The 72,089-nt window shown below is 39.3% G+C and overlaps 1 protein-coding gene across 1 annotated transcript; it reads right to left on the bottom strand.

Moving 5' to 3' along the window:
* Positions 1 to 31,063: 31,063 nt before the first annotated feature.
* Positions 31,064 to 40,679, bottom strand: LOC127132353 (mannosylglycoprotein endo-beta-mannosidase). The gene is made up of 11 exons (XM_051061295.1): positions 40,392 to 40,679; positions 40,162 to 40,300; positions 39,198 to 39,428; positions 38,941 to 38,999; positions 38,676 to 38,724; positions 38,000 to 38,230; positions 35,125 to 35,294; positions 34,807 to 35,011; positions 32,547 to 33,233; positions 32,208 to 32,435; positions 31,064 to 31,928 (listed from the first exon to the last, which is right to left on the bottom strand). The coding sequence occupies exons 1-11, from the start codon at positions 40,541 to 40,543 to the stop codon at positions 31,152 to 31,154; spliced, it is 2,928 nt and encodes a 975-aa protein (XP_050917252.1). The 5' UTR covers positions 40,544 to 40,679; the 3' UTR covers positions 31,064 to 31,151.
* Between the last annotated feature and the right edge of the window lie 31,410 nt (positions 40,680 to 72,089).

Genomic DNA, 72,089 nt, shown 5'->3' with positions numbered 1-72,089 from the left:
GACGATCGCCACACATTCATGACACTCGCCACGGCCCAGACTGTGACGACCGTCACAGGCCCATGACGAGCGTCACACGGCCACAAACTGCGCTTTGAAGCAGTCAGCAACAGGCACCCAAAAGTGCCTATATTTCCTCCAACAAAATTTTCCCCATGTTTTCCCTCTCTCAAGACCAAGTGTTCCTTGAATTCCTCAACTACCAAGACCTAATGGACACTATATAAAGGACTCAATTGGGAAAAATTAGGGACGCCTTTAGATGTTTGATTGGCTGCATTTTATGGTAAAACACTAGCTGGATTCTAATGTCTTGACTGATGTCATGACATGCTGTGGAGATGTTTGTTTGACTGCATTGTGTGTTAGATCATCTAACTGTACTTTGATGTCTTGACTAATGTCATGACATACTTGAGTAGTATGCTGCAGGTTTAGCTAATACAGGACTTACTGAATGTCAAACTAGATGTTATGACATTCACCCCTGTCAGCAGATACTGAGGAATAGAACAGTTGGTGTTCTTCTATAACTCAGTATTTATTTTCAGTCTGTTTATCAAGGGAATAACAGACCTGGCACAAGGCCTACTGTCTGAATGTCAAACTGAATGTTATGACATTCATCATTGACAGCATATACTGAATAATAGGCAGGTTGGTTCTCTGCTACACTTCAGTATGTATCTCAGTCTGTTCTTCAAGAGAACAACAGACCATGGCATAAGGCCTTATGTGTAAATGTCAAATTGGATATTGTGACATTTATTAATGTAAGCTGATACTGAAGTATGGACGGATTGGTCCTATACAGTACAGAAAATTTGTACAATCTGGTTTCAGGAAAAACAGACTTAGCATATGGTCTATGATGTGGACGTCAAACTGAATGTTGTGACATTCATTCCTGACAGCATATGCTAAATTGTAGGTTGTTTAGTTTTTCTGTTTCAGCATTTTTCTCAGGTTATTCTTCAGGAATTCAACAGCTGAGCTAAAATCTAGGAAACTAACAACTAAGCTACAATTAATGAACCTAACAAATAGCCTATTTGTTAGTACCCTAAGATGTGGAAATTAGGTTAACTTGCTTGACCTTAATTTCAGGAAATACAAGTACAAGGCCCAAGTGCTGCAATATAAAAGGATGGATGTTCTTCATGAAGGAGAATTGCGGTCCAAAACGCAGCGAAAATTAAAATTTTCTCCTTTAGAGATCCTTACGAATGGTCATGATCAGTGATAGAATATTTACCTCTTATGACGATTGAAACCTTTGGTGCAGATCTCTTGTGACGATCAAAACCTTTGATGCAGATCCATGAAGTGATCACGAACGTTGAACAATGACAACGTCTCTACTCAGTCCACACGAACGGGTTCCTTCAATCTCAGTGCTAGCTGGTACGAATGAAGGCTTTGAGTGAGAGAGAGGGTGAGAGAAAACGAAAATAATGCAACCGCCATTTAATGCTTCTGCACAAGGGTTCTATTTATAGAACCACTTGTGTGGGCTTCAAGCTAAAAAGCCCACTTAAGTGTATTTTGGCCCATATCTTATAATATGCCCAAAATCACTTAAGCCCATGGTACCTTACCATATTTCGTATTCTACTCAAGTACACCGTACCTTACGATGTTCTATAATTCACTTAAGGGCACCGTACCTTACGGTATTCCTTAGTTACTCTATCTCTCATCAATCCGTCCTTTGTGTGTGACCCTGTAGGTTTTCGTGACGTTGGCAATTATATTAAATCACGCATTTAACATAATAAACAGTGAGCGATATCTAGCAACACATCACTGCTACCCAAGACACGAAAATGTCATGTGATCTGACAAAACCATCTGTGATAATAATTATGTGTATAATTACCCTTTTGCCCTTATGTCTATATTGAACACAAGGCATAGACCGTGTCATCCTTGTCCAGTTCAATATTGGGCCCATAGACATTTATCCATTTATGCAGGATGGGCAAATTCCATCTAGGTCACTCATGTCCCTCAGCATGCTTCGTGGAGTACCCATCAACTGTCTTTATGGTTATTCAGTTACGGACAACGTTGGATCAACAATAAAGCACTCGACTCCACATCTAGGGTCCATAGTGGTTTCAGGTCGAAGAGTGGTATACACCATTATCACCATGAGAATAACTTATGACACTTTGCATAACTTTCTATATAGTATTCTCATAGCGGGTCAATCCGGTATAAATATTACTCCTAATATTGATACATATGTTTAAGACTTTATAACTCTTTATCCATGATCCATTAGATGTGATCATCAGTCTACAAACATAATAGTCTTAATGCTTTAATGTTATACCACTTCACACTAAAGCTCGACTACGGATACTTTAAGAATAGTGTCCTTATGTTTAATGTGTTCTCATGATTAAGTCACACTTAATACATTAAACGGACTATCTATTCCAGGGACTTTATTAATCAACCATAATAAAGAAAATGCCGTTTATTATTAATAAATAATTCGATACAAGTACCAAAAAGTATTGGCCTCTAGGGCTTACACCAACACTTCATTCAGAACTCGGGGATTTTAGGCGTGAAGATTTTATTGTTTCATATACTTCACTGCTGTATTTTTGTGTGTGTCTTGTATTAGGTGTATCTTGTGAGCCAAGCAATTATCACCTAGATGATTGCATTGGACTAGGGTGTTCATTGAGTTGTAAGTGTTGTGTCACTCTAAGCTTTTAAACGTGAGTGATGTGTATCTTGATTAAAGCTGTTAAGCACAATCAAGACTTGTTTGAAGTGTGACTTCATAATTATCTTTAATCTTAATTAAAGGTTATAATCACTGAGGTGATTGAGGGGGAGTGAGTAGGAACTCTGATCTTAGTGTAAGATTGAAATTTCATTGGGTAGGTATTAAGTGATAGGGTTAAACAGTTGGTTTAATGTCTGAATTAATACTACTAATAGTGGATTTCCTCCCTGGCTTGGTAGCCCCCAGACGTAGGTCATGTTGGACCGAACTGGGTAAACAATTCCTTGTGATTATTTACTGCACTTACTTTTTAAGTTCTGCATAATTCTTGTCTGCGCAGAATTGGATATCATAACATCCCGTGTGACATCGAAAGTCTGTTAACTAGAATTTCAATTGGCATCAGAGCAGGCACCCTGCCTGTTAATTTCTGGGTGAGATCTAGGGAAGTTACTTTCTAGTACCATGGACAAGGATGTAGGATACTCAAATAGACCACCCATGCTGGATGGTTCTAACTATGATGAATGGAAGCCTCGTATGATAGCCTTCTTAAGGTCTCTAGATAGCAAAGTCTGGAGAGTTGTCAACAAAGGATGGGAACATCCAACGAAGACAGGTAAAGATGGAGTCAGTGTGCAAATTCCTGAAGAAGAGTGGGACAAGGAGCAAGAGGCATTAGCTCTTGGAAATTCTAAGGCCTTGAATGCATTGTTCAATGGAATAAGTAAGAACATCTTCAGACTGGTGCACCACTGTGAGCTGGCTAAGGAAGTTTGGGATACCCTCAAGATAACTCATGAAGGTACCTCCAAGGTGAAGATGTCTAAACTTCAGATGCTGACCACCAAGTTTGAAAATCTGAGGATGAAAGAGGATGAGACTATTCATGACTTCCACATGAATATTCTTGAAATTGCCAACACCTCTGGTGGCTTAGGTGAGAAAATGGCTGAAGAGAAACTTGTAAGAAAGATTCTCAGGTCATTACCTAAGAGATTTCCCATGAAGGTCACTGCTATAGAAGAAGCTCAGGAGATCTGCAATATGAAGGTGGATGAGCTCATTGGTTCTCTCCAAACCTTTGAAATGGGCGTGTGTGAGAATGTTGAAAAGAAGAACAAAAGCGTAGCTTTTGTATCAAATGCTGAAGAGGATTCAGAAGCAGGATGTACTGGAGGTGATGAAAGCATATCAGAAGCCATAGCCATGCTTGGGAGACAGTTCAACAAGTTCGTGAAGAAGATTGATCAAAAAGGGAGACCAAATGTCAAGAACATCTCGTCTGACATCAAGAAAAGATCAACTTCTGAAGAAAAGTTCAACCAAGGCAAGGGAATCCAGTGCCATGGATGTGAAGGTTTTGGACACGTTAGAGCCGAATGTCCCACTTACCTCAAGATGCAAAAGAAGGGGCTATCTATCACATGGTCTAAAGGAGAGTCTGAGAGTGAATCTGAAGGAGAATCTATTAAACATGTCACTGCACTAACTAGTGTTTGTGCCACTGATGATAACTCAAGTGCAGATGAACTGACCTTTGATGAACTTGTTGCATCATATAAGGAGCTATGTGTCACAAGTACAGAAGTGCATGTACAAGGAGAAAAGCAGAAGAAACTCATCAAGGAGCTGGAGGATGAGAAACAGAAGCATCTGACAGTCATAGATGGTCTAAATGGTGAAATAACATTGCTGACCTCCAAGCTAGATCAAATGACGAAATCTATCAGAATGCTAAATAAAGGAACGGACACCTTGGAAGAGATCCTAAAGGTGGGACAGAAGTCTGGAACCATGTCTGGTTTAGGCTTTGTGAAGAAATCCTCAGCTGAACTCAAACGCTCAAAGGCTGAAGTTCAGAAATTCAAGCGGAGGTCACACCCAATGTCTCAACATCAGGGAACCAGGATGATTAACCATCAGAAGAAGAAATTTCAGAGATGGAGATGTCACTACTGTGGTAGGTTTGGTCATATAAAAGCCTTCTGCTACAGGCTGCATGGTTATCCTAACCAAGCCCCTTATGTCAGACCTAAGCATAAGGCATATAAGCATAATGCCCCCGTCAAGAAACGACAATGGTATGCTAGGTTAGCTCACACAGCTCTAAGGTCATCTACCAGAGAAGACTGGTACTTTGATAGTGGTTGCTCACGACATATGACTGGTATGGAGAATTTATTGGTGGATATACAACCTCACACTACCAGTTATGTGACCTTTGGTGATGGTGCTAAAGGAAAAATCAAAGGTGTGGGTAAGCTGGACAGCACTGGAGTTCCAGAACTGAATAATGTGTTGTTAGTAAAAGGACTAACTGCTAATCTCATCAGCATAAGCCAGCTGTGTGATCAAGGGTTCTATGTTCAGTTTACTAAGGAGCTATGTGTTGTGACAAATGGAGATAATCAGGAAGTTATGAGAGGATCCAGATCCAAAGATAACTGTTATCTGTGGGAACCTAAAGTCTCAAACTTTTCCATAATTTGCTCCTCAGCCAAGGAAGAACAGGAGGTGAAGTTGTGGCATAGACGTCTTGGTCATCTCCACTTAAGGGGAATGAAAAAGATCATATCCAAGGAAGCAGTTAGAGGAATCCCAAAGCTGCTTATTGATGAAGGAAGAGTCTGTGGAGAATTCCAGGTCGGCAAGCAAACCAAGATGTCACACCCTAAGCTGGGACATCCTACAACATCCAAAACTCTGGAACTTTTGCACATGGACTTAATGGGACCTATGCAGGTTGAGAGTCTGGGTGGAAAGAGGTATGCCTATGTGGTTGTTGATGATCATTCCAGATACACTTGGATAAGCTTCATCAGAGAAAAGTCAGATGCATTTGATGTCTTCAAAGAACTGTGCATCAGACTTCAAAGGGAAAAGGACAGTTATGTTGTCCGAATTAGGAGTGACCATGGGACGGAGTTTAAGAATTCCAAGTTTGATGAGTTTTGCTCGTCTGAAGGGATAAGTCATGAGTTTTCCTCTCCTATAACTCCTCAAAAAAATGGGATAGTTGAAAGGAAAAACAGAACTATTCAAGAATCTTCCAGAGCAATGATTCATGCAAAGAAGCTTCCTATGCACTTTTGGGCTGAAGCAATGAATACAGCTTGCTATGTTCACAATAGAGTTACCTTGAGAAAAGGAACCTCTTCCACTCTGTATGAAATATGGAAAGGCAGAAAGCCCACTGTGAAGTACTTTCATATCTTTGGAAGTAAATGTTACATTCTTACAGATCGTGAACAGAGAAGGAAAATGGATCCCAAAAATGATGAGGGTATATTCCTAGGATACTCAACTAACAGCAGAGCCTACAGAGTATTCAACTCCATGACCAATGTCCTAATGGAATCCATAAATGTTATTGTGGATGATAAAGAGGAAGGAGTCGATGTCATAGAGGATGTTGGAACATTCCTTGATACTCCAACAGACATACCAGTCAAGTCTGAAGAAGTACAGGAGACTCCTCCTGAATGTGAGGTAGATGCATCCACCAAAGTGCCATCTATCAGAATTCAAAAAGACCACCCTAAGGATCTTATCATAAGGGATCCCAATAATGGTGTGACTACCAGATCAAGGGAAATTAGCTCAAATTCCTGTTTTGTATCCAAGGTTGAACCAAAAAATGTGAAAGAAGCCCTGACTGATGAATATTGGATCAATGCCATGCAAGATGAACTGAAGCAGTTTAAAAGGAATGAAGTATGGGAGCTAGTTCCACGACCTGAAGGGACTAACATCATTGGTACCAAGTGGATTTATAAGAACAAGTCTGATGAGAAAGGAGTAATCACTAGGAATAAAGCAAGACTAGTGGCTCAAGGATATACTCAAGTTGAAGGGGTTGATTTTGATGAGACATTTGCACCTGTTGCTAGACTTGAGTCAATCAGACTGCTGTTAGGTGTGGCCTGCATTATGAAGTTCAAATTGTTCCAAATGGATGTGAAGAGTGCATTTTTAAATGGCTACTTAAATGAAGAAGTCTATGTGGAACAACCCAAAGGGTTTTATGATCCTAACCAACCTAAACATGTGTACAAGTTGAGGAAAGCCTTGTATGGGTTGAAGCAAGCACCTAGAGCTTGGTATGAAAGGTTGACTGAATTTCTGACCTCTCATGGGTACAGAAAAGGTGGGATAGATAAGACCTTGTTTGTGAAGGATGAAGATGGCAAAATCATGATTGCCCAAATTTATGTGGATGACATTGTCTTTGGTGGAATGTCAGAGCAAATGGTGAAACATTTTGTTCACCAGATGCAATCTGAGTTTGAAATGAGTCTGGTTGGGGAACTAACTTATTTTCTTGGAATGCAAGTCAACCAAATGGAGGAGTCTATGTTTCTCTCCCAAAGCAAGTATGCCAAAAACATAGTTAAGAAGTTTGATATGGATAATGCTAGGCACAAAAGAACTCCTGCACCTACTCATTTGAAGTTAACCAAAGATGATGGAGGTCCTAGTGTTGATCAATGCTTGTATAGAAGCATGATAGGTAGTCTACTATATCTAACTTCCAATAGACCTGATATTTCCTATCCAGTTGGAGTGTGTGCTAGATACCAAGCAGAACCCAAAGTGAGCCACTTAAATCAAGTCAAGAGGATTCTCAAGTATGTCAATGGGACTTGTGACTATGGTATGCTATACTCTCATGGCTCTGAGCCTGTCCTATCTGGGTATTGTGATTCTGATTGGGCTGGGAGTGCTGATGACAGAAAAAGCACCTCATGAGGATGTTTCTTCTTGGGAAACAATCTCATATCATGGTTCAGCAAGAAACAGAATTGTGTATCTCTGTCCACTGTAGAGGCTGAATACATAGCAGCTGGAAGCAGTTGTTCCTAACTGGTGTGGATGAAACAGATGCTTACTGAGTACAATGTCTCTCAAAATTTCATGACTTTTGTAGCACCTCAAATTTGCACCTATCATTGTACATACATTCTCATATTAGGTCATAGCATATCATGGTCCACTGCATAGCATTGCATTGTCCCATTTGCCTCAAGTGCAAGCCAATCAAGAAATTAGGTCAAACTGATCAGGAGATCAGTCAATCAAGCAAGCAAGTGTGTTTCTCAAGGAGCCAAGGCCCTAGGGTTGGTCCAACATGTTCACATGACTTGGGGGTCCATTTGAAGTGTTTAAGTCAAAGATTGGAGGCTCAGAGGTCATCAGTCAATGCACAATCAGTCAGAAACCCTAGAAAGTCAAACTTGGTCAACCGTGGTTGATTTTATGGTTTTGATGGATGGATTTGGTTTGAGAGAGCTTATTCATGTCCAAATAGGCCTCATGTATCATGGCAAACAACATCATTGAAGAATTTGAAGCGAAATCAGAAATTTCCAAAAATAGAAACTGGACCTGTAATTTTAACTGCCAAAAATGGAAACTTCTTGATCCCAAACTTACATCATGATACAAGCTTCAAATTAATTTTTGCCCAACATGAAAGTTGAAGATCTTGTTCTCCCATTTCCAAAAAGTCCAAGAACTCTCAATTCCCATGCATGGTTGTCAAGATATGATCAATTCATTTTCACAAAATCTTGAACTTCAAAAGGCCATATCTCTCAAACCATTTGGCCAAAATTGGTGAGGGTTTTTCCAACAAACCACATTTAACCTCCTCTTTCCAAAAATATAAATTTCATGTGCCAAAACATTGCCAATCAAAATGGCCCTTTTTGAACTATCATGTTTAAATTCAAGTGAAGTGAAAATTTGAAGTTTTGATTTAAGCAATTTCTATCAAAGTGGCCAATTGGGATTGACTTGAGACATCATTTCTGACTTGCCAAAGGCCCAAAATCGTGCAGCATACACCCTCCTTGTGCACTTGGTGAAAATTAGCAAAAGAGCAATTTGGTTCATTTGAGTTAAACTTGATTAGCACCTCATTAGCAAAGGTTAAACAGACCATATATAACACATTTTCTGCCAATTTGTGAACCCTAGCAGCTGCCTCCTAACAGAAATTTCACACTTGCTCTCAAAAACTCATTTTCATCATCTTTCAAAATCTGCCAAAGCTCTCAAGAGACCACGACCTGGCTAGTGTTGTTTCATCATCCAAGCAACCTTGTGAACACATTTCAACTATCATTCCACATCTGTAAGAGGGTTTTGCCAGACTGGTTTTCAAAGAACTCTTCCATGGCAGATGTTGTTTAAAGCTATTTGGAGTCCTTTTGGGTTGAAATCTCTTGGCCATTCATCAAAGCAAAGCTGAAGCTCCAACTGTTTCATCACAAAACGACCAAACATCATCCATTTCATCACTGTGCTTTCAGATTGGTCAGTTTTCGATTCACTTGTTTCTCAAATCCATGCCATGCTTAGTGTAGATCTTGTTGTGCTGATCATTCTGAAGTTTAAATCACATGAAATGGCCATGTATTTTTGGAGTTATGCTGAAATGAAGTTTGATGTTGATTTACATTTCTGCTCGATTCATGATGTGTGTGATGTTTTACTGAAAATTGATGCTGGATTCATGTTAGTGTTTGTTTGATGATCATTTTTGTGTATTTAATTTTGATTTCTGGGAAATTTTTGTGAAGCTCGATTTGGAAGTGATGAACATTCATACTGTTCTTGCAAACCCTAGGTTGTTCTAACATTGCCCAGAATTCTGGAGATTTCACGTTGCATGGCCACTGTACATCCATAACAGCCAATGAAATCATTTCCTGCCTTGGCCCTAAACGACCGCGTTTAGTTAAGTGACCCTAGTATTTACTAAAATGCCATCCCGCGTGCCACATGACCTATTATTCCATGTTGTTTTTCATTTTAATTTCATTTTTGATCTCCAACTTGTAAAAATCATAAGTCAAGCATACTTTATCCAAAATTCATGGGATTTTTTGCATCCTCTTCATCATGATCTCTACTTAATTTTCACATTTTTTCCGGAATTTTTGGATGGTTGGTTTTTATTTGGCATTAGGATTTGTGACATGTATCAATATTGTACACATTTTACCAAAACCTTTGTGAAATGGTCATGCTTTAACCTTTGACCTTGAAATTTTTTGAGCACAAACTAGACTCATTCATGTTTATTTTGATGTAAAGATCATGAATTTATCTTATCTGGTTTGAGAGTTGTGAATTTTTGAAGTAGGGTGTGACAACTTGTGTCACACCATGGATGTGCAACTTCCTGATTTTTGTATCCATGCTTCTTGACCTCCAAATGAACTGATTTTTTGCATGAACCTACTCTTATATGTCTAGTTTGCACATGATTTTTTCTTGGAATTATTTGTGCCATTTTCCATTTGTTTGAGATTTTCTCCCCTGTTTGACCAAAATGTTGACCTTATGTGATGCATGTTGCCATTTCATTTGTGAAATCCTCATACTTTATTAGATGGACATGAATTTTTACATGAGATAACTAGACATCCTCATATTTGCCATGGTTTTAGTCCCATTCATTTATCATACACCATCTCTGATTTATGATTTTTCTAAGTTGATGCATGTTTGGTTGACTTCCTTAAGCATGTTCAAAATTGCTTTGACTTTCTGATTTTCATTGACTGCCTTCCACTTGTCCAAATGTGATGAAATTTTACATGCTTACCATGATATGTGTTAGGATTGATCATGATTTATTTGGTGATTTTTGGAAATGTTTGAGTTGACTTTTGATGCAAGTCTTGTTGTTGACTTCTATAAGCCCTCATTTGCCATGCTTTGACTTCTTTTGCTTATGAAATGATGATGATGCATGATATGAACATGAACCCAATTAGAATTGTTTCTTGATTGATTGAACATGATTTTGAATGCTTGCCCTTTGCTGTTTTGACTTTTTCCCTCCTTTTTGACCCTAGGCTTGCCCTAGTGGTCCTGTTACTCACTTTTGAGCTTGTGTTTTCAGGTTGACCAACAAATGACCAATGAGGCCAATTCTTTTGATTGAGTTTGCTTGAATATCATTATTTAACTTGTTGTTTTGTAGGTGGCTTGGCTCTCAAGCCTTAAGCCTTGTGCCTTGCACATTCATTTGCTTCTGACTAACTGTTAATGTCTGTTTCCTTTTGCTTTGATTTGAGTTGCATACTAACATCTGCTTGACTATTTCAGGTGCTTTTAGTTGCTTAGTTCCTTGTGAACTTTTTGCTTTGCTTTGCTTGTATAAGCAATTTGCATTGAGGTATATCCCTTAATCTTCATGTAGTCTGGAAGACCTCGCCTGTTACTTGGCCAGGCAACTGTCTGAAGTCCTCCTTAAGAGGCAATGTTTGTGTATGTTTAATTTGTCCTTGTACATAGTCAAAGACCTCCTAAGTGAAGAGGCAATTGGCAGAACCAAGGGATAAGCAACCTATCCCCTGCTATTCTGTGTGTCTTCTGCTTTGCTCACACCACTGTGTTGATGCATTGCAGATACAAACCCAAGATCTTGTACAATTGTACAGTTGAGTCAGTATCAAATGTGTAGAAGGGTTCCCACTTTCTGAACCCACACATTCTTGTCAAATGCTCTCCCTGGCCAGGGATAAGAGCAATGAGGCACACTCCTCATCTCCTTTCATCTGCTTCACCTTAGCCCCTCAATGGCAAGGTTAAGAGCAACATCTACCCCGTTCCAGAGGTTTGTTTGTTGAGGTTGATATGACCCCTCGACTAAAACCTAGCCTTGATGTTTGAGCCCCTTGTTGGTGTGTTTATTTTATGCTGTATGTGTTTGTGTGGTGTGATTATATCCCCTAGGTTTGTTAGACTCCGCGTAGTCTCGTTTACATGTCAATTAAGGTAGCACGGTTCCTTCGTCTAGGACTTCCTTTCTTGCTTGCGCTTTCCTAAAACACAAACAAACATTATCCCCTCTTAAGGATACGTTAACTCCTTCTACTACAGATGAGTAAGTCTCCCAAGGTCGAGCATCAGGTAGATTGTGCATTGACGTTGTCCACTTAAAAAACACAAACCAACGGGAATAGTTTAGCCGAACTACGGCAACTCTGATTCTCATGTCCAGATGAGATACGTAGGCACGAGATGCGATGTCTTGTCGAGTTTGACTAACAACTAACGCTAATTCTCTTTTCTCGCCCTCGTTGCGATTGAGACCTTCCCTTTCTCTTGCCCTAGTTGCAATCGAGACCTTTCCTTTTCCTTTGCCAGTTAGCTAGAAACCTTAACTTAGGGTTGACTTTGCATGACAACATCTAGGCTCGAGTCGTAGTCTCCCTAGAGTTGTGTCTCCCTCTGTTATCTGGTTAGGCTAGTCCTTTTTCCCTGCGTAGGGGAACTACATCGCCCTGATCTTCACACCAGATGAAGTATGTAGGCAGGAGATTGAGCTGATCTCTCCGGGCGCCCTTTTTCTTTTTCAACCCTTTGTGTCTTAACCACCCTTGTGTGTGTTGTTGTGTGCTTGGAAGCTGATGTAAGACCATCGAGTGGCATTCGGGTTCCAGTGTGGGTGTGTTTTGGTTCGGATGCTGATATAAGTCCAGTGATTGGCATTCAGGCTCCACGTTTGCCTGTGTGTGTTTGCTTTTGTTTGTGTGCGTGTCAACCGAGCTACGAATGCTCTGATTCTTCTCTCGTCCGAGAAGATATGTATGCATAGGATGTGATATCCTAGCGAGCATGTGTCGTCTCCCCAGTCCGAACTACTTCGACTCTGATGTCTATGCCTGATAGACTAAGTAGGCCCAGGATACGATATCCTGCCGAGTCAGTTTCAGTCAGTCTCTTTTGTCTCTTGCAGCCAGTGTGTGTGAGTTTGAGCAGTGTTTTAGCAACCATTTTCCTTCCTATTGTGCGTGGATCCCGTCGAGTACGACGGATGCGTAGGGGTGCTAATACCTTCCCTTCGCATAACCGACTCCCGAACCCATTCTCTTTGGTCGCGAGACCATGTTCTTTCCCAGGTTTACTTCGAGCGTTTCCTTTCCCTCTTTTGGGATAAATAACGCACGGTGGCGGCTCTGTTGTTTCTTCTTTTCCCGCTGGTTTTTTCGCGTAATGCGACAACTGGCGACTCTGCTGGGGATATCATAGAGAAGTTGACCTGTGCTGGTCCATCTTCCCTAAGCGAGTCTCTCCTAGCGCTCTCTAGGTTAGGGCTTTGGTTGCTTTGTGTTGTTATTTATTGCATTCATTTGTATATATTTGCATTTACTGTTTGCATTTATTGTTTGCATTAATGTTTGCATTCATTCATATTCATCTGCTGGTTGTGTTGTGTTTCTCTGTTTGGGGTGGGAGTTACTCGAGGTAAAAGGCCCAATACCCAGGCTATGAGTGAATCTAGGAAACCTAGGAATAGAGTGATTCGTGGGAAGCGGGTGGTATTGCGCCACTCAGCGGAACATTGATATCACGAGCAGTTCAGACCCTGGTGGGATATTATTGGTGCATACATCGGGTGTGCACAGGATGATATCCTACGAAAGGTTATTTATGCTGCGTTTCTCTCGACCTTACCCTGGCCTAGATGACACCCGTGAGTGGGGGGGATTGATCATTTTAACAGGTACAGTTGGTGACTCTCGGTACTGATGGTGACTATGAATTATGGATATTTATTTCTGGGACGCCGGAGTTCTGTCCGTGGTTTATCAGCGGGTTCCGTTTATTTCGGATCCCCGGGTTGAATTTGAGAGTACCTGTTCAGAGGAGCTGGCTGTCATCCGTTCAGTGGATGTTCCTGTGATGATAGTGATGTAATCTCCAGTTTCGTTTATTTCGGAACTCCCCAAGTCGGATTTATGGTGACTTGGTTCCTCAGATTGGTTTCAGATGCCAGTTGATCAGATTGACTTTGGGTTTCAGATGGATTGTGATCAGAGTTCAAGCCGAAGCTTTGACCCTGTGCCTTGAGACGCACAGCCTGACCAGTCATGTTCACATCATTTGCATCATAGCATATTTATTTTCAAAAAAAATAGTAATGCAAGAAAAAAAAGTTAACTCGCATACGCATATCCTTTTCAGGATCATTCATGATAAAATAGCATCCGCATCATACGCATATCATGTACATATCATCCTTGCATTACAAACATGTTTGGGGACGTGACTTCTCACTTTGGGTTTTGACTGAGACAGGATTGTTGGTCACCGTCCGCACCTCAACCAGACTCAATCATCAGAGGATTATGGACCAGGTTCAGACAGAGTTGGCTGAGATGAGGGCAAACATGGCCCAGTTCATGACAATGATGCAAGGAGTTGTTCAGGGGCAAGAGGAGCTGCGTGCCTTAGCCCAGAGACTGGAAGCCGTGATTCCACCAGTCCACCGTGCTTCACCAGTGGGTGTACCCGTTCATGAGAATGCTGCTGTCACTATTCTCGTCAATGATTATGCCGAGGGTGATGAATTGAGGGGGATCAGAATCAGTGAACAGCCTCTTGTTGCAGAGACTGTTAATGTCAGAGCGACCCGCACTCCGGTTTGCCACCCTGGCTCTTCAAGCTCTTCAAATTCTAAGAAGCTATACTCTGGGGCACCCAGAAGGGAAGGGGGTGAAACAAATGCTGTGCACCGTCGGAGGAGTGCAAACAGAGGACAGTATCGTCAGGCTGCTGCTGTGACTATTCCAGCGACTCAAACTCAACAGCAACAGAGAAGACCAACTCAGCAATATCAGCATCAACAACATCGTCCTCAGCAGCAGGCTTACCAACCTCAGAATGATAATCAAGCCGGTACAAGTAATGAGAGGAAGAAGATCATTTTTGATCCAATCCCCACGTCCTACGCCGAACTGTATCCCTCTCTGTTAGAGCGGAACTTAATTACTCCCAGAGACCCGCCGCCCATACCCGTCAACCCTCGGTGGTGGTATAGGCCTGAACAGCATTGTGTGTATCACTCGGGTGCTCCTGGTCATGATGTGGATAGTTGTTTCCAGCTGAAGATGAAGGTTCAAGACCTTGTGAGGTCAGGTATTCTGATCTTGGAGGATTTAGGTCCCCGTGTTAATCAAGCTTGAAGATAACAAGTCCTGGGCTGGCGCCGACTTTTTCTTCAGAAGGGTTGTTCAGAAAACAGAAGTTGCTGATGCAAAAGATATTGACAGTTGTCATCCCTGGTGGGATCTATCACAATTGGGTCACTGTGGGCGTTCCTACAGCTGTTCATAAGTCTTTGTAATAATCACTTTGTTTAAAAACCCTTCTCCCATGCCAAAAGGAGAAGTGATGACATTGTTGGCAACATTTTGTGCAATGATATTTCCATTCAAATAAATTCATGTTAAAACATTTGTTTTTCCATTTGTTTTCCCTTTTCGCTTTTTACATGAAATTGGTGATCACAAAAAACCTTAAAAAAAACAAGAATAAAAGCAATCTTTTCATCTGCATAACGATTGTCTTGTTTGATTTTCAAAGTGCTTTTTATACTCAAAATCTTTATGCAGGTTGTTTCTCAAACCCATTGAACATAATGATCGGACGTCATCTCCCAATTTTGAATTCCCTGTATTCGAAGCGGACGAAGATGTTGTTGAAGGAATTCCTGACAGTATTTCCCGACTTCTTGAGCGAGAAAAGAAGATCACTCAGCTGCATCTCGAGAATCAGCAGAACAGCCAACTGGGGCATTAATAAAAAAAGAGAGAAGAAAAAAAAATCAATCAAAAAAAAAGAAAAAAGAGGAGGGTGCAAAATAAAAAAAATAAAAAAATCAAATCAAAATCAAAATCAAAAGAAATCAAAAGCAAAATCAAAAGAAAAAAAAAAGAAAATAGCACCCTCAAAGTCCCAAGTTGACTGATGCTGAATTCGATCGAAAAGAAGAGATCAACTGCCATGTGTCATGGTCAGTCATATTAGCAGAGAGTGGAAAAAGCATTCGACAAGAAGGTCAAGTCTCGCGTGTTCCGAGAAGGTGACCTTGTGCTCAAGAAAGTCCTGTCTTTCGTGCCCGATTCCAGGGGCAAGTGAACCCCCAAGCCATGAACGTCCATATGTTGTCAAGAGAGCCTCTTCAGGCAATGTTTTGACACTTACAACAATGGATGAAAGTTCACTCGTCCTGTGAACTCTAATGCAGTCAAGAAATACTTCGCCTAAACAAAAAAAAGAATAGCTCGCTAAGTCGAACACCCCAAAGGGCGACTTAGGCAAAAAGGAGCGTCTCGGTGGATTGAAAACCCGAAAGGGCGATCCAGGCAAAAGTTAGAGACATTGAAAAAGAATTTGCATCCCGCTAGATTGAACACCTCACACTGGGGCAATCTAGGCAAAAATTAGGGATTTGGCAAGTAACTGCATCTTGACAGGACTACGCTCTATATCTGTCATCCGTCAGGGGTTCTCGATTCGTCGTCAACTGAAGCTCCGAATACATCGAAAATTCGGAATGGTAGAGGAAAGGTCATTATGTTCAATGTAGCCCTCTCCAATATATATCACCGATTTCAAACTTGTACAGATCTATGGAGTCTCGCCCTTTGCAGACTACCATTCCATCACATCAATTTGAGCTTTTATCCCATTATTTGCACTCTTATTTGTTTTAACTCAACAAATGTTTTGCATGTTTTAATTGATAAAGTATCATTGTTTTCAAAATAAACAAATTTTTCAAAAAAAAAATTGTTCTTTAACAAAGTGAACATTCACAATGATGGAAGGATACTTAGGAGATCTGCAGTGCTCTCCCAAGGGTGGTATGATTACCAACAGGTAAGACATTTGTTTGTATCTCGAGCATCGAGCATAATTGTATCTTTTCCCGTAGAACCTCTTACGTTTTCTCCTTAGTGAGGTCTCTCAGTGCAGTGTCGGTTGAAGTTGTTCATCTTCATGTCCCCGGCAGTACAACATTCTTCCTCCAGGTCCCTGTGAGCCCTATCGTGGGGCATCTCCAGTAGGTTTGTTTGAGCCCTACCGTGGGGCATTCCCAGCAAGGTTGCTGTTGAAATACTTTTGTGGGGCAGCTCCCCTAGCAGAGTGTTTACTGAAGACGTTAGCGTTCCTCTCTCCAGCAGAGCAGTCTTCTCCTCTCCCCACAGGATGGTGTTGTTCCCTGATATCCCGGTTTCCAGCAGATCGCGTTTTCTCTCTGGTGTTTTTGGCCTTCCCTATGGAAGAAGAGAAGTGCCGGGTGGTTGATCCCTGGCCCTGTGTTTACATGTCTGTTTGTCAGCATTCATCATACATTTTAGGTAGAATGCATACATGCATAATCATAGCATTTGGATACTCATGATGCAGCTGTTGTCGTGTATCTGTTGATGGTTGTCTCCTGCTATTTGGTGATACAGATCTCTCCAGTAGATCCTCCTAGCAGAGTTGGGTGTGTCTGATCTCTCCATGTAGAGCCAACCCCTTAAGCAGAAAGTGTCTATCCTTTCCTGCCATTTCCCCACTGAGATACATCCTCGTGGATGACGGTTGTTTCCGTTCCCTCCCAACACACACTGGGATGGGTTTTCCCTATTGAGTTCCTTCCTCATTAGGATGAGTCTTGTTTCAGTCTGCCTTTTTGGATCGATCCTAAATTGGCTTCCTGTTGGCTGTCTCCTGTGCTTCCCTGGGGCATAAATGAATAGTCGCTCACTAACCGGCACTCATTCATCTTATCCTCAGCGGAATTTGTTGGCTTCTACCTACGAATCAGTAGTTGTAAGTCCTATCTTGGTGGTTTTCTACCTACTAGCTGGTAGTTGTAAAATCCCACTTTCATCCCCTCGTCGGAGTTAACCCTTTGTGCTCATCCTATAGATGACTGGTTACTTTTCCGTGGTTTTCTGCCTACTAACCGGTAGATGTAATCCCCTCTTTGCAGTTATCAGTATCCGGTTTGTGATATTGATATTCTTTCCCCTCTGGATACTTGCCTTGATCAAGCAGTATTGTCCCCATTGGGTCTTCCCCTTCTTTTTGGATACTTGCTCCGAGTAAGCAACTTTATCCTCTTTTGATTAGTCATCTTTTGCATACCTAGTCCTGGTACCCTGATGCCTTTCTTTTCGGTCGTTTATCCATTTAACAACCTACAACCCGGTTATGGATAATCTTCCATGCGAGTGTATTATCTACGTTTTGATGGCTGTAGATAAAATGTCTCATGCTCCTTTTGGTCAATCTTTCGATTGTTATCTCCAGCAGAGTAAGATTCGTATTCCTTGTGGAATTGAATGTCCATCCTTTAACAAGACTGCTTTTCTAGCCCTCTTCAGGATATTGAGTGTTTTGGAACACAAACCAATTCACGCTTTGGCACTCAGGCCAATTACTCCGGTATTCAGACCGAAGAAGTTTCCGACGATCAGGTCGATGTACTTATGTTCTTTCCGGTATTCAGACCGAAGAAGTTTCCGACGATCAGGTCGATGTACTTATGTTTTTCCGGTATTCAGACTGAAGAAGTTTCCGACGATCAGGTCGATGTACTTATGTTTTTTCCGGTATTCAGACCGAAGAAGTTTCCGACGATCAGGTCGATGTACTTATGTTCTTTCCGGTATTCAGACCGAAGAAGTTTCCGACGATCAGGTCGATGTACTTATGTTCTTTCCGGTATTCAGACCGAAGAAGTTTCCGACGATCAGGTCGATGTACTTATGTTTTTCCGGTATTCAGACCGAAGAAGTTTCCGACGATCAGGTCGATGTACTTATGTTTTTTCCGGTATTCAGACCGAAGAAGTTTCCGACGATCAGGTCGATGTACTTATGTTTTTTCCGGTATTCAGACCGAAGAAGTTTCCGACGATCAGGTCGATGTACTTATGTTTTTTCCGGTATTCAGACCGAAGAAGTTTTCCGACGATCAGGTCGATGTACTTATGTATTTTCCGGTATTCAGACCGAAGAAGTTTCCGACGATCAGGTCGATGTACTTATGTTTTTTCCGGTATTCAGACCGAAGAAGTTTCCGACGATCAGGTCGATGTACTTATGGCACTCAGGCCAATTTTCCGGTGTTCAGACCGAAGTGGCATCCAGGCCAATTTTCGATGTTTCAGATTGACATCAGATCTCTCATACACCGATGCTCAGTATTCAGACTGACGAGCGGCGCTCGGGCCATGGTTATCCCTGTGTTACCATTTATTTTGGTATCCAGGTCGACGCTTTCTGTTTCGGTATTCAGGCCGATTTCTTTTTCCGTTCCAGACGGATTTGTCTTTCAAGACTGTTTCTTTGCCGATCCTGACAGGCATTCTTGTATTATATCCAGTCGGTGCAAATTTCTACGGTTCTTAGTATTCAATCCCTGTTTACCCTGAAAGTCTGACAGCCGTTGCTCTCATCCATTCGGGTTCCCAGCTGATTGAATAGGGGCAGCTGTAGCACCTCAAATTTGCACCTATCATTGTACATACATTCTCATATTAGGTCATAGCATATCATGGTCCACTGCATAGCATTGCATTGTCCCATTTGCCTCAAGTGCAAGCCAATCAAGAAATTAGGTCAAACTGATCAGGAGATCAGTCAATCAAGCAAGCAAGTGTGTTTCTCAAGGAGCCAAGGCCCTAGGGTTGGTCCAACATGTTCACATGACTTGGGGGTCCATTTTAAGTGTTTAAGTCAAAGATTGGAGGCTCAGAGGTCATCAGTCAATGCACAATCAGTCAGAACCCCTAGAAAGTCAAACTTGGTCAACCGTGGTTGATTTTATGGTTTTGATGGATGGATTTGGTTTGAGAGAGCTTATTCATGTCTAAATAGGCCTCATGTATCATGGCAAACAACATCATTGAAGAATTTGAAGCGAAATCAGAAATTTCCAAAAATAGAAACTGGACCTGTAATTTTAACTGCCAAAAATGGAAACTTCTTGATCCCAAACTTACATCATGATACAAGCTTCAAATGAATTTTTGCCCAACATGAAAGTTGAAGATCTTGTTCTCCCATTTCCAAAAAGTCCAAGAACTCTCAATTCCCATGCATGGTTGTCAAGATATGATCAATTCATTTTCACAAAATCTTGAACTTCAAAAGGCCATATCTCTCAAACCATTTGGCCAAAATTGGTGAGGGTTTTTCCAACAAACCACATTTAACCTCCTCTTTCCAAAAATATAAATTTCATGTGCCAAAACATTGCCAATCAAAATGGCCCTTTTTGAACTATCATGTTTAAATTCAAGTGAAGTGAAAATTTGAAGTTTTGATTTAAGCAATTTCTATCAAAGTGGCCAATTGGGATTGACTTGAGACATCATTTCTGACTTGCCAAAGGCCCAAAATCGTGCAGCATACACCCTCCTTGTGCACTTGGTGAAAATTAGCAAAAGAGCAATTTGGTTCATTTGAGTTAAACTTGATTAGCACCTCATTAGCAAAGGTTAAACAGACCATATATAACACATTTTCTGCCAATTTGTGAACCCTAGCAGCTACCTCCTAACAGAAATTTCACACTTGCTCTCAAAAACTCATTTTCATCATCTTTCAAAATCTGCCAAAGCTCTCAAGAGACCACGGCCTGGCTAGTGTTGTTTCATCATCCAAGCAACCTTGTGAACACATTTCAACTATCATTCCACATCTGTAAGAGGGTTTTGCCAGACTGGTTTTCAAAGAACTCTTCCATGGCAGATGTTGTTTAAAGCTATTTGGAGTCCTTTTGGGTTGAAATCTCTTGGCCATTCATCAAAGCAAAGCTGAAGCTCCAACTGTTTCATCACAAAACGACCAAACATCATCCATTTCATCACTGTGCTTTCAGATTGGTCAGTTTTCGATTCACTTGTTTCTCAAATCCATGCCATGCTTAGTGTAGATCTTGTTGTGCTGATCATTCTGAAGTTTAAATCACATGAAATGGCCATGTATTTTTGGAGTTATGCTGAAATGAAGTTTGATGTTGATTTACATTTCTGCTCGATTCATGATGTGTGTGATGTTTTACTGAAAATTGATGCTGGATTCATGTTAGTGTTTGTTTGATGATCATTTTTGTGTATTTAATTTTGATTTCTGGGAAATTTTTGTGAAGCTCGATTTGGAAGTGATGAACATTCATACTGTTCTTGCAAACCCTAGGTTGTTCTAACATTGCCCAGAATTCTGGAGATTTCACGTTGCATGGCCACTGTACATCCATAACAGCCAATGAAATCATTTCCTGCCTTGGCCCTAAACGACCGCGTTTAGTTAAGTGACCCTAGTATTTACTAAAATGCCATCCCGCGTGCCACATGACCTATTATTCCATGTTGTTTTTCATTTTAATTTCATTTTTGATCTCCAACTTGTAAAAATCATAAGTCAAGCATACTTTATCCAAAATTCATGGGATTTTTTGCATCCTCTTCATCATGATCTCTACTTAATTGTCACATTTTTTCCGGAATTTTTGGATGGTTGGTTTTTATTTGGCATTAGGATTTGTGACATGTATCAATATTGTACACATTTTACCAAAACCTTTGTGAAATGGTCATGCTTTAACCTTTGACCTTGAAATTTTTGAGCACAAACTAGACTCATTCATGTTTATTTTGATGTAAAGATCATGAATTTATCTTATCTGGTTTGAGAGTTGTGAATTTTTGAAGTAGGGTGTGACAACTTGTGTCACACCATGGATGTGCAACTTCCTGATTTTTGTATCCATGCTTCTTGACCTCCAAATGAACTGATTTTTTGCATGAACCTACTCTTATATGTCTAGTTTGCACATGATTTTTTCTTGGAATTATTTGTGCCATTTTCCATTTGTTTGAGATTTTCTCCCCTGTTTGACCAAAATGTTGACCTTATGTGATGCATGTTGCCATTTCATTTGTGAAATCCTCATACTTTATTAGATGGACATGAATTTTTACATGAGATAACTAGACATCCTCATCTTTGCCATGGTTTTAGTCCCATTCATTTATCATACACCATCTCTGATTTATGATTTTTCTAAGTTGATGCATGTTTGGTTGACTTCCTTAAGCATGTTCAAAATTGCTTTGACTTTCTGATTTTCATTGACTGCCTTCCACTTGTCCAAATGTGATGAAATTTTACATGCTTACCATGATATGTGTTAGGATTGATCATGATTTATTTGGTGATTTTTGGAAATGTTTGAGTTGACTTTTGATGCAAGTCTTGTTGTTGACTTCTATAAGCCCTCATTTGCCATGCTTTGACTTCTTTTGCTTATGAAATGATGATGATGCATGATATGAACATGAACCCAATTAGAATTGTTTCTTGATTGATTGAACATGATTTTGAATGCTTGCCCTTTGCTGTTTTGACTTTTTCACTCCTTTTTGACCCTAGGCTTGCCCTAGTGGTCCTGTTACTCACTTTTGAGCTTGTGTTTTCAGGTTGACCAACAAATGACCAATGAGGCCAATTCTTTTGATTGATTTTGCTTGAATATCATTATTTAAATTGTTGTTTTGTAGGTGGCTTGGCTCTCAAGCCTTAAGCCTTGTGCCTTGCACATTCATTTGCTTCTGACTAACTGTTAATGTCTGTTTCCTTTTGCTTTGATTTGAGTTGCATACTAACATCTGCTTGACTATTTCAGGTGCTTTTAGTTGCTTAGTTCCTTGTGAACTTTTTGCTTTTCTTTGCTTGTATAATCAATTTGCATTGAGGTATATCCCTTAATCTTCATGTAGTCTGGAAGACTGGCCTGTTACTTGGCCAGGCAACTGTCTGAAGTCCTCCTTAAGAGGCAATGTTTGTGTATGTTTAATTTGTCCTTGTACATAGTCAAAGACCTCCTAAGTGAAGAGGCAATTGGCAGAACCAAGGGATAAGCAACCTATCCCCTGCTATTCTGTGTGTCTTCTGCTTTGCTCACACCACTGTGTTGATGCATTGCAGATACAAACCCAAGATCTTGTACAATTGTACAGTTGAGTCAGTATCAAATGTGTAGAAGGGTTCCCACTTTCTGAACCCACACATTCTTGTCAAATGCTCTCCCTGGCCAGGGATAAGAGCAATGAGGCACACTCCTCATCTCCTTTCATCTGCTTCACCTTAGCCCCTCAATGGCAAGGTTAAGAGCAACATCTACCCCGTTCCAGAGGTTTGTTTGTTGAGGTTGATATGACCCCTCGACTAAAACCTAGCCTTGATGTTTGAGCCCCTTGTTGGTGTGTTTATTTTATGTTGTATGTGTTTGTGTGGTGTGATTATATCCCCTAGGTTTGTTAGACTCCGCGTAGTCTCGTTTACATGTCAATTAAGGTAGCACGGTTCCTTCGTCTAGGACTTCCTTTCTTGCTTGCGCTTTCCTAAAACACAAACAAACATTATCCCCTCTTAAGGATACGTTAACTCCTTCTACTACAGATGAGTAAGTCTCCCAAGGTCGAGCATCAGGTAGATTGTGCAGTGACGTTGTCCACTTAAAAAACACAAACCAACGGGAATAGTTTAGCCGAACTACGGCAACTCTGATTCTCATGTCCAGATGAGATACGTAGGCACGAGATGCGATGTCTTGTCGAGTTTGACTAACAACTAACGCTAATTCTCTTTTCTCGCCCTCGTTGCGATTGAGACCTTCCCTTTCTCTTGCCCTAGTTGCAATCGAGACCTTTCCTTTTCCTTTGCCAGTTAGCTAGAAACCTTAACTTAGGGTTGACTTTGCATGACAACATCTAGGCTCGAGTCGTAGTCTCCCTAGAGTTGTGTCTCCCTCTGTTATCTGGTTAGGCTAGTCCTTTTTCCCTGCGTAGGGGAACTACATCGCCCTGATCTTCACACCAGATGAAGTATGTAGGCAGGAGATTGAGCTGATCTCTCCGGGCGCCCTTTTTCTTTTTCAACCCTTTGTGTCTTAACCACCCTTGTGTGTGTTGTTGTGTGCTTGGAAGCTGATGTAAGACCATCGAGTGGCATTCGGGTTCCAGTGTGGGTGTGTTTTGGTTCGGATGCTGATATAAGTCCAGTGATTGGCATTCAGGCTCCACGTTTGCCTGTGTGTGTTTGCTTTTGTTTGTGTGCGTGTCAACCGAGCTACGAATGCTCTGATTCTTCTCTCGTCCGAGAAGATACGTATGCATAGGATGCGATATCCTAGCGAGCATGTGTCGTCTCCCCAGTCCGAACTACTTCGACTCTGATGTCTATGCCTGATAGACTAAGTAGGCCCAGGATACGATATCCTGCCGAGTCAGTTTCAGTCAGTCTCTTTTGTCTCTTGCAGCCAGTGTGTGTGAGTTTGAGCAGTGTTTTAGCAACCATTTTCCTTCCTATTGTGCGTGGATCCCGTCGAGTACGACGGATGCGTAGGGGTGCTAATACCTTCCCTTCGCATAACCGACTCCCGAACCCGTTCTCTTTGGTCGCGAGACCATGTTCTTTCCCAGGTTTACTTCGAGCGTTTCCTTTCCCTCTTTTGGGATAAATAACGCACGGTGGCGGCTCTGTTGTTTCTTCTTTTCCCGCCGGTTTTTTCGCGTAATGCGACAACTTTGTATTGTGACAATCTCAGTGCCATCAATATTTCCAAGAATCCCATCCAACACAGCAGGACCAAACATATTAACATTAGACATCACTTCATCAGAGATCTGATGGAAGACAAAGTGATTACCTTGGAACATGTAGCCACTGAACTACAATTTGCTGACATATTCACAAACGCTCTGGATGCTACTCAGTTTGAAAATTTAAGGGGCAAATTGGGAATATGCCTTTCTGAGGATTTATAGCAACCAATGATGTTTGGGATGTATTGTTTAATATCTCAACCTATTAAACAATTGAAAGTGTGCTATGACTGGACAACAGATCACAACTATGTTACTTGCTGCAAGTGTGGTAACAAGAAGTTGAGGGGATATCCTAACATGGGACAGCCTATGTGCCTGCTGGACTTCAAGAAAGTGTTCATGCAGGAGTGGTTCAAGATGTCAGACTCAAAGTCATGGCATCTGATATGGGTGTACCTGCTGTAAAGTAAGAGTGTGTAACTACTTGATCAAAGCTGTGAAGCAAGATCAAGTGGGTGATGTCTTGATCAAAGCTGTAATGCATGATCAAGAGGGGATATTCTTGATTGAAACTGTGAAGTAAAATCAAGTGTGTAATTCTGTTTATTGTGGTCTGTAATTTAAAGTGTTGCTTTGGCAACATTTTTGACAAAAAGGGGGAGTAACACCTGTGATGCCCCAGGACAACGGATTTTTTTCTTAACAGATATTGAAGATCCTCTAATCCAGAGGTTGTGCTGCAGCCGATGTTCCACTTCCATGAGTGTGAGTGTGTTTTTGTGTGCTGCTATTAGAAGTTTGTATTTAACTTCTGTATGTGTGTTGATATGTGAAGTTTTTATTTAACTTCTATGTGTGTGAGTGTGCTGCTACTCTGAGTGTATTAGCTAGGTCAATTTCCCTGCTAGATGTGTGTTTTCCGCTGATGTGTACTCTGTTGTGAGGCCAAAGTGTTTTAGCCAAAAATTTGCCAAAGGGGGAGTTTGTAGATGTTTGATTGGCTGCATTTTATGGTAAAACACTAGCTGGATTCTAATGTCTTGACTGATGTCATAACATGCTGTGGAGATGTTTGTTTGACTGCATTGTGTGTTAGATCATCTAACTGTACTCTGATGTCTTAACTGATGTCATGACATACTTGAGTAGTATGCTGCAGGTTTAGCTAATACAGGACATACTGAATGTCAAACTAGATGTTATGACATTCATCCCTGTCAGCAGATACTGAGGAATAGAACAGTTGGTGTTCTTCTATAACTCAGTATTTATTTTCAGTCTGTTTATCAAGGGAATAACAGACCTGGCACAAGGCCTACTGTCTGAATGTCAAACTGGATGTTATGACATTCATCATTGACAGCATATACTGAATAATAGGCAGGTTGGTTCTCTACTACACTTCAGTATGTATCTCAGTTTGTTCTTCAGGAGAACAACAAACCATGGCATAAGGCCTTATGTGTAAATGTCAAATTGGATATTGTGACATTTATTAATGTAAGCTGATACTGAAGTATGGACGGATTGGTCCTATACAGTACAGCAAATTTGTACAGTCTGGTTTCAGGAAAAACAGACTTAGCATATGGTCTATGATGTGGACGTCAAACTGAATGTTGTGACATTCATTCCTGACAGCATATGCTAAATTGTAGGTTGTTTAGTTTTTCTGTTTCAGCATTTTTCTCAAGCTATTCTTCAGGAATTCAACAACTGAGCTAAAATCTAGGAAACTAACAACTAAGCTACAATTAATGAACCTAACAAATAGCATATTTGTTAGTACCCTAAGATTTGGAAATTAGGTTAACTTGCTTGACCTTAATTTCAGGAAATACAAGTACAAGGCCCAAGTGCTGCAATATAAAAGGATGGTTGTCCTTCATTCAGAACTCGGGGATTTTAGGCGTGAAGATTTTATTGTTTCATATACTTTGCTGCTGTATTTTTGTGTGTGTCTTGTATTAGGTGTATCTTGTGAGCCAAGCAATTATCACCTAGATGATTGCATTTGACTAGGGTGTTCATTGAGTTGTAAGTGTTGTGTCACTCTAAGCTTATAAGCGTGAGTGCTGTGTATCTTGATTAAAGCTGTTAAGCACAATCAAGACTTGTTTGAAGTGTGACTTCATAATTATCTTTAATCTTAATTAAAGGTTGTAATCACTGAGGTGATTGAGGGGGAGTGAGTAGGAACTCTGATCTTAGTGTAAGATTGAAATTGCATTGGGTAGGTATTAAGTGATAGGGTTAAACAGTTGGTTTAAGGTCTGAATTAATACTACTAATAATGGATTTTCTCCCTGGCTTGGTAGCCCCCAGACGTAGGTCATGTTGGACCGAACTGGGTAAACAATTCCTTGTGATTATTTACTGCACTTACTTTTTAAGTTTTGCATAATTCTTGTCTGCGCAGAATTGGATATCATAACATCCCGTGTGACATCGAAAGTCTGTTAACTAGAATTTCAACGCCTACTTTGATTTGACGCTCTGCAATTTAATTTCCAGTTTTTAGCATTCAACATTTTTTCTTTCTTTCCAGCAACCTTGTTTCCGTTGCCTCATTGTATTCTCCATTCTTTTCATAGTTTCCCTTTTCCAGTTAGTTTTTCAGTTAGCCATAGTAGTAGTTTCCTACACTGGGGAGCTACTACACCTTTGTTTAATTTTAAGTAGTAATTTGTATTGAAGAAGCAAAGCCTACCGACTTGTGGAGGACTGCTCAAGTGCTCCAAGAATCGATATACTATGTACTTCGATATCCAGGTTTTTATTGAATTACTATTATTATTGCCCATTTATTGTTATACGCATGTTTGCCGCTGAGTTAATCTGTTTATGCCTTGCGATTGCCTTATTTAATATGTCTGGCTAAACTACCGGTATCGGTATGTAGCAACTTAATTTGATGGGATTTAATAATAACCGGTGAAAACCCTTTTTCTCAAATAACCTTTTAGGCTGAAGTTTTTAATCTAAATTTAATTAACTTTATCACAAAAGCGTGAAAAGCTATTTAACACGATTTTGCCACGAGAGTGGGAAATTAACTAAGGTGAGAATCAACAATCGCGAGAGCGTGAGGCTTGAGCTGGATAGTAAAAATTAGGCATTGGGTTTAAAAACAGCGAGAGCACTTTAAAAACAATTAGAATTTATTTATTTTCAAAAAGTAATTTTGACTTCAAATGGGACACCGAGAGCGTACATTCTGACTTAAGGTTATAGGCCAAATCAACAACCACGAGAGTGTGAGATAAAGTCTTTTAAATAAATATTTTCTACTGAGAGATATTTGGCATCTAAACTATTCACCGGTGACTTATCGAATCCCTGACGGTTAATGCGTTGCATACTGATTCCTTCCTTTAATTCTTTCTTAAAACCGAAAATTTCCCTTAGATTTACTATTTTACCCCCGAACTCTTACTATCAATTCCCTTAGCTAAACATAGTGACATTAGTAGCACTAGTTTGACCATAGGTCCCTGTGGGATCGATATCTTTTAAAACTAAAGCGACTAGACTGTGCACTTGCAGTCAAGTACCCGACAGACTATATTTTATATATAGCCACGACAAGCATCAACAATCCCGAATACTGAATGATTTTCTATGGTCGCGGTTACGACTAGCGGAAGTGTCGCCCGCTAGTAGTCTCATCCATGTTCTCTTGGTCTTGAAACCCTAAAAGTGTCTTATCCATCCCTCGCCTCTCGATTTTCGTCGTTAGTTTGAGATGTGGCAAAAAAATTTACTTGTTAGGCAGTTCCCCATCGTTTGAATCGACGATGAAGATCGATGGTGGTCCGGAAATGGAAGAATCTAAGGTGTTTTTAAAAAACAAGCATATGGTAACTGCTATGAAGACTATGATTTGACTCAGAAGGATCTGATTATGGAAATTCTCAAGAATCAAAAGTCAATTTCCATAGGCGGTGTCACTATTTCGCTTAAGAACCATAAATGATTGATGAGGTGAAGCCTTGGAGAGGTTGGTTGAACTTTTGATACACTGATGCAGGAGTAGACTTGTAATGTTAGCACTCCAAGGCCTAAATCAGTTGATGAGTTCAATAAGCATATGGTGAACTATGGCCAGAATCATACCTTTGCTTCATATGGGACACCTTATACATGAAAGCTGGTTAAGGTGTCTCATATTTCACGGTTTTGGAATGCAAAAGAAAGTTGGATGACATCCAACGGTGATGAGAGGTATGTGGCATGGATCAGGTGTGGACTCTGTGAGCATGATTGGATTACACATCCCATATTCTTGTGGAACGGTGTTGGACTGATGATTGGGTATTTCTCTTATTGGGTCTTTGACCGACCTAGAAAACATTACAAACCTGAGACGTGCGGGAACGTTGTCCTTAAGGATTTATCTGCCTCATGTGTACAAATCCTTCATGATTCAACACGTTCTTCTCGGTATGAATTAGGGGTAATCGAACAACAAGACAAAAATATTGATCAAAAGATATAACCAGAAGATAACTAAAAAGAAATAAGATACATTAATTGTCAAATGTACTAAAAAGTCAAATTTGCTTATTTCATCCTCTTAGTTATCTTCTGGTTACATTTCAAATTTGACATTTAATGAGATTTGAAACCCTTTAGAAGTTCTTCAAAACTTTAAAATGTTATTCAAAATCGAGTTACGTACTCCATCTGATAACTAAGAAAAAAAGTGACCTTAAATTTTGATCACTAATATAAGCAAAAGTCATTCGCTTTCAAAGTAATTAATGTGTATGTAACTATTATACCCTTGATTTAGTTCAAAAGCATTTATTTTAAATAGTTGATTTATCAAATATAATTAAAGATGTTACAGTAAATTTTACTTTGATTCTATGTGTAATCAAGATAACTAATTATATTTAATTAATTTTCTTAATTAATACATTATCGGGTAACTATTATAAGCAAATTTAATTTTTATTTTTATATGTGACCATTAATATTATTTCATATATGGATTAAATATATTAATTATCAAATATACCATAAAATTAAAATTACTTATAATAGTGATTGGGAGGATGCATGAAGTAGTTATTTTTTTTCTTATAAATGTAATGAAATGGCGCAATTATTATTATTATTATTATTATTATTATTATTATTATTATTATTATTATTATTATTATTATTATTATTAATTAACCACAATGAAGATTAATTTTTCTGGTTGCCCAAATTTCTGGCAGGTGAAAGTTTCTAAGAGCATGGTTATCGCCTGATGTGCTACCGTTTCTACACAATATTCAACACCACCCTGTCAGAATAAATGGATAATTGGTCAAAACTTCGTTTCTACATTTACAAGCATCTCAAATGTGAGAATGTTTCTACACCGTATTTAAGTGGACCAATTGATAATAAGTTTTAAAAAATAGCGAAAATAAGTTTTAAAAAATTGCGAGAATGTGGGGTATACTGTGGAATTCATGGTTAGAGTTTTTAATGAATTGTATGGATATTTTAAAAATGTAGTTAGATTGTTTAAAAATTTTGAAAGTATAATATAATATAAAAAATTGAGTACATACGATTTAAAGAATCCAAATAGATATAATGGATTGAGGTTAATCAGATTTTGACCGTGTTTCTCATCCTCGTCTTCTATTTTTTCGGATGGCTTTTGTTTTTTAAATGACTCTCGGTTAATGAATTAATAAATAAAACTATATTTTATTTTTATACCATTTTAATGAGCAAAGAGAGAAGCTGGAGAATTTTATGAATGAATCTGGGTTGGACTGTGTTTATATTTTGTGCATCTTGGAGAAGATGAAAAGATTTAAAGTTTGATGATAACATGTAGAAAATATTTTGGTTTCATCACATGAGGATTGAGCTATTGTCACCCACCCATTCTGTAAAATTTAGAGATTTAGAGACCGTTTGAAATACATCTTAAAAACTCTTTTCTAATTTTTGAAAATTTAAAATTTAAAAACTTATTTGAATATAATGTTTTACAAAACTGTTTTTAAAAACTCTTTTCTATTTTTCAACTTTTAAAAATAAAAAAAATGAAACAGTTTAGTTGTGTTTTACTTCCTACTTTTTAATTTTTAGTATTATAAAATTTAAAGAAAAAACATAAAAATTTATAATTTTTATTAATAGCATTAATGTAATTTTTATAATTTTTATATTTTAAAAATAAAATAGAAAAACGTATTTGAAAGAGTATGTTATTTCTTTTATTTATTCTCTTTTATGTATAAGTAACATTTTCAAATATATTTATTTATTTTACTTAATTTTTTGTGTTTCTTAATTATTTTTACTATATAATTTTTTTTATTAAACGTGGAATCTCATTTTTTACTTATTTTTTTCTTTTTCTTATTATTATTACAAATAAGTGTTATGTGATTTGTAAAATTAAAAATTGATTTCATCCAATTATTTGTATTGATCAAATATCAATTAATTTTCTTAAGTTTGTAATATTTTATACAATAAAATAGATTTTAAAAGTAAATGACAAAATATGCATTTTTATTCTCTTCTTAAAATACTATTAAAAAATTAAATTATCAAACAAGTTTTTTCATTTTCATATTTTCAAAACAGTTTTTAAAAAATAGTTTATCAAACAAATTTTTTTATTAATTTTCTTCTTAAAAATAGTTTTTTAATAACTAAAATTGAAAAGTGTTTCATTCAGGCTCTGTTGAAAGTTTTTTCTCACACAATCCCAACTCGTTTGACAGTTATGCGCCACCAAGATTGTTAGTTTTCTCAATAATAAGTACGTGCTCAAATTTTTTGAACAGTTTCAACATACATATATACAATTACGAGGATTAATCTTCAAATGTTGCAATGGTTACATTGGCCTTCAGGTACAAGAAAACAAATCATAACCATGAATTCTCTCTTTCCGGTGCATTTATTATTAGTAAAATTCACAAGACTTGGTCGTTTTACAAAGTTGCTTTGTGTGTACTGTCATAAAATTTCAACAATGGTGTGTTGTCTCCCATCGTAGTTCCAGCCATCAAGACTAACTCTAGGAGTAACACCCTGAGGAACCTCAAAAGATATATTAACAAGCATGCTCTCTCCTGGGACCAGTGAAAAGTAGTTATCTGAGTAATGGACGGGAAGAATTCTCGCGTCTTCACCCTCTTTATATTCCGTCTTTGAAGCATGAACAGAGAGATGAAGAAAGAAAGCAACACCTACATCATTCCCATTTATTTCAGAAACCTTCAAACCATCGCTTTTCCCAGCAAAACAACTATGTATCCTCTTGAAGAAACCAGTTTCGTGTTCTTTTCCAGTCCCACGTGCACTACCTGTTGAAATTGAACTGTACTCTATGGTTGGATATTTGGAGTCTGGAGGGCTTTTAGATGTGTTCGTCACATGCACTTGAATATTATATGCGGACTCATCAACCGAAACCTTTGAGGTTATCTTAAGAGGTATTTTCCTCTCTCTATATGGCTCCAATAACTTGTAATCTCCACCAGAAAGATGCAACCAATAAAAGTTTCTAGATATAATTCTATGATCTGACATGTTATACAGTTTGAGAAGAAGAAAGTAGACTGGTTTTGGATTTGTTGACTTTGGATACCGCATCTCAACAATAGATGCAACCTCTTTTGGCAGCGCAGAGAGATTTTCATGAACTTTGTAGTATGGACATGTACCTTCCAGATCCCACACTGAAGCTTCAATTGCTACATTAGACAATTCTTCTGATGTAGTATTAACAACCTGTTTTGAGAAGGAAGATAAAATGATGAAAAACCATTATGAACTATTCCTGTTTTCTACATAACTGGACTAAATAATAAATTGCAATATAAATTGTGAATTATGCAATTGACCAGTTTGTTACACTAGTAAATTTTTTAACTTGTTATTTCGGTTTCGGAACCATATCTCGAATATGTATAATTATCATAATGGTAAATTTTGTTTTAGTATTGGTAAAATAACAAGTCTCATTTCATCATGAACTCATAAAACTAGGAACTATAGTTACGCATTTACCTCTATAAAATATGTAGCTAGATTAAGCTGAACATGAATGGGTTCTGCAGCACAGCGACAACCATAGAAACCTGCTGTTTGGTCAAGTAGATGATCATAAAATTGACCTCTCAGACCAGTCCAAGGATTTTGTGACTTCCATATCAATACACCTGTATATTTACTCCACATACGAGATGTCCATCCCTCCAGAAGTGCTCTATATTGTATGTAGTTAACAAGTTGTGCCTGAGTAAATTATGGCTTAAAATCTAAACGACAACATTAACTTGAGAACGGAGAAAATAAGATGATGAAAAATGTATCACTAATGGCAACCAGGATGAAGGTTTCACTTACTTTCAAACAAAAATCATCAAGATCTTTGACAGTACTACCATATAGCTGAATCTGATCATGAACCTTATTTGGTTTTGAATAAGGAATGTATTTATGGTATTCCCATATGGGATTTGGAACTTCTTCTACATAACCATCTGGAAGTTTCTTAAACACAGGTATCTGCCATCCTTCTGACGGCATTGTTGCTCTTATGGTTGATGCAACTGGCATTCCCACAGAACCAACCTCTGGATTGAATCCATAATTATAAAAGGAATCCTTGAAGAAGTCTTCAGGATTTTGAATTTCATAAGGACCATCAGTGAAGTTCCCCATCCCATCAGCAAACCCATCCCACATTGAACCCTGGATGTAAATGCGTGTACCGTCGAGGTATTGGCTAGGATCCTTCGGGCTAGGATCCCTCAACACCGGCAACAAGTCTCCTACAGATTTGGTGTTTTCAACTACACTTTCAAAATTAGGATGAAGCCTCAGATCAATTTTCAGAGCAGCATTTATATCATCTGGCGGAGTTTGTTCATTTCCACCCACCCACAGCGCAAGACTAGGATGGTTTCTTAGAAGTTTGACTGTGTCTCTTGCACAAAACAAGAAAAGGTCATGGTCCAGAGGACCTTGTGGATTAGATACTGGGACTCCACGTCCATCAACATCCCCTGTAATCCAGAACTCTTGCCATACCTACAAAATTTGAAACAATAAAATGGTTATGTTTCAAAACCCATACTACTACTAATGTAATATAAATCAAAGAACCAAAAAATTGAATTAGACCAAGGGCTATCTGGTTAAGCTATATAAGCATCTAAACTAGGTAAATAAACTGTGACCAGTCAAAAACACTTTTCAGAAGGAAAAAAAAAGGACATTAAATATTTGTTTGTACACAGGGTATGGAACCATTCAATTAAAATGACCCTCTAGAAACAACAAACAACAATAATAAAAACAACCAAGTCATGTACCACTAGGTGAGAATGATGTTACAACTTACAAGTCACTGTCATGTTAAATTAGAAGATAGATTTTTGCTTCTCTTAATGGTCTGTGGAATAATTTATATGGTCTCACTCTACCTGTGTTAGACTTTACTGCATCTGGTCAACCCTCCTCCTAGTCAGAACTTCTGCAGGTATTCTTTTTACATATCTTTCAAACTACATAAGGTGAGATTCTATATCTTTTCTATAGTGGCCACTATTGAAAATTTCTCGCCAATGTATTCTTAATTCTATCAATTCTGTGCGAGTGTGACCACTTAGTCACTTACCCATTTTAAAATTCTCATCTCTGCAAGGTTGAGTTTATTTTCTTGTTAGCTCTTCATTATAAAACATTCAATTCCATGTTAAGCATTACAATTTACAACTTTTGTAGTAGTATGGTAAAGTTTCTCTTTAAGTTTGAGTGGTAATTTTCTATCACAAATTATACCCAAAGTATTTATCTATGACATGAGGCTTATGGAGTTATGGTTAACATCTTCCTATCTCTCCGTTATTTTGTATAGTTGCCTCAGGTACTTTAAATGCAAGTTTTGTTGTATTCTATAATCTGAAATTTTCACCTTTGACCTATGAATGCGACTTTTGCTAAATTTGCATTTCATACACTCTGCTTTACTCTTGCATCAACAGATATTTTGTATTTCTAACTTGTTTCTATAGTTCTAACTTCTAACTTTGCATTTATTCATTTCTAACATGTGTCTTTTGCTGAATTTGCATTTCATAAACTCTTCTTTACTCCTGCTTCAACAGAATTTTTGTACTTCTAACTTTATTCTCTAGTTACAACTTTTCATTTACTTCTCTCAATTTTTCAAGTAAAAGTATGTTATCCACACATGGCACGTCCTGTGGGATCATCTCTTGAATATGTTCAGTAAGCGCAGTTTGAACCTAGATAAAAAGATGAGAAAACGACCCTCAAGAAATCTTAAACAAAAGAATAGGGTTTAATAAAAGAAGATAAGAAGCAAAACCCTACTTTTCCCAACATTAGAGTCCAAAAATTAAGCAGTAAACAAATAATATTGAATAGTGAGGATGAACAGCATCAACCTGCTTTTGATCGTGATGATTAAGTTAATACAAAAACTGCTATTCGTACACAAGTCCTTAGAATGGATAAGAAGGCGAGCAAACCATATATGCATACGGCAAAGTAGTATTAATCTAACAAATTCATTAATAATATAACAAAAGGAAAAAATACTAACAGTTAGTAATGAAATATAGAGACTGAAGCTTACCAGAAGGCCGTAATAATCACAATAATGATAAAACTCTGGTCTTTCTGTCAGTCCACCACCCCAGCATCTTATCATGTTAAAATTCATATCTGCATGAAACTTGATATCTGTATTATACCTCTTCTTCGAAAGCCGCAGTAACCCATCAGACAATATCCAGTTACTCCCACGAATAAAAACTGGTTCCCCATTGACTTTAAATAGCCTATAAATAAGATACATGCAAGAAAACATATGTGGAAACAGTTTAAAGATTGAATTAATTTTATTTAAGTAAAAGGTAGACAAACCATGAAGAAATGTGAGTAATTGCCATACCTTCCGCCAGTAGCAACATCAATGTTGCTCTCAATTTTGCGGAATCCAAAGAGATGGCTCCATGAATCAGACTCGCCAAATCCTTTAACATCAATGCTAATGACGACATTGTATAGAGATTGCTTTCCCATTCCATTAGGCCACCATAAATCAGGCTTGTAGAAGAAAAGCTGTTAATGCAAACAATTAACACTTGAATAGAACCCTTGAAACATAAACCCTGATATATGCAAATTAACAGAATTAGTAGGAAAGGATGCTAGAAAATAGTATATCCATGATGCTAGAAAAAAGGTTGTCCTTCTGACTACTTGAGCAGCTTTAAACTTTTCTATATGCTGTGTTGCTTTATCGGTCCAGATCTGCATATGCTTATTAAAAAAAAATAGGATTGTCCCCATGATCACTCAGGCTGCTTTAAATATTTTGCCGCCGGCTTTCATACCCAGTAAAGAAGGGCGTTATGTATAACTTACAGGTGATGAATTTAAATATAATTTTTAACATACCTGTTAGAACTGGCATGACATAATTTAAAATATAGCTGAATAATGATTCTTTTATTTATAAGTTACAAGGAACAATACCAAAAAACATACAGTAGTGAGCTAAGAAAAGAGAGCTAAAAGAGATAGTCTACTATTACTAGACAATTCTTATCCAACAAATTTGAGAGTCTTGGTCTCTCAATTTCAAAAATTGGAGAGTTTGGTCTCTCCCTTCTAATATAAATTCCCAAAATAAATGCTTACTGACTTTTCCTTCTATTTCCTATTTATTCAATAATAATCTCAGAGTAGTCAATAGCGGCCAATAGCGGCGCTATCCTACAATAGCGGAATGGAGGCTGACTGCTATGAGAAGAGCCTAAGCAGTGCAAAACACTATAACAGCCGCTATAGGGTAAATAGCGGGATAGTGTAGCAGAGTGGTTCCCAGTCCAGGGCAGTTCCCGGCCCAGAGCGATTTCTGGCCCGTTATCCTTTTCGCCTCTAAAAAACAGAAATTACCCCTTAAATTTACAATGTTTTTTAAGGGTAATTTTGAGTTTTTCATTAAATTTGAGTTGAGACTCAACTTTAACCTTCCTTCATAGTTGTTTATGCACTTCAAAATTCATGTGTGCATTGACTTATGAATATTTTATGAGTTGAATTATTTGTTTAATTTTACATGAAGTATATGTTTATAATTATTATATGTAATTTGTCCAAAAAATTATCAAACAGAGCGGTCATCCCGCTATCCCACTTTTGGGGTCGGCCACTCCGAGCCGCTATCCGGGAATGACTACTTTGAATAGTCTAATGCATAACTGCTGTCTATTATAATTATTAAGAAGTGTGGTTAGGCCTAACTCAACCCTACAAAACCGGTTGGTAGAGTGAGGATTGCCCCCACTTATAAAGTCATGTTCAGGCCATATATTGTCCGATGTGGGACTCTTAACACACCCCCTCACGCCCAGGATTGGACATCTGGAGCGTGGAAATAAATGGTGGGTGGCCCGATAGCGGAAACCATAGTAGGTGGCCCACCGGATCTTAAACGAAGCTCTGATACCATGTTAAGAAGTGTGGTTGGGCCTAACTCGACCCTACAAAACCGGTTGGTAGAGTGAGGGCTGCCCCCACTTATAAACTCATGTTCAGGTCATATATTGTCCGATGTGGGACTCTTAACAATAATAATTGTTGCCTAATAACATAATAACTAGCGCTTTCAAAAAGGCTGGCTCAGTCCAGTCTGTTGTAGCCTTAAGGGCCCAGCTGCATAAATGGGCCAGCTTGGACCGTCCCTCTTGTTATTGGGATGCACATTATTGAGAACAACCCGTCACGGCATCACCTATGGGCTATGTGGGCTAATGGATAAGCCCAGCCCGCTTTCCCTTTTTGGTTTATTCACTCATTTCATTTTTTTATGCCATTTTGATATATTAGTTTCTTACAGTAATATATTTGGTGAGATATGATTGAATGCAAGTGTCTTTTTTATTGCATTAGCACTGAATATCAAGTAAGCTCAAGTTATATTCCTTCAACTGAACCAAATTAACAATTTATACTTTATAAACTTTAATATTTTAAAAAAAAAAAAATCACTAAATGTATCTTTTTTTTATTAAGTTTACATATTTAAACATATTTTTATTAATAATTTTAAATTAGATGATAATTTAGGAAGTTTTTACTAATACTATTTTTCCAAAAAATCATATGGAGATGTTGATTGTAGGTTGGCCCGAATCCCATGGACAAAACCCGGCCTGATCCAAATTTTTATATGGACTGGACCAAAAAGGTCCTTTATTATCGGGCTTTCTTTTTACAACCCAACCCATGCTAAATGTATGGGCTAATGGGCCGGCCCATCAGACGCAGCCCACTTCGACAGCTTTAATAATAACAATACTAATAAGAGGTCTATCGATATCTTTGTCCAATTTCCCATCATACCTGAATTTTGTTCATTAGATAAGTAAATTAATATAAGTCCTTTATTATTTAGGGAATTTTGAATATGAAAATGATCATCAGTAAATTAAAGGCTGTCCGATTACATTACAAGCACAACACATATGACAGTTAACTCCAAAAATTACAATCGCGTTGAACTAGAGCTATCTAAAAGTTAAACAGGTCTATACAGCACAAAGACACAACACGTGCCACATAGCCAAGTATGTTGAAAAGCTGTCAAAGAGTCTTTCTCAAGACTCGAGAATAGGGTGAAAGTTTTGATAAGTTTTCCTCAAATTGCCAACTTCGTAGATCAAGATTATTTGAATTATTGATTAAGTTCTTTGAATGAGTTGAAGGTTTATAGACACAGATAAAACCTTATCATAAGCACAGTGAACATTGTTACTGACCTCAGGAAATGTATATTGCACCCGTGATTCTGCCGGAATTGAGAGGCTTTGAGTTTGAAGATGCTCTACCAAGCAAATGTTATCCTCAAGTTCCATTGTAACTTGGATAGTCAAAGAGCACTCTGCGCTCCAAGAGCTCCTGTTTTCCAATTCAGTGGTTGCATGTAAATATGATCTCTCATAATTGTCAAAGAATGACGAAACCAAGTGGGGATCAATTATTTTTACAGGCTGCATGAAATACAGACACCATAATCATCATCCGACCAAGCAACAGCCAGAAGCACCAGCATATATAGAAAGGGAAAACAAACCAATTTTAGAGTAGAGAATGTGTAAACGGTTTTATGGAATGTATGGACTGCATTAAAGCTAAAATTGACATAGTAATTCTGATGTCTATCTCATACCCCTGCAATATTCTGGTTTGGTCTTCCAGACATTTTAGTGACTTTGCAAAGCAATTTTCATAAGCCAATACATACGCTTGGATTTGGAGTTCAACAATATTCAACCATGAATCACAAAAGGACTAGGACCGATAATGCATTAAACAAAGGGGATGAGAGAGAGAAATGAAAGGATTGGATGATTTGTCTAGTGGAAAATCCTAATGTTAAAGAATAAACAATAATATTAGCCATTGGAATGAACTAAATTAACAAATACAACTCACCCCAGTAACAGATATAGAAACCTCATCCCATATTCCAGTATTCCTATCTCTGCAATCAAATTTAACATTTGCATTAGGTGTATATACACTTTGCTTTGCATGGCCTCTCAATAATTCCTATTCTCTTAAAATTTCAAACAGCCAACAAGTAACACCCAAAATGCCCCCTAGTTTTCGTTATATATATCTGGCATTGCCTAAAAATAAATAATTATAAATAGAAAAAAGAAAGGCATTAACACATTACAAGTAACAGCAATGTCACCTTATAGGAGTCATCCAGTCCCAACCTTCAATATACTGTGTGGTTACATCCTTCCCTATCTACAAAACAACAAAATTAACTGAATTAGATATTCCACATGCATACCTCCTTTTCCTCTCTCACACTTATCGTTCCCTCGACTCTTGATTAAGTTCAGTCTCTTGAAACACCAGAACAGATGCTTAAACCTTTCACGAAAGGTATGTAAGTAAAAATGATAAAATTCAGGGATCAGATGTACTAATTTAATTACCAACCTCGTGATCACCACCTTGCCCCCCTTCAGGAGGAATCGTCCCAGGATGATCTGGAGGATGAACAAGAACAGCAAGCAGGTTATTACCATCAGGATGAAGAATATCAGTGACATCAATAGAGTGCCTTCGAAACATTCCTTTCGGAAGAACAGTTTTGTGGCCATTTAAATACACATCAGCAGAGTAATTAATTCCTCGAAAATTCAAATCACAGTACTGATTAGTAGTTGACTGCAAAAACATAATGTAATTACTCATTAGTAATGCCTATCTTCATCCATCATAAATAAGATCATCAAACTAGAAACAAGTGTTGTCATGGAAAAATAGCAGTTTATTCAAACTTCCCTATGCTATGGTGCTACAGCGCCACTATTTGACATTAGTATTTACACTTTTACTACGTAGCATATGGCATACAGCAGAACGATAGCAATTTGTTCAAATTCTGTTACTTTATAGCATTACTATAGTGCAACTATAGCGGCTATTTGACAACTCGACTAGAAACCACACTTTCTATATTAAAAAATACAAGACCCTAATTTGGATATTAATATGAAGGTTTTAAATAATGGTCGTGGTGGCATTGCGGTCGCATAAAGGCTTTCGCGATTTCGGCCAATACGGGTGTTGTGGCGCTGATTGCGGTTGTCGCGGTGTGAATTAACCACAATTTGTTCAACGGTGAGTAACAGTATCGGTATCAGCATCTTCCAATACCGTTTTGGCGGACTATATTTTAAAACCTTGACTAATATTAGGTATGTGAGAAACTATGTAGCACCGACGCCTCTAAAAAAAATGTGTGTCGTGTCTGTGTCAGTGTTCGGGATGTCCGTGCTTCATAGGTGAGAAACAATAAAATTGATTGAATATAAGGCAAACATAGAAAGTTAAATGTAAACACGAAACTATGAGAAATGAATAGATGTATAACAATGTAGGGAAGAAGAAAACGCACAAGGTTGCAGTGAAAGGTTGTGAAAAACCAGAAAGTGTAAAAGTCTCTTCCGGAATCAGCAATATCTATGATAGTTTCATTTTGAAGTCCATAGAAAGGATCCGGAACGATCTTGTTCTTCACCAAGGTAGCTAGAACGCTGTGAAGTAAAATCAATGAGAGTGAGTACGCATGACTGAGAAGAAAGAAAAATAGAGAATAAATAAGGAGTGAAAGTAGTAGAAGATTACGTTCCGGGAACGACGGCTTCGATCCATGGAGAAATGGGGGAAGTGGGAGGGTGAGTAGTGGTGAGCTGAGTGCCGGTGAATTGGACCTCGGTCGACCTGGCTGCTAACCAACCACCGTCAAGTATGGTTTTCCGGTGTTTCTCCTCCGCCATGAATAACCCTAAATCGAAGTCAGTGAATGATACCGGCGGTGGTTATATCGGTAAACATTAAACAGTAAACAAGTTAAACAGTGTAGTTGATCTCTATGTAATTCTACAATCCTTTGGGGGCGCATCTATAATATAAGAAAGTTAGCTTCTCTGGATAATATAATACTACCATTTTAACCTTTGTTCTTTTTCGGCCACATCGTCAATTTAGTGGCAATTTTTGTCTTTGATTCACTTTATCCCAATTCAAACACAACGACTATTTACATTGGAATTTATCAATTATTCTGTTGTTATTTATTTTGAAAAAATATATATACATCCATTCCTTTTAAATGTCAATTTTTTTGAAAATAAATTTATTTTTTTAATTATCATTTGCAAAATTCAATATAATATTAATTAATTATATTTTAATTAATTATTACCGAGAAAGAAAAAGTAAAATAAATATAATAAATAATTAAGGATGTTATAGATAAAAGAAAAATTATTATTTAAAAAATAATAATAATAATTAATTTCTTGATATGGGTAAAAAGTCAAAAAAACAATTCTTAAAAAAGAACGGAGAGAGTAACATTTCATTTAACTCTGTCTTTTGGCCAAATAATTACTTAAATTGGTATTAAGAATCCAACCAAAACAATTTTTTATACTGCATAATATTTTATCATTTCCAATGAATTACTATTCATTTTCCGTTTTTTATATTATCCATTTTGTCCTTATGTCACTCTTGCTCTTCTTCAAAGGTATTACTGGTTTCATCTCTCTCTTCATTTTCTTCATCGATTCATCTCTCCTTCTACCACCAAACTCTAACGTTGAAACTCCTACTCATTTTTCTGCATTTCGACATCAATATGACAAGACCGTTTGAGTTGGTGAAAGACATTAACGATAGTAAAGAATTATGGAAGATTGTTGTTAGAATTCATCACAAATGAATTGTGGTCTCAAAGAATAAAGAGCACTTCCAGATGATTGTGGTTGATAAAGAGGTCTGTTTTTTAAAACAGTCTTCACCACTCGGTGTCAAAGGTTAAGTTTTTCATATTTTTAACATCTTTTTGGTTTTCAAGAGTTTTCCATCTATCATGTTTGTGTGTTTCTGATTTTAAAAAAATAATCATCCTTTGGAGTTATTATTATATTGTTATATGTAAAAGGTTATGGTTTAAATAAATTTGTCATGTCTTCTTTCATAAAATAACTATCATCCTTTGAGGGTTTGATATTCATAACATAACATAACATACGATGTTGATACCACAATGATGTATTGATACCACTTATTCTTTTAACTCACCTACCATTCTTTGGAGTTTTTTTATGTGATATCTAAAATGTTATGGTTAAAATTTGTATATGATGTCTTATATCAAGATTCCTATTAAAAATGATATGTAGCTCTTCAATGGATGTTTGGTTTGAATTCCTAAACCCATTTTTCATAACTCCAGGTTATACATACATGTGTTTCTTTGCCACTAACTAATACAAATTTACTACATACTTTTTCTTTCATGGGTCTGATATTCATATCAAAGTTTCAACTATGTTTAAACAATCATTTGATTCCATGTTAGCTATCAATAACACTTATACAATTGCAAATCTTCAAGTGTTGTTGAATGAAATATTGTTCAAGCCTTCTGGCCACAAATTTCTCTTGGTCTTCACTAGTGACACTTCTGTATATGACAAAAACAAATATGATTTACCTCCTAAAATCCTGAAGTTCACATCTTTTGCTGATATTATATTTGGAAAATAGAAAAGGGATGTTTTAATAGGTTTGCGCAGAGATGTCTATTTTTTTAAATTATTTTGTATTTAATTTCATTCAGTAAATCAGCCAGTGTTATAACATAGTTTTTGTTTCTTCCATTATTTTCTCATATGTTATTGGAATGGTTGTCGATATTGGTTATACTTAAATACAAATTGGGAGCAAAAAATAGCAGATAAATTTGGTTTTGAAGGATTTAGGATGTGTCCATAACAAACATGCACCATTATAATTTGATTTTCTCTGTCATGTTATTTTAACTTTTTTTATTTTCTTGATTTGTATGTATGTAGTAACAACAGTATACATTGTATCATGTGGGAGAGTTACGCATTGAAATTCCATGAATATATTAAACATGGGGAAAATTTCTCTTTACCAACAATTATCCTTTTGCAATTCGCCAAAGTCAAAGAGGAAGGTCAAAAGTCTATCATAATATATAACTTTGTCTTACCATGTTTCCGCTTTTTGGTGCACCACATTTGATTAGTCTTTTAACTATCATGTAGGAAAGTATCCATTATGTGTTTCAAACACATTTGATGTAACTAAGTTGCACATCAATGATGAATTACATGAGATTACAAATTTTCTAAATATACTCCATTCCTGCAAATGTTATACTTTCTATTTAACTCAATTTACATATCTTTTACATTTCCTTCATCATACTTATCTTTTTATTATTCTTTTGACTTAGGATCCCAAAAATGTCTTCCATCGAAGGTTCAAGTCAAACGTTGACTTCACTATCACAAAACTGGTCTCAAACTTTTGGAAGTTCTCAGCTTAGCCCTTATGACAAATTCATGTATAAGGCCATAGTTCTTCATATCAGTAAGATTATAAAAATTAAAGATGTAAGAACTATTAGTCTTATCTCATTTTTCTTACCATTCATTTGTATGTCATGAGAATAACCTTGGAATCCTTAATTTTCTATTGTATTTCCCTACAACTCACTTAATATGGTACAGTAGCAAAAATGGACAAACTCAAAGCGTTACACGAGGTTGGTATTACCAGACATGTCATGAATGTCCAAGGGTTTCTAAGGGACATCAACCACCTTATATATGTGGTGTTGTGCACAATACGGAGACTGAAATTTATAGGTCAAACTTTAATTTCATTATAACATTTTCCTTTACTTCAATTCCTTATTATATAAAACTACTCTTCTTGTCTCAATAGGTATAAAATTCTAATTGAAGTTGTAAGTGATGGATGACGTGCTACCTTTGTTCTTGGGACCGTAAGTCTTCACAACTCTTGAAACTTTAAGTTGCTCAAATGTGTAGCAACATGATTGAGGTTGGTTTATATGTTTTTATCTTAAGATGTACATTTTCATGGTCTAAACCGATTATATTGTAAATACTAATATTTTTGTTACTCAATTGTAAATAGGCTGGAGTGACTGACCCCCTAGAATATCCTTTAGCACTCGATGCTTTAGTGGGTGTGACCATGACATTTAAGGTCAAGTGGCAACCAACATGGGAGAATGCATTTTTTGTCTCTATCTATCAAGATCAAACTGTCATCACACATATATTGAGTCCATGGGTTCAAGAATTGATATTATTTTTCCATATTTTATTTCTTTTTAACCTATCTACTTCTTCCATTTAAACTTACTTATTTTATTTTCTTGGACATTAGACACTGTCTCGACCTTCTACGGCAAAGGACATTATGCAGGTGTTTGTTTCTTTCATCTCTACTTTTCCTTGCCTGCATGTATATAGCAGCTGAGTATAATATTTTTAGGTTTTTGTTTTATTCCTTTGTAGATAAATGAAAGTGTTGATAAAGCTTTAGCAATTGAAGACTGGGATGTAATTGCTGTAATTTATTTAAAACAATTTCATCTAATTACTGTTATGTATTCATTCTATAACAAAGGTGAATATGTTATGGTATATATAACTTTAGCTTGTATCATTCAATTTCATAAACAACACAAATAAAATCCTAACGAAAAGACAACCTAGAAGTCTTATTATGAAATCAAAGAGAATCCTACAACAAAGAGGGATTAGGTTATGAACCAAAAAATAATAGAAAGAACTTTGAGAACATATGAAAAACCAAGACTGCTATCGCACCTCGAAAAAAATGAGAACACGACTTAGCGAAGCGCAATCGCACGCTCGCGAGATGGACTAAACATAGTCTCCACCGAATGTTATTTATTCCTAAAAGGAAAAGGTGAAATATCGATAAAACCTAAGAAAGAACGACAATGATATTGGTCATCGCAACCAAATTAGGGTTCGGGAGTCGACTACGCAAGAGGAATGTATTTGCACCCGTCACGTTCATTGTACTCAATTGGAACCATTAGGTTGGTTATACGCGTTAGTGTTAGCTAAGAAATGTTAGACTTCTTAAGTTATTAAGAGGGAAATAAAGAATAGGATCAAAAGAAAAGATTTTTTTTTGGAGTTTTGCAACGAATGAGGACTAAACCAAACAAAAGTAGTGAGGCAGCCCCGTAATCCATTGAACAACCATATTCTATGGAGCCCAATCCACTTCCCAAGGATTCATATTATTCATTGATGCTTGTCGTGACTATATATAAAATATAGTCTATCGGGTACTTGACTGCAAGTGCACAGTCCAATCGCTTTAGTTTTAAAAGATATCAATCCCACAGGGACCTGTGGTCAAACTAGTGTTACTAACGTCACTATGTTTAGCTAAGGGAATGATTAGTAGAAGTTCGGGTGCAGAATATTAAATCTAGGGGAAATTTAGTTTTAAGAAAGAATTGATGGAAGGAATCAGTATGCAACGCATTAATTGTCAGGGATTCGATAAGTCACTGGTGAATAGTTTAAATGCCAAATATCTCTCAGTAGAAAATATTTATTTAAAAAGCTTTATCTCACACTCTCGTGATTGTTGATTCGGCCTATAGCTTTAAGTCAGAATGTACGCTCTCGCTGTCCCATTTGAAGTTAAAATTACTTTTTGAAAATAAATAAGTTCCAATTGCTTTTAAAGTGCTCTCGTTGTTTTTAAACTCAATGCCTAATTTTTACTATCCAACTCGAGCCTCACGCTCTCGCGATTGTTGGTTCTCACCTTAGTTAATTTCCCACTCTCGTGGCAAAATCGTATTAAATAGCTTCTCACGCTTTTGTGATAAAGTTAATTAAATTTAAATTAAAAACCTCAGCCTAAAAGATTATTTGAGAAAAAGAGTTTTCACCGATTATTATTAAATCCCATCTAATTAAATTGCTACATACCAATACCGGTAATTTAGCCAGACATGTTAAATAAAGCAAACACAAAGCATAAACAGATTAACATTGCGGCAAACATAATTATAATAATAACTGGGCAATAATAATAATGATTTAATAAAAACCTGGCAATTGAAGTAACAGAGTATGGCGAATCTTAGAGTACTTGAGCAGTCCTCCACAAGTCGGTAGGAGTCTGCTTCTTCAATACAAATTGCTTATAAAATTAAATAAAGTGTAGTAGTTCCCTGGTGTAGGAAACTACTACTATGGCTAACTGAAAAATAGAAAGGAAAGGAGAAAAGGAAATTCTAAAAAGAATGGTAAATGAACTAAGGCCACGGAAACAAAGTTGCTGAAAAGAAAATACTAAAAAGCTAAAAAGCTGTAAAAAATCAATTGCAAAGCGTATGTGTAGATGTCGGCGTCTTCAATTTTTCCAACTTTGTTCCTTTATATATTGCTCCTTTAGGTCTTGGCGGTTGAGAAATTTAAGAAGGACTGGTTTGAATGAGGAATCCGGGGGAGTCATGTTGTTGGAGAGATTTTAGGCACGTTTGGGTGCCTGTGATTGACTATTTCAAAGCGTAGATTCTGGCTACGTGACACTCATCATGGGCCTGTGACGGTCGTCACAGGCTGGGTGGTGACGGTCGTCATGAGCCTGTGACGGTCGTCACATCAACAATTTCTCCATTCTGGTTTTCTACTTTTTCCTGTGCTTTTTCATCTGTTTCTTCTTCTTTTTCTTCCTTTTCTTCATTTTGCTCATTAATGCTTGGAGATTTAAATACCTGCAAAAACAACTCGAATACTTGCGGAATAATCAGAATATTAATTAAAATGGTATGATCTTTGAGTGTAAATCAAGGCAAATATCTGATGTATTTTCGCGTTATCAAACTCCCCTGAACTTGAATCTTTGTTTGTCCTCAAGCAAATACAATTTGAAAACAAAGTTAAACGTGAACACATTACCCATTCGTACGTGGTTGTCAGGTGGATTGTTAAGATGGCCGATATTCAAGTAAAACACCAAAGATACTGTGACAACACGAGCATTAAGCTTTAGCGTAGATCTCTCCTTTGCACAAGCCAGTTCGAATCATGCTATTATAGCTCAACCTAGTGTCTTTGTTCCTATTTCACCCGGTTTCATTCTAGCGCAATCACATTAAGCCCTTTGCCTCCGCACGCACTTAGTGAAGTAGCCGGTTAGTGACTTTGATCCTTTTCTTAGCACGGGGGTCTGGTACACTAGTGTGGTACCCCTTTTTATATCCCCTTTTTGAAGGTTATGGGGGATCGAGCCGTAGTTCGCCTTACCGAGTCCAGTACGAGGTACCTCTGGACCAACCAACTGGGGTTTCTGTTCCTTCTTTTTGTGTATCTTTGCAACCTTTTGTATGGTTCGTTTATTAATTTCTTGATAGCAACAACATGAAGGAGTTTCTTAATTTGTAGGCATCAAACACTTATATTCATCGGCTCTCCACGTGGTTTTCGCTTGAGACGGTGCTGACTGCTAGTATAAACTACTAGGGGTTAATCTAGAACAGAGACTTAAGGTGTCGGTATAATGGTTATTCAAACTGATCTCGTAGAAGTGAAGAATCTAGGGTGTCGGAATGATATTAATCTTGTTAGATCTTTCTCAGTTTTCCTAACAAAACCTCTGCAAGACAACCTATATACTCGTAGGGTATGCATTTAATCTTAAGGAAAAAAAATTATTATGCCAAAATATGTATAAATGATTGATAAGGACAAACAATTTGGTTGAAAATACTAACAATAGAAACAAGTAGAGGAGTGATAAGGATTTCCTCCCACATTTAATCAATGCATTATCCTCAATGCGATAATATACAGAATAAAAAGAAAGAAACAAAAAGCACTACTCGTCGTTACGCTACCGGCTTCTGCGTGCTTTGGATCTTGCTCTTGCGCGCTCACCTCTTCCTCGCTGGGTAGGATCCAACCCTACATGCTAAGTGTACTCCTGGATAGCACCTACGCGATATGTGAGGGCATTCATCTGGTCTAAAAGCTCCGCCATCCCCTGATCATGCTAGTTAGCATAATCGTGCTGATCCCGCTGTATTTGCTGGATCGCTTGCATCATTTTCGTTTGGCGTTCTTCCATTCTTTGGTTGTGTCGCAGCATCTCGGTGTAGATGTTTTCCATGGTGACGGGTCCTTGCTTGCTCCTTCGCTGTCCTCGGGAAGATGTCTCTGCAGCGTGCTCCTGAGGTGGTTGAGGCATGCCTCGGTCAAGCTCCTCTTCATCTGCTTCATTACCAGGATTTCCTTCATTTGCCTTGGGGGCATCCAAATCGAAAATCCAATTCGCCATATCTCTCGGATCTGTGCAGTTCCTGTTTGGCATGATGATGCTTCGAACTACCTTGTTTCTGACAACAGGATGGTACTTCCCGTCGTCTCTTGCTTTGATCAGGTGTGAAGCACGGCAGTAGTCGATGTTGAGGAATTCTGCTGGCAAAGCTGGCAAGTTGGCTAGCCTATCTCCCAGATTCAAGCCTAGTGCTATGGAGGTGATGATTCCCCCAAAATAAAACACCTAGCTACCTTTCATGCACGCAGCCTGGATGTTGGCTAGTAGGAAGGGAGTGACATTGAACGCAATTGGGGTAAACACACAGTGAAGAAGGAAAAGTTCCTTGGAGTTTACCTTATGATTGCTGACTCTTCCAAAAACTGTGTGCCCTAGGACTCGGTGGAAGTATCTGATGGCTGGGTTGTGAATATATGTTGCATTAAGTGTATCCCAGCTTGTGGCGTTCATGTTGGTGAGGCCATGCCAAACTTGAAATGCTACCTCTGACCATCCGTCAGGGATACAACAGTGAATTCCTTCTCCATGTCGGAAACCAAGCATTAGCGCTATATGGGTTTGATTTAGGGAATACTCGGTGTTGAACATTCTAAATGTGGCAACTCCAGTGAGATACTGAGTTGCGCCAGGGGGTGTTATATAGGAGTAGGAACTCAGAAATTCCAGGGTCAGGGCTTCGTAGGTTGGCTGTGGTGTGGTACACAGTTGCGTCAAGTTGGCGTTTGTTAGCATCCACTCCACGCCCTCCAAAAGTTCTAGCTCCGTCATGCATTCAATATCAACATACCTCGTAACTTGAACGGAGCGTTGGTAGAACTTGAGGTAGTTGTCTCTTTGGCGCTCGCCGGCTTCTCCATTTCTGAATATGATGGTTAAGAGGTCGGAAGTAGCTCTTTCTTGACGGTCCATTGATAAGGTTTATGAAACTTTTGGTGTTGGTGGGTGGGATGGTTGTGAGTTACACGCTTGAAAAAAGGTATAAAAAAATTGAATAATGGAGAGCAGAATGGTATGAGTGTGGTGATTGATGAGGAAGAAGAGAGGAAGAGCGCCTGCATTTATAGGCGAGCTCTCTTGAATTCGTGACGGTCGTCACAGGGGTGTGATGGTCGTCACGTGCAACGGGTGCGTAACGATCGTCTGCAACGGTCAGATGCTCGTAACGATCATTTACATGCCGTGTGACGATCGTGGCAGATCCATGACGGTTGTCACGTCTGTCAGATGGGCGTCACACTATATGTGACGGTCGTCACACGCTGATTTTCAATTTTTTTCATCACAGGTTGCAGTAGTTTTAATTTAAGTAGCATATGATAATAGTATAATATGATAACTAAGCAATTGAATTTAAAGGCATAAATGAGTAAATAAATAAATAGATACAGAAGCATAAATAAATAAATAGCAATTGAATTAATAGATTGAAATTTAATGTAACATAGGAAAAAAATAATAACGAAACAAAGCAAAAGTAATAAAAATAAATGAACAAAAGTAATAAAATAAATGTGCTCCCTCCCCACACAAAACAAAGCAGTGTCCTCATTGCTTAGTGCGAGTCGGAGAAATCAGTGGTCAGTAGTATTAGCCACGGTTTTGTCCCAATGCAGCTACAACCTGGTTCAGGTGATGAAACTGCTCGACGGCTATATCCATCAGGCCTAAGACATCAAAGCGTATGATCTTTATCTCGTCTTTCACAGTTGTGATGTCAGCTTGGAAATCATTCAGACGAGTAAGAAGCATGGCAAGATTATCAACATATGATGGAGGAACCGGTTCATCAATGTTATAATATTTGGGAGGTGTTTCAGGGTCAGATTCGTCCATATGGATAAGGTCATTGACATACTCATATTTAGGCGGTGTCTCGGGAGGTGAAGGTGGATCAATCGGGTGTTCATCTAAGTCATAAAGCCAGTTATTACGGTTGTGAACACTCGTTCTCTCATGGTTAGGCAAGGTAAATAGTCGGACCACTTCGTTATTGATTAGATAATTAAAAGTATCCAGCCCAAGGTTTCCTATGATTCTACGGTTAAAGCACAATTCGATATCCATGGGTCGGATGTTTCCAAATGGTATATGCTTGTAAAATGGGCGTCTAGGTCCGATGGCGTCTGCTATCATGGTTACTAGGCCATCTATTATTATTGGGGTACAATTGTTCTTAGCGAGGTGAACAAATCTCTCCATCATGAATGTCACGATATTGACATGTCGGCCTTGATCGACACATAGCAAGATGAAAAGTTCATCGTGGGATACTATGGTGTTGTTCTCTTCCTTACCAAACAGGGTGTGGGCTAGTATTTTATAGAAGTAGCGGATAGTAGGGTTATGGATCATTTATGAGTGCATCTCATTCGGGTTAGGGTTGGATTCTCTAGTTAAGCTACCCCAAAAGTCATCTAGGTCGATGTCATTGATTAGTTCCTCTTGGCGGGTAGTAAAAACGAAAGGGCCACTAGGAAATCCTAGGAGGTCAGCGAGGTCTCTGCGACTATAGGTGAAGTCCATGCTAAATAGCCTAAAGGATATCAACCCTTTGTTAAGTCCGTAACCATGCTCGGGGTTGTAAACTAGGGAGCTAAGGAATTCTAAGGTTAGTTACCTGTAAGTGACAAACCGTCTCTTAATAGCTGCATTCTCCTACCCTAGCTGGTTAAACATAAATAGGATGCTATCTCGGATACCTAACTTATCCATGGTAGGTCCATCATAATAAATCGATAATGTCATATCCTTCCGAGCTAGATAATCATACCGCCTTCTCTGAACTCTGCCTCTGAAAACTGTATCTACTTGTTGCATGATGAAAGTAAGTAACTAACTAGTTAGTAATTTTCCTGTTTATCAATTATCCAATATGTCTAAGTTAGTAACTAGAAGCAACAAGAGTGACTGCAAAGAATCAAGAAGAGGGGAGAAAAGCAAAAAAAATAAAAATAAAGAAGAAAATCTAAGAAGGAAAATAGTTTGTAGCAAAGATAACAAAAAGGGCGGGCTGTCTCCCACTAAGCACTTTGTTTAATGTCGTAAGTTCGACAGTAGCGTCGCGGTGTAATAGGTTTGGGGTTGAGCGGGCAGATCTATAAGTCTGAGACTGTTTGAATAGTCTCTATTTTCAATATTATGATAATGTTTTAATCGTTGCCCGTTTACTATAAAAGGTTCACTATTCCTACCTTTTATTTCTATCGCACCGCTTTTGAGGACTTTGGTGATCTCGAAAGGGCCAGACCACCTAGGTTTAAGTTTTCCTGAAAAAAGTTTAAGTCTTGAATTGAATAGTAGCACTATGTGTAAGACCCCAATTTTGACCCTAAGATCCCTCATGGCATCATAACATTGCATTTGCATAGCCTCAAGGATCATGAGCATCTTGGTTCCCTTTGCCTTTGGGTGGGACTCCTTGTGATTGGTTTGAGATCACCAAGCATGCTTGAATTATACATCATTGTTTCTCTTACTTTTGTTTACTAAAAAAAAAAGAAAAAAAAAACGATAAAAAAAAAGAAATAAATAAATAAAATATAACAAAAAAAAATTTTGGACTTGGGCCTCTCTCATTTGAGCCCACAGGTCCACAAAAACCAGGTTATAAATTCAGAGTTTCAGTGAAACAAAAGGATGTCATTCCTATTACCCTGACAGGAAAAAGAAAGTGAGAGAAGAGCTAACAGAGTTCAGAGCAACCTCTAGAGGCTGAAGGGAACTCATCGGCAAAGAACCAATTCCCTCTCATATAAACCCTCAAATTGCTCTGCAAATCTCACGGGTGCAACTCAATTTCATTCGATCTCTCCAATCAGGTTTGCCCTATATCCATCATCTTTATGCCTTCAATTTGAATTTTCTGAATATATGAGGTATTATGGGTGAATTTGATACCCTTTTGATGCATGTGTTTGACAAGAGGTTTAGGCCTCCTACCCTTGGTTGCTTTTTGTGAGCTTTTTGTGAATTGAAAGAGCATGATTCATGTGGTTACATTTTGATTTGGGGACAACCCTTGATTACCCTATTTTTTATATTTTTTTTTCCTTTAACCTGCTTGTTGAGTTTTTTTGTGAGGGCTCGCATGACTCTTGCAGAGATGGCCTGGTGTTCCACTTTATTTGTGGGATACCACCTGGAGGTTTATTCTGATTACCTGTGCTTAATGGCTTGAGATATTTGTTTGTGACTGCTTATTCCAAAGGATGAGAGCTACTTGGATCATCAATATGATCTCAAGAGGGGAACTCCTAATGTGGTTTTATTTTCTTTTCCCTTATCTCTTGTATGTTTAGGAATTTAACCCTTCTTTTTTTCCCCATTCTAACCCAAGCCAAAACTTTTTGTGCAAACAATAACTTTTGTTTTCAACATTAGAAACCTAAGCCTTATGCTTTTGATTTTCAAAACTTATTTTTCATAACTCTTATTCTGAATTGAACCTTTTAATCCATTTTAACCATATTTTTGTAAATACTTTTAATTGGTAAGTATAACCTATTCAAATACTTTTTGTGGTTTCAATGGCCACCTTCTTAATCAAACCCTTTTTTTATAACCATTAGCTATTAGGTTTGAATTATCCTTGAGGTAGATATAATACTCACCTTTATCCTTAGTGATGGACAATGAGTCTTCCATGCTTATTATAGGGTTAACCCCTCACTAGCATGTTGAAGCTATCCTCACATGGTGGATTTGTGGTTTTAGGTTGAGTTTTCTCCCTTTGATAACAAAAGACCTTAAGGTTTTTGGACCAATCAATTCACCAACTTTTTTTGAATTTTTTTACCCCGAACTACGAGGTTTTGATCCTAATCTTTTTTTAAGATGGTACGTAGGCAATGGGTTCATCCATTCAAACACAAAATGTAAATAAATTTGTATATTCTTTTCTCATCCCTTCAATCATGTTTGCACAAATAAATTTTCACAAAAAAAAACAACAACCTTACAATAAATGTGAAAAGGGCTCCCTAGGAGTACCTAGGATGCTTTGGGTGCCTAACACCTTCCCATTGCATAACCAACCCCCTTACCCAGATCTCTGACATTTTTACTAGTTTTTGATTCGATAAAACTTTTAGGTTCTTGTTCGCTTTCTAACCATTCCTTTGGATAAATAGAAGTGCGGTGGCGACTCGACTTGTATGATTTACCTTGGATTTAGTCAATATCTCTAATGGTAACAAATACCCCGCTACAGAAAAATGGCGACTCCATTGGGGACAAATAATTTGCCTAGTGGGTTTTGCCTACTTTTCATATTTGTTGTATTGTATTGTATATTTTTTTATGACATATTTTTGTGCAATTTGGGATTACTGTATTGTATGTAATGATTGAATTGTTTGAATATTAATTCCTTATATGCTTGGTGATCTTCGTGAGATGAGTTCTATACCCGAACTCGAGTGCACTTAGGATAGGAGAATGGCATAGTCTTGTCGACTTGTGTGGAGTTATTCCTTAGCAAGTTAACTTGCAAGTCCATTCACTTGGTGGAGGTTATGTTGGGATCAATAATGTCACACAAGTAAGTTGTGGTTAGACATTACTTTTCCAATATAGACCTTAGAAGCCAAGGACCTTAGTTTACCAAACCCATCTTGACCTATGCTTAGGATGTAGTGCGAAGGTCGTTCAAGTGTAAGATTTGATACGATTGTTACGCGATACTACACTCATAAGAGTCTCTCTTGAGAATATTTTTGGAATACGAGTAGTCGTTTCTCCGATAATATCCAAAAGATGGGATGATGACTATGGGAACCTCTTGTAGAATATGTTTGGCAGGTTTAAACCTTAGTACACTCCCTTTTGGGTGGTTCTTAACCTAAACTCCATGCTCGTGACTTGCAACAAACCCTTGATTCATGGTTGATCCGTTCATATATCCTTAATATCAATGGAACTTGGGTGTTGATAAGGTGTAAACCATAATCCACCAAAATGGATGGTTGATATTAAGGATAACATGATCCATCCCATGACCTTTGTTTGGAGTGCTTTGCTTGATCCTTGAGTGTGATTGTTGCATTCATGCATTCGTGCACCCATTTGCATTCATATCATCAAAATAATAAGAAAATTTTCAAGGAACTTAAGGGGGTTTATTTGCAAAATTTTCAGACATGGAAAGACAAAGAAGGAATTCAAAGAAGTACAGCTTCAGACAACCAGACTTGAAAGAGTTAAGGAATTTGACATCTTATGTATTAGATCCCTTGGGTTTCAAGGCTCGTTTTGGGAAGCTTCTTCCTCTTCTGACCACTCAGGTGGATGAAGGATTGATGAGTGTATTGGTGCAATTTTATGGTCCCTTGTACCGTTGCTTCACGTTTCCGGATTTCCAGCTTTTGCCTACCCTTGAGGAGTATGCTTATCTTGTGGGTATACCTATTCTGGATCAGGTACCGTTCAGTGGCTTGAAGAGTATTCCTACTTCACAAGAGACAGCAGACATGTTACACATAGATGAATCTCTGATTGGTGCTCATATGACTACCAAAGGTGGAATTCAAGGTCTCCCTTCTGAGTTCCTCATTGCTCAAGCTACTATGTATGGGAAGGCCATGAGTGAGGATGCCTTTGAAGCCATATTTGTACTTCTCATCTATGGATTAGTATTATTCCCCAACATCGACAAGTTTGTGGATGTGAACGCTATTAGGATTTTCTCTACTCTTAATCACGTTCCGACTCTGTTGGGCGATACCTATTTCTCTTTGCATATGAGGAATGCGAAGGCTGGTGGCGCCATTGTGTGTTGTTTGCCTCTGTTGTATAAGTGGTTTATTTCTCACTTACCACAGACGGTCGCCTTCAAGGAGAATAAGGGATGTCTACGGTGGTCCACGAGACTCATGTCTCTCACTAATGATGATATCTCTTGGTATAACCATGTGTATGATGGTGTGCAGATTATTGACTCTTGTGGCGAATTCTCCAATGTACCTCTTCTTGGTACATGTGGTGGGATTAACTATAATCCTGTTTTGGCACGTCGGCAGCTTGGGTTCCCCCTAAAGGATAAACCCAATAACATTCTGTTAGAGGGTGTATTCTTTCAGGGTGGTAAAGATCCCCAAGGCTTAAAAGCTAGGATGGTCCGCGCTTGGCGCAAGATTCATAGGAAAGGAAGGAAAGAGTTGGGTCCTTAGAATTGCATCGCTTTGGAGCCTTACACTGTTTGGGTTAGGAAGAGGCCGTCTGAGTATCTCATGCCTTACGAGTATCCGAGACCTGCACCTATGATTATGGCTGGGCCTTCAATCCTCCCTAATCAAGGAGTAGAGGAGTTGAGAGACGAAGACCATTCACGTGCCTGGATCCGTGAACGTGAAGAGTTGCTTCAGCAGATTAAGGAGAAGGATGCATTGATTGAGTTTCTTGAGCATCAGGTTATTGATGACCCTGATGATGTATGGACTTCTCTACTTCCTCAGTCTTCTAAGTTCTGGAAGAGGAGGTATGATTGACTCGCCAAAGAGAAGGCCGATATGGAGGCAGCCTACGAAAGGAAGGTGAAGAGGCTTCACGCATCTTATCTTCCTGTGTCCCGAGCTTTAGATGATTGTTTCTAGGGATCCATAAGACGATTATTTTCCTTTTCTCTTGTATATGATTGACGACGCTGCACTTCTTTTCCCTGATGTTATTTGATGAGATATTTCCATATGTGATAAAATGCTTAATATTTCCAGGATTTGCAAATAAAACTCTAAAGTTCCTTTGAAATAAAAAACAAATCATATGCACAAGCATTGCATGCATCATATGCATAAGCAGGTTTTGTTTCCGGTCCCTTGCCCCGTGGTCTAACTTTGTGTCCTTCATTTATTTTGAAGACAAGCTGACTTACCGGTACTACACTAGAGCCAACATTTCAAGACTGATGGATCACTTAGAGCAAGAGAACCGTGAGACCATGAGGCAGAGTGGGGTAGTTGTGAAGGCTTTCGATGGGTCTCGCAAAACTGTGATTGGGGAAGTTGATCTCCTAATCAAGATTGGACCAAGTGATTTTCAGATTACCTTCCAGGTTATGGACATTCACCCATCGTATAGTTGTCTCTTAGACAGACCGTAGATTCACGAGGCAGGCGCCGTGACGTCCACTATACACCAGAAATTGAAATTCGTGAAAAACATGAAACTGGTGGTGGTAGGGGGAGAAAGGGCTCTCTTGGTTAGACATTTGTCTTCCTTCTCTTATATAGATGTTGAGGTTGAAGTTGGAACTCCTTTCCAAGTGTTATCTATAGCTGAGCCTACTGAGAAAAGACCTCCTTCATTTGCTTCCTACAAAGATGCAAAGTTGGCTATTGAGCGTGGTGCAACCACTGGTTTAGGAAAAATGATTGAGTTAGAAGACAACGAATCCCGGGCTGGCATAGGTTTTTCTTCTGGTACTTTCAACAAGCAAGGTTTATTCAAGAGTGGAGGTTTTATCCACACTGGTCTAGATGAGGAGGCTACTGCCGTCTTAGAAGAAGATACAAAGGATTCTGGCAATTTCATCATCCCTGGAGGGGTCTGCAACAATTGGGTCGCTGTGGAAATTCCAACAGTTGTCCATAAGTCAACGTAATAATCACTTTGTTTGAAAACCCTTCTCCCATACCAAAAGGAGGAGTGATGACATTGTTGGCGCATAAGTCCAATGATATTTTCATTCAATAAATTCATGTTAAATGTTTGTTTTTCCATTTATTTTCCCTTTTCGCTTTTTGCATGAAATTGGTGATCACATAAAACCCTAAATAAGAATAAAATCAATCTTTTCATCTGCATAATGATTTGCCTTGTTTGAATTCTAAAGCTTTTCATATCCAAAAATCATTATTCAGGTTGATTTCTAAACCCATTGAACATAATGACCCAACACCATCTCCCAATTTTGAATTCCCTGTACTTGAGGCAGAGGAAGATGATGTTGAAGATATTCCTGACGAGATTACCCGTCTACTTGAGCATGAAGAGAACATCATTCAGCCGCATCTTGAGAATCTGGAAACAATCATCTTGGGTCTGAAGATTGTGTGCGAGAGGTAAAGATTAGGGCACTTCTGGAATAATTTGTTAAGAAGGGGTTGATTAAGTTGCTACGAGAATATGTTGACGTCTTTGCCTGGTCATATGAAGACATGCCTGGTCTAGATACTAATATTGTGTAACATTTCCTACCTTTAAAGCCTGAGTGCGTGCCTGTAAAGCAGAAGCTCAGAAGAACTCATCCTGATATGGTAGTGAAGATTAAAGAGGAAGTTCAGAAGCAAATTGATGCGGGGTTTCTGGTGACTTCTATATATCCTCAATGGGTGGCCAATATTGTGCCCGTGCCTAAGAAAGATGGAAAAGTCCGAATGTGTGTGGACTACAGAGACTTGAATAAAGCTAGTCCGAAAGATGATTTCCCTCTACCACATATTGATATGTTGGTAGACAATACATCTAAATTCAAAGTCTTCTCGTTTATGGATGGATTTTCCGGATATAATCAGATTAAAATGGCACCCGAGGATATGGAGAAGACAACATTCATCACACCTTAGGGAACATTCTGTTATCGAGTGATGCCCTTCGGTTTGAAGAACGCCGGAGCCACGTATCAACGAGCTATGACTACCTTGTTCCATGACATGATGCATAAGGAGATTGAGGTGTACGTTGACGATATGATCGCTAAGTCAAGATCGGAGGCTGTACTCCCAGTAGAGGTGGAGATCCCGTCAATGAGGGTCTTGATGGAAGCCAAGTTGACTGATGCTGAATGGGTTCAGAGTCGTTATGACCAGCTGAACTTGATAGAAGAAAAGAGATTGACTGCCATGTGCCACGGTCAGTTATATCAGCAGAGGATGAAGAAAGCTTTTGATAAGAAGGTCAAGCCTCGTGTGTTCCGAGAAGGTGACCTTGTGCTCAAGAAAGTTTTGTCTTTCGCGCCCGATTCCAGGGGCAAGTGGACTCCGAACTATGAGGGTCCGTATGTTGTTAAGAGAGCCTTTTCAGGCGGTGCTTTGATACTTACAATTATGGATGGGGAGGATTTCACTCGTCATGTGAATTCAGATGCAGTCAAGAAATACTTCGCCTAAAAAAAACAAAAAAAAACTGAATAGCTCGCTAAGTTGAAAACCCGAAAGGGCGACTTAGGCAAAAATGAGCGTCTCGGTGGATTGAAAACCCGAAAGGGAGGTCCAGGCAAAAGTTAGAGACACAAAAAATATATAATAATCATATGTGTATCCCGCTAGATTGAGTACCTCATCATGGGGCAATCTAGGCAAAAATTAGGGATTTGGCAAGTAACTGCATCCTGACAAGACTTTGTTCTACAACTGTCGTCCGTCAGAGATTCTTGCTCATTATCAGCCAAAGCTTAAAATACATCGGATTCAGAATTGGTGGAGAAATGGTCATTATGTTCAATGTAGCCCTTTTCCAATATATATCACCAATTTCAAATTTGTAAAGATCTATGGAGTCTTGCCATTCGCAGACTACCATTCTATCAAATAAATTTGAGCCTTTTATCCAATTATTGGCACTCTTATCTGTTTCTATTCAACAAATGTTTTGCATGTTTTGATTAAGAAAATATCATTGTTTTAAACGATCAAAATTTTTTATAATTTGTTTTTAAACAAAGTGAACATTCACAATAACGAAAGGATACTTAGGAGATCCTCAGTGCTCTCCCAAGGGTGGTACGATCCCCAACAGGGTAAGATTTTTGTCCATATTCCTGGTGTCGCAACCTGAAAAATACAGTGCGCGAAAAAAACAACCGGCGAGAGAAAATGACAGAAGAGTCGCCACCGTGCGTTATTCATCCCAAAGGAGGGAAAGGAAACGCTCGAAGTAAACCTGAAAAAGGAAAGGACAAGACGGGGTCTCGCAACCAAATCTTGGGTTCGGGAGTCGGTTATGCGAAGGGAAGGTATTAGCACCCCTACGCATCCGTAGTACTCTACGGGATCCACTTTTGTAGTTTTCGTCTAAAGGGTGTGGGTTTATCTTGTGCTGTTTGCCAAAAAAAAAGGGTTAAATGAAAATGACTCGCGCGGATGTCGCATCCACTGCATACGTATCTCATCTGAATATGAGAATCAGAGTCTTCGTAGCTCGGCTACCTATGGGTTGGGGGGATGTGTGCTCGCTAAGACATCGCGTCTTATGCCTACGTATCTCATCTGGCCTGAGAATTAGAGCAAAACGTAGTTCGGCTAACTACGAGGTTATGGATTGGGTTTTGGACGAACGACGTCACTACACAATCTACCGGATGCTCGGCCTTTGGAGACTTACTCGCCTGTAGTAGAAGGAGTAAACGTGTGTTATGGAGAAGAAAAATCAATGAAGGGTTTGTTTGCATTGTAGGAACGCGCATGCAAAAGGGTAATGAGGATAAGACCTCATAGCTCTTAACCCTGGACAAAGGAACCTGCATAAAGTAAACACAAAAACATTGCCTCCTATCGAGGTCTTCCAGCTAGGAAAGCAGTAAAATGCGGGAAAAATGTAAAAGTACCACACGGATAAAGATCCGAAGTAACAGCAATTAGAGGAATGGGAAACCCTGAGATCCTTCCAAGCTGATTGGAGAGCTTGATTGAAATTGAGTTGCACCCGTGAGGCTCCTCAGGGTTTGGAGGCTGCTCTGAGTTCTCTGTCAGGTTTCTCTTCAGGTTTTGTCCAGGGTTTTGTTCCAACGAAACCTCAGAGTATTTTGCTTCTCTTCCCTTTTTCTCAAGTGAAGCCTTGGTATTTATAGACTGAATTTCATGGTTTTGTGGGCTCAAATGAGAGAGACCCAAATCCAAAATTTTTTATTATATTTTATTTATTTTTTTATTTTTTTATTTTTTTATTTTTTCATTTTGTAAAAAATTATTTTTATTTTTTCCTTTTATTTTTTCCTTTTTTTTTTTTCGGATCTAATTCTGATTGACATGATGAAATGCAATATGAAATGCTAAATGAATGCATGAATGAGGAGGGCAAATTTTGGGGTGTTACAGCTGCCCCTATTCAATCATCAGCTAAACCGAGTAGGATGAAAGCGAACAGCTTATCAGACAAACGGGGTGAGCTGTGATTGAATACCAAAGACAGACCGAAAATTTGCGCTCCGAGAACACCACAAAAACGCGGAAATACACCGTGCTGTTTATTTTTCTTCCGATCCTCTGGCTTAATCTGGAGTTTCGATCCTCTGGCTGAACCTATACTCAATTTAGCCCTCTGGTTGGATATTAATTTTGATCCTCGGGTTGGATATTAATTTTGATCCTCGGGTTGGATACGATTTTGATCTTCTGGCTAGATCTTCTTCGATCTTCTGGCTAGATCTCCTTCGTTTCGATTCTCTGGTTGAATCTATTTCCTTTGATTCTCTGGCTGAATCTACTTCGATCTTCTGGCTAGATCTGAATTGTTTCGATTCTCTGGCTGAATCTATTTCCGATCTTCGGGCTAGACCTGACTTCGATCTTCTGGCTAGATCTTCTTCGATCTTCTGGCTAGATCTCCTTCGTTTCGATTCTCTGGCTGAATCTATTTCCTTTGATTCTCTGGCTGAATCTACTTCGATCTTCTGGCTAGATCTAAATTGTTGCGATTTTCGATCTTCTGGCTAGTTCTTCTTTGTTTCGATTCTCTGGCTGAATCTACTTCGATCTTCTGGCTAGATCTGGATTATTTTGATGATAAATTCCCGTCATTAGGATCCCACATCTAAGGCATGCGCTGGTTGACCCTCTTTTGAAATCTACACCCAACCTTCATATTAGATATGCAGCTTCGAGCATATTCCACTTTTGGGCTTCGTACATATTCTTCGGGCTAGAACATGTTGTAACGACTCCTCAATTAGACTTGGGCTTGCTGGGGAAATAAAGCTTGTAGGCGACTTCACTGGGGAATCTTCAAATTGAGCCTTAGGCTGGCTTACTGGAACACGATTCTCAGGCTGAATCTTCGAAATGACCCTCAGGCTGGATCACTGGAACACGATTCTCAGGCTGAATCTTCAAAACGACCCTCAGGCTGGATCACTGGAAAACGATTCTCAGGCTGAATCTTCAAAACGACCCTCAGGCTGGATCACTGGAAAACGATTCTCAGGCTGAATCTTCAAAACGACCCTCAGGCTGGATCACTCACGCTTGATCCTCTGGCTGGATCTCATGACCTTGGTTGTAAAGTAATTCTTCAGTCTGCTTGGAAGAACCTGTTTATCAGCTTATGTGTATGCTTGATATGATATGCATGCAAATGCCAATGTTATGCATGGTGTAAAAAGAAATCTGCTTGGGGAAGCAAACTCCGGTAGGGAACAGATCGTTGTATCAATCCTTGAATGCTCTGTGGGGGATGATCCGTCTGCCGAGACCAATGAGCCACCAAAAATAAATTGGCTGCTTGAAAAGTTGACCTTGCGGGGGGAGTATCAACTATGGAAACTTTGTTCGGCGAGGCTCTGTGAGGAGAGTCTGTGGGGAAAACACTTCTTGGGGAAATGTCGTAGGAAACGGCCTTTGCTGGGGATATGAACTTGCTAATCGCCCTCAAGCTGGGGATTAACAAATCTGTTAAAAATAATCTGCCGGGGAATGAGATGAACACTGGGAACGCCACCCTCTCATCTGTTGGTTATGCAACCACTCCGCTGTTGCTAGGAAGATACAGTCTGACACTGTCAACTCCGCTGGGGATATATAGTGTGGATACTGTCAACTCTACCGGGGATAGACAGTCTGGATACTGTCAACTCTTGTTGGGGAACATGCTCTGCTGAGGAGAGACTTTGTCAACCGCATGGGGATGAGGATTCATGACTTGGCATCCAGTTCCTGTGACCTGCAACCAAAAATACACGTATGCCTCGGGGGAATTACTCGGTTTGAATTTACCGTTCGGGATTAAGCACATTCAAAGCAATTTTAAATGTTTTCCTGTGCAAATCATCTGCAAAAGCCACCATTATGTTCATATGCAATATGTTTTATCAAAAATTCGGACATTTTTGCAAACAAACTGATAAATGAAAAATAAAGAGGCTCTTTAACTGAATTATTCGACTCTTAATGGGGAGAAAATTTGTGCCAGTAATGGGCGAGGGTATCAGGAAGCTGAACCCTGAAAAGAGGTGATCGCTATAAAAGGAGAACTATCCTAATGACAACGGGGATACGGGGTCCCACTGAGTTTCGACTCTGCTATGACTCGTATGTCCTCAAGACGCTCTGCTCATCTTGCTTTCTGAAGTGGATGATTAGTCGATCTTTAACCTTCGAAGATTGCCGGATTGAATGAAACGGTGATATAACACTGATGAACTCAGATCACAGTCATTCGCTTATTCCCTAACTTTTGCCTGGATCGCCCCCTTTTCGGGTTTTCAATCCATCGGGATACCCATTTTTGCCTGAGCCGCCCTTTTGGGTTTTCGACTCACCGGGTGTACTCTTTTTTTATATCCCTAATTTTTGCCCGAACCTCTTTATTCTCTTTTTTTTTGGTTCGTCGGGATGCCCTTTTTTTGCCCGGACTATTCTTTTTATCGTCCAGCGGGTCTATTTTATGCGAAGTATATTTTTTTTTAACTGCGTCTGAGTTAATAGGGGACGGGAATCCTTCGCCATTCATGGTTGTTAGCATCAAAACTCCGCCATAGAAAATCCTTTTAACCACGTACGGACCCTCATAGTTCGGTGTCCATTTGCCCCTGTAATCTGTGTTGGGAGGAAGAAATATTTTGAGTACCAATTCACCGACTTGATACCCCCGAGGGTGCACTTTCTGACCAAATGCTTTCTTCATTCGTCTCTGACCGAGATACGTCAATTCTGGGTACGTAGTTCCAGCATAGCACCTTAATCATCGAAGACAAGGTAAACAAAGCACCAGCAAATTGGTTTTCTTCAAAAGAAAGTTAACAATCTTCTCGTGTAGTCTCTGTAAGGAACCAGATGAGGCTGAGGTGTATACCATTTCCCGTTGGTTTGATTGATGACCAAAGCTGAATCCCCGTATACATCCAGGGTTTTAATCTGTATATTGATGACTTCCTCAAGTCTTAGGATACAAGCTTCGTATTCGGCTTCATTGTTGGTGCAGGGAAAAGTTATTCTGGCACCAAATGGCATATGAACCCTCTTCCGGTGTGATCAACACTACACCAACTCCGCGACCATTGACGTGGACTGCCCCATCAAACATCATAACCCATTTGGATTTAGGGTCAGGCCCCTCCTCCGGGAGTGGTTCCTCTCAATCTTTCGATTTGAGAAACATGGTGTCCTCATCAGGAAAGTCAAACCTCATAGGTTGGTAATCATCAATCGGTTGCCCTGCAAGATAGTCTGACAAGACACTTCCCTTGATGGCTTTTGTGAAGTGTATTGGATGTCATACTCTGTCAGTATCATTTGTCACCTAGTAACCTTTCCGGTAAGTGATGGCTTTTCAAAAATATACTTGACTGGATCCATTTTTGATATCAATAGAGTCGTGTGAGTCAACATATATTGTCTTAGTCGGCGAGCAGCCCATGCCAAAGCGCGGAAAGTTTTCTCGAGCAATGAGTATCTTTGTTCACAGTCGGTAAACTTTTGCTAAGGTAGTATATTGCATGCTCTTTTCGACCTGACTCGTCATGCTGACCGAGCACACAACCCATTGACCTTTCTAACACAGTCAAGTACATGATCAACGGTCTTTCCTCTCGGCCTGTAGACTGGCCCCGATCTTGATCTCTTTCTTGTCGTCTTCGGTACCAACGTTGATGGTCTCAACCACCTCCTGATAAGGTGTAATAGCTCGGTCCTCCTATTTCAATAATCTGGCTAACCCTTCAGGCAATTCACAATCTTCCTCAGCCCCTTCTTCGGCTTGATAGATAGGATTGTCGAAGTCATACTTGGCCATAACAGTGTCGTTAGCAGTGAGATCCGAGTGGTCGGCTCTGCATGATGGAGGATCATGCTTTACCTTAGAATGAGAGATTTTTTTTTGGAAAGAAAGAAAAAACGAAAAAAGAAACATTGCCATTTTTTTTTTGTAAAAAGTAAAAAAAAACTGAAAGAAAGAGAACACAAAATTGTTTGCAAAAGCCGTCCTTTATTGATGATAAAAATAATTGTGAAACGTAACTAAATGGATGGCCCTACAAATGAGTCGTTACACCTTGGGCAAAGTGTAAGACTTTATTATGCATGTAATAAAGGAAAACAATAAAAATCACTCTTTCAGTAGAGTAACCCGGACGGTTTTTTCAGACGACCAATTGTCGAGCTTTTCTCCCGGGACACACGGGCGAATCCAGCTATCTAAGTCACAGTCGCTGTCAGCCTTGTCTTCATCTGTAGCATTGACGATGTGGGGGAAACCAAACCCCCGCTGGAGAGAGTACCGGTTTCATTCTTCTGAGATCCCGGAGCATACCCCAATCCAAACTTGTCTTCTTTGATGACTGGCTCCACAAATTTTCCCCAGCCTTGGGCATTACCAGCTTTAACCACTTCGACAGCTTGCTTGTATGAAGAGATAGAAGTCCCGACCTTCTCAAACTCAGGTGAAAAGACAGCTTCGGGCGCGACCTCATTGATGTTTGTAGTTTCGAAGCCCTGACACAGCATCTCATGCATCTCGCCATCCATCTCTACATACTTAAATGTAGACAGGTGGCTAACAAAAATATCCTCTTCACCACATACAGTGACGATCTGACCTTCTAGTTCATATTTGAGCTTCTGGTGGAGGGTAGAAGTAACAGCACCGACAACATGAATCCAAGGCCGACCTAGCAGACAGCTGTAGGCAGGCTGGATATCCATCACATAAAAGGTGCTCTTGAACACCTGCGGTCCAATCTTAACTGGCAACTCAACTTCGCCAAAGATAGCTCTCTTAGAGCCATGAAAAGCCCTCACAACTAAGTTACTTGGCCTCAGGATGGTGTCATCGCAATCCAACTTCATTAAGGCTTTCTTTGGAAGAACATTCAGAGAAGAGCCTGTATCAACCAAAACATGGGAAAACATCACCCCTTTGCACTCCATTGTGATATGCAAGGCTTTGTTGTGATTCCTGCCCTCAGACGTCAGATCATTATCGGTGAAACCTAGCCCCCGGCTAGCGTTTACATTGGAAACTACCGACTCCAGCTGGTTAACAGTTATCTCCGGTGGAACATAGGCCATATTCAGTACTTTCAACAGGGCTGCTCTGTGCGCCTCAGAGCACAACAATAGTGAGAGAATGGAGATCTTTGAGGGTGTCTGATTTAGCTGGTCGAGTACCTTGTAGTCACTTTTCTTGATAATCCTCATAAACTCATCCACTTCCTTCTCGAATGCGGTCTTAGGAGGATCTTCCTCAGTAGTAACCTCTTCGGTGGATACCTGTTTCCCTTTAGCCTTGGCAGCTGCCTCGGCTTCAGTATTCCCGCGTAATGTTGATGGTGCAAATAGGCATCCACTGCGAGTGAAGCCACCAACCCCTCCAACATTGTCTACAGCAGAGCTACCAATGTCAATGTCTTCTTCGTTAACTTTCTTCCCCTGGCAGTAGATATCAGCCCCATAGTGCCACGGGATAGCATTGTCTTTCTCATACGGAACAGGTCCTGGTACCGTGATGGTGATTGGACCAACCAAAGTCGGTTGAGGGCTGTCAGAGTAAATTGCGACTGGTGCTGAACTTTCGATGTTCACCGCTGCTGGTTCTGTACTTTCTGGGAAATATATTGTTGTCGGAGCGAGTCTCTCGGGAACATATATTTCTTCAGGAGTGAAATAAAACGTCACCGTCGATACATCATTCTTCACTGGACGGGCCTGATCGAACTGAAGACAACCTTCATCTATCAGTTGCTGAATACCCCTTCTCAAACTGTCACATCCGTTTTCGGCAGCTTGACAATTTCTGCATTCTTCCCCACAGCCCGGGAAAATATGTCCTTTCAGAAGTCGGTCTTTAACCACCGATAGCGAAGTCTTCACCTTAGTCACATCAGAAACCAAATTCAAAGTTTCCCCACTATCAACAGCATTAATCCTCTGCCCGCCGTGAGCCGGCATCGGGTTCTGGATAACATTAGGCACCGGAGCGAAATTGATAGCCTGGGCATCTCTCAAATCTTGTACCTTTAACTGGAGAGCCTTGCAATTATCTGTAGTATGGCCAGGTGCGTTGGAGTGAAAAGCACATCTGGCGTTGACATCATAACCTCTAGGAAAATTATTGGGATCGATTGGTGGGGCCAGAGTTCTCAATGTAACCAGATTCATGTCAATAAGCTTGGGAAGTAATACTGAATAAGGCATTGGGATTGGCTCGATGACCCGGTCCGTCTGCCTTGGACGTTGTTGATAGTGTCTCTGCTGACCCGGATTACCTCCTTGTTGTTGATTGTTGTACCTGGGTTGTTGTTGCGGATGATATTGCGGTTGAGGAACATGTGTTGGAATAGTGACTGCGGCCACTTGATCTTGATAATAATTAGGGCGTCCTTTACTCCTGCCTCTGCCGGCATACACAACGCTTGCCTCGCCTTCTTTTCTTCGCTGACCGTTACCAGCAAACGGTCTCTTGGGACCTGATGGGTTGGAAACACTATTGTCTTGAATTCGGCCCATCTTCAACAGACTCTCGATTCTTTCTCCAGCAATTACTATCTCTGCAAAGCTGATTGACGGGCAAGCAGCCAATCTCTCAATATAATTGCCTTGAAGAGTGTTCATGAACATGTCCGCCATCTCCCTTTCAGACATAGGGGGTTGGACGGATGCAGCAATCTGTCTCCAACGCTGAGCATACTCTCTAAAGGTTTCCTTGAAAGTCTGAGACATACCTTGCAACAAGGTCCGATTTGGAGCCATGTCCAAGTTGTATTGATATTGCTTGAAAAAAGCCTCTGCCAAGTCTTTCCAGCTCTTGATGGTAGTACGAGACAAATGAGAATACCATTCACGAGAAGCTCCAGTTAGGCTGTCTTCAAAATAGTACATCCACATCTTTTCATCTTCCGTGTGAGCTCCCAACCTTCCCAGATAAGATTGGAGATGAGTGCGTAGGCAAGAAGCCCCGTTGTATTTCTCAAAAGTAGGGGGTTTGAACTTGTGAGGAATCCTTACGCCCTGAACCAGACCAAGATTTGTGACATCAAAGCCTAAGGAATTTTGAGACTCCAAAGATTTGAGCTTCTCAGCAAGCTCATCCATACGGCGAGTGGTCTCGAGGGCCTCGTCGTGCAAAGAAAATTGATCATACTGATAATCTTCAGTAACGGGGTGCCCGTTAATCAGAATTCCTTGATTCACATCGTACCTTCCGCCAATACCATTCCCAACATTCCCTGTGTTGCCAACATTACCCGGGTTTCCATCAGCATTTGCGTTACCCGCGTTACCAGTGTTCACAGGCTTATCAGCGTTCCCAGGGTTACCAGGGTTTCCCTCAGCATTTGGTATCTCCACCTCAGGCCTCGGTTGCCCAACCAATTCCCTCAGCTTTTCTTGACCTGCTGCCATACCAGTCATCAATGTCATGAACTGATCCATCCTTTCACGCATATCAGCCAACTCTTTCTGTACTTGGTCCATCGCTAGTCGTGGACGGTTTTCCTTTGTCGGGTATCTGTGAACTCGCTTGGGACCAATAACTGCCAGATACAGGGAACAAACATTAGACACTGCGGTGACACCTGCAAAACAGACAAGGGTTAATATGCATGGTATGCGATGCACTGCTTGTTCAGTTTTAAGGCACCCCCGTTTTGAAAGGGAATACCCTGCAAATGAATAAGCATGAGATGTTGGATGCAAATATGCAGATGATGTTATGCAATGCAAAGGCATGTCAATCAGAATTGATGGATCCGCTTGAACATCTGTCAGGTTGCACTTCCTGGAGAGAAATTCACTGAGGAATATAATACAAGACCAAAACTCTGCTCCAGAAAACCGGGTTGGTTGGAGGTTAAGGTTTCCTGAATTTAGCCCACCCCTCACTGGTAGGTTCTAAGAACAGAAGTTCGTCAGCTTCAGCCCTTCAGTCGCGAATAATACGTTTACCACTGAAGGTTTGGCATTATTACGGGATAAAAGACCTCCACTGACTCCCCTCAACAGGACATCCTAAAGCAAGTTCCCAGTCTCGGGGTCCTCGAATTGATCCGCGAGAATGCGCCCACCAGAGCTAACATAATCACGTCTCGGAGGAGAGGCCTCGACTGAGTTCTCGGGAAATGGTCACCAGAGTCGACGATTTCTAAAGGAACACCATGTCGTTACGGAACATCCGTAGGACATAATATATCCAAAAGAAACCTCGTCTAGGTGTGGTTATTCACGAACGACTTAACGTAGCAACATGCCACGCAAGCCTCATGATCATCCACTCTAAAACCTGTGTGTACACTCAAGCCTGGGTAATGGGCTTATCTCTCATAGAACATCCCATCCCAACAAACAAACAAACAGATCCAATAGATACAGCAGATGTATGCAAGCAGGTAAGCAAATAAATGTACAAAAGCATGAACACCCAATAAACAAGAAATCACACAAGCTAGGAGTGACTCGCTTAGGGAAGATGGACCAGCAAGAGGTCAACTTCTTAGTCCCCAGTGGAGTCGCCAGCTGTCGCAACCTGAAAAATACAGTGCGCGAAAAAAAACAACCGGCGAGAGAAAATGACAGAAGAGTCGCCACCGTGCGTTATTCATCCCAAAGGAGGGAAAGGAAACGCTCGAAGTAAACCTGAAAAAGGAAAGGACAAGACGGGGTCTCGTAACCAAATCTTGGGTTCGGGAGTCGGTTATGCGAAGGGAAGGCATTAGCACCCCTACGCATCCGTAGTACTCTACGGGATCCACTTTTGTAGTTTTCGTCTAAAGGGTGTGGGTTTATCTTGTGCTGTTTGCCAAAAAAAAAGGGTTAAACGAAAAATGACTCGCGCGGATGTCGCATCCACTGCATACGTATCTCATATGAATATGAGAATCAGAGTCTTTGTAGCTCGGCTACCTATGGGTTGGGGGGATGTGTGCTCGCTAAGACATCGCGTCTTATGCCTACGTATCTCATCTGGCCTGAGAATCAGAGCAAAACGTAGTTCGGCTAACTACGGGGTTATAGATTGGGTTTTGGACGAACGACGTCACTACACAATCTACCGGATGCTCGACCTTTGGAGACTTACTCGCCTGTAGTAGAAGGAGTAAACGTGTGTTATGGAGAAGAAAAATCAATGAAGGGTTTGTTTGCATTGTAGGAACGCGCATGCAAAAGGGTAATGAGGATAAGACCTCATAGCTCTTAACCCTGGACAAAGGAACCTGCATAAAGTAAACACAAAAACATTGCCTCCTATCGAGGTCTTCCAGCTAGGAAAGCAGTAAAATGCGGGAAAAATGTAAAAGTACCACGCGGATAAAGATCCGAAGTAACAACAATTAGAGGAATGGGAAACCCTGAGATCCTTCCAAGCTGATTGGAGAGCTTGATTGAAATTGAGTTGCACCCGTGAGGCCCTTCAGGGTTTGGAGGCTGCTTTGAGTTCTCTATCAGGTTTCTCTTCAGGTTTTGTCCAGGGTTTTGTTCCAAGGAAACCTCAGAGTATTTTGCTTCTCTTCCCTTTTTCCCAAGTGAAGCCTTGGTATTTATAGACTGAATTTCATAGTTTTGTGGGCTCAAATGAGAGAGACCCAAGTCCAAATTTTTTTTATTATATTTTATTTATTTTTTTATTATTATTTTTATTTATTTATTTATTATTTTTTTTTCATTTTTTTTTCCTTTTTTTTTTTTAATTTTTTAATTTTTTTTTCCGGATCTAATTCTGATTGACATGATGAAATGCAATATGAAATGCTAAATGAATGCATGAATGAGGAGGGCAAATTTTGGGGTGTTACACCTGGCATGACTGTATCTCCTCCCTCCGGAACCCCTTGTGGTTTATCCTACCAAGTGGATTGCTTGTTGAGAGTCACCTCTCTTCCCTTCAGCAGAGTAGCAATCTTTCTTCCTCAGCAGCTTGGATCTCTTTGGGCAAGAGCGGTATTTGGTGGTTGATCTTGATAAATCCTTTATCTCCTCGGATAGATTCCCCAGTAGAGTTGTTGGGTGTGGTGGACCTTGTCTGTGATAACTCTCGTCCCCAGCTGGAATGATTGATGATTCATCCCTTGCAGAGTTCTTTGCTTCCTGGTATCTCTGATCCCCAGCAGATTGGATACTCTCCGGTGAACTTGGCTTTCTCTCTTGAGATGTAGTATCGGGTGTTTAATTCCTGGACCTGGTTGTGTTAGATATGTCTGTCTGTCAGCATACATCATACATAAACCACGCATATTCATGCATAATTATAACATTCATGTATTCATGTTGCATTCTTTGCCATATATCGTTGTTTGTTGTCTCCTGCTATTTGGTGATATACTTCCCCAAGCAGACGTGTGTGTCTGATCTCTCCATATAGAGTCAGCTCCATAAGTAGAGAGCGTCTATCCTTTCTTCCATATTCCCCACGGGTTATATCCTCGTGGATGTTGATTGTTTTTGTTCCTTCCCAACACATATACTGGGATGGTTTTCCCCATTAAGTTATATCCTCACCGGGACAAGTCTTGATTTGGTGTGCCTATCTAGTTTGATCCTAGATCGGTCTCTTGAGACTCTTTTCCTGTTTCCCCGTGGTAAATGAATAATCTCTCAATAATTAGTAATTATTATCCCGACGGAGTCTGTGGTTCTCTACCCTCATACCGGTAGTTGTAAGTCATATTTCTGTGGTCTACTACCCAGTAACCGGTAGTTGTAAACCCCATTTTGTCCCCGTGCAGAGTTAAACCTTGATTGTTGTTCATCCTAACCGATGACGGGTACTCTCTTTTGTGGTTCTCTACCCTCATACCGGTAGATGTAATTCCCTCCTTGTTGGTTATCTTTATACAAAATTCGATATTGACATTCCTTAATTTTTTAGTATACCACCCAGTAACCGGTGATATATCTCTTGGATAATTGCTCTAATTACGCAATTTATCCCCAGCGGGTCATCTCTCGTCTATCTTGTTGTTGTTAGTAACGATTGTTCCTCCCCTGAATTGGTCATCATTATATACCTAGTTTCGGTATCCCGATGCCTTTTCTTTTCGGTCGATTTATCCTTTATTAACCCAGTAACCGGTTGTGGATAATCGTCCATGCGAGTATATTATCTACGTTCTGATGGTAATAGATAGTATATCTCATGCACTCTTTGGTCGAAGCCTTTTGTTCTTCCCCAGTTGAGTAAGATTCGTACCCCCTTTTCAGAGTCGAATGTCCATCCCATAATCGAGTTTGCTTTTTGCCCTCTTTTTGGATGATGAGTGTTTTGGGAATATTCCCCAATTCACGCCTTGATTGGTCATAATTATATACCTAGTTTTGGTATCCCGATGCCTTTTCTTTTCGGTCGATTTATCCTTTATTAACCGAGTAACTGGTTGTGGATAATCTTTCATGCGAGTATATTATCTACGTTTTGACGGTAATAGATAGTATATCTCATGCACTCTGTGGTCGAAGCTTTTGTTCTTCCCCAGTCGAGTAAGATTCGTACCCCCTTTACGGAGTCGAATATCTATCCTATCATCGAGTTTGCTTTTAGCCCTCTTTTGGATGATGAGTGTTTTGGGAATATTCCCCAATTCATGCCTTAGTTGGTCACATATTATATGCCCAGTAACCGGTATCCCTGATGTTCCCTCCTCTCTGCTCCCTATTATGACTTTTTGTCCTCTGTGGAGTCAGATTTTCCTGAGTTGAGATATACCTTTTTAGGTCTTCCTCAGATGATTTGGTTGATTGATATCTCTCACCCTTATACCGGTCTTAGATATTCATTCTTCCCGAGCATGTTGTATCTCACCCTCATACCGGCTATCAGATCACATGTCTCCTTGAGCTTATTACCCAGTAACTGGTAATACCTCGTCCCGCTGCTTCCCCATGAGTGTCCTTTTAGGCATCCCCAACGAAGTCCCTTAGTGGATTGTTTTCATCCGGATTTTTATCCGAAGTATCCGTTGTGGATAGTTTTTGCTGTATTGGCATATTCCCCAATACA

This window comes from Lathyrus oleraceus, chromosome 3 (assembly GCF_024323335.1).
Source record: "Lathyrus oleraceus cultivar Zhongwan6 chromosome 3, CAAS_Psat_ZW6_1.0, whole genome shotgun sequence".
NCBI lineage: Eukaryota > Viridiplantae > Streptophyta > Magnoliopsida > Fabales > Fabaceae > Lathyrus > Lathyrus oleraceus.
Note: the sequence above shows the minus strand (reverse complement) of the source record. Positions and strands in the feature narration are given on the sequence as shown.

Bases quoted from the DNA above. Each gene is read 5' to 3' on its own strand.
- LOC127132353 (XM_051061295.1), bottom strand. From the start codon at position 40,543: ATGGCGGAGGAGAAACACCGGAAAACCATACTTGACGGTGGTTGGTTA. The intron at 39,429-40,161 runs GTGCGTTTTCTT...ATGTTTTTGCAG, and splicing joins CAACCTTTCACTGCAACCTT to TCAACTACTAATCAGTACTG. The intron at 39,000-39,197 runs GTTGGTAATTAA...GTTGTTTTGTAG, and splicing joins GGCAAGGTGGTGATCACGAG to ATAGGGAAGGATGTAACCAC.